This window comes from Myiozetetes cayanensis, unplaced genomic scaffold, assembly GCF_022539395.1.
Source record: "Myiozetetes cayanensis isolate MyiCay16 unplaced genomic scaffold, myiCay2020 scf26, whole genome shotgun sequence".
Taxonomy (NCBI): Eukaryota; Metazoa; Chordata; class Aves; order Passeriformes; family Tyrannidae; genus Myiozetetes; species Myiozetetes cayanensis.
Genome location: NW_026087477.1, coordinates 6,819,778 through 6,881,046, shown reverse-complemented (window position 1 = coordinate 6,881,046; position 61,269 = coordinate 6,819,778). Strand labels below are relative to the sequence as shown.

The following is a 61,269-nucleotide window of genomic DNA, read 5'->3' as shown; positions in this document are numbered from 1 at the left end:
ATTCCCCATCCCCAATTCCCTATAAATCCATAACCCATCCGCTCCAAAGGCATCCAGGAGAGTCCGGGGCGCAACCACAACCCAAACACCCCCCAAAACCAGACCAGAACCCCAGCCCGCCCTTATCAGGCCCTCTGGCACTCCTCGAGGCGTTCCACTGGTGTTTTTTATCCGAACTTTCCCCTCAGCGTGGAGCTCCGCGCACAGCGGGGAGGGCTGCGCTGCCCCCCGGGCTGCCCCCTCAGAGGGTCCCGCTGCCGCCCCTCCACCCCCGGGGCTGCACCGCGCGAAGCCCCCGCGTCCCTCCCCGTCCCTCCCTGTCTCTCCATGCCTTTCCAAGTCATTCCAAGTCATTCCAAGTCTCTCCACCCCTGTTCTTCCCCCACCCCCCCGGTTACCTCAGCCGGGCGGGGCGCGGGACTCGAACCGGCGGCTCCGGGGACAGTGAGACCTGCGAGGCGCCCGCTGCCCCGAGCCCCGCCGGCCCCGCCCACCCGCGGCAGGCACAGCCAATCACAACGCGCCGTTACCCCCCGCCTCCCCTGCTAACCCGTGCTCGCCGTCCCACCCCCACTCTCCTTCAGCCAATAGAAAGCGGTGATTTCTGATTGACACCCACACCTTTCAATGAGAGGCGTCTCTCTTTGGGGGCGTGTCTCGCGGAGAAGGGCGTGGTCTCAACGAGGGGGCGTGGCGTCGGAGGGTATATAAGGAGCCGCTGCGGCCGCGGTGCCATTTTGTGTAGCAGCGCCTGGGGAGCGGCGGGCCGAGGCGGCGGAGGGTTTCGGGGTTCGGACCAGAGCGGCCGGATGGTGAAATCCTCCCTGCAACGGATACTCAACAGCCACTGCTTCGCTAGAGAGAAAGAGGGGAATAAAAGCACCATCATGCCCGCTGTGCTGAGCCTCAGTACCGGACAGAGCAGGTGAGGGGCCGCGGCCTCTTTCAGCCTGCTCACCCGCCGGGCGCTCGCTGCCTCCTTCCTCCTTCCTCCTCCTCCTCCTCGTTGTCCCCTTGCCCGGTGGCCTCCCCGGTGGCCGCGGAGGGTGTGGGGGAGGCCCCGTGGGCAGCGGGGGAGGGGCGGCCTGGCCCCCGCCCTGTGTGTGGGCACAGGCGGGAGGGGAGAGTGGAAAAAACCCACCGCAAAAAAAGAGCTTTTTTGGCTCCCTGGGGCTGTCTCGGTACCCCTGAGGGCACCGGCGACACCAGCAGGGCTGAGTTTGGGGGGGGGGGGGGGGGCAGAGGGGAAAAGCAATAATTAGGCAAAGATACGGAAGGATTGAAGGGGATTTATCCCTTTATGTAACCGTGGACACTCCGGAGAACGAATCGAGGGTAAGAGTGTTAGAGCTGGGGGTTCCGAGCTGCCCCGAAAGATTAAAGAGCCCCCAGAGGTGCTGGGAGGAAAGAAAATACCTGAACTGGGGGGGCTGGGGGTGATCAGGGCTCCGATCTGCCCTTCACACCTCCTGTGTGGGCTGCGAAAGGAGATTTTTCGCCCTTTTTATACTTGACTGCGGTATAAAGGTGGGTTTTTTTATTTCCCAAGAGGCGTTAATGCACGTAAACATCGCTCTGAAATATATTTATGGCTGGGAACCTTCATGTTGCACCACATTTTATGGGGGAGAAAGGTGAAATTGTGACGGGGATTGCTGCTGCACCCTCCTGAAAAGGGTGTTGAAAGGTTTATTTGTAAGGAAGAGCAGGGATGTACAGTCCACAGTCACCGGGATATAAAATAAATAATGCTGGTACCAAGGAAAATTGGCTTTTAAACAGCCTTAAATTGAACACCTACTTAATTAAAAAAAAAAAAAAATTGAAATTTTAGTTTTTAAATAGATCTATATAAAATAAAATATATAAAAATATATTAAATATATAAAGTTTTATCGTTGAAAATATATATGTCAAAATATATAAAGTTAAAATTTCACGTATAAAGATACATTAAATAAGTTAATAACAAAGGTAAAAAATGTTTAAAATAATAAAATACGCATAAAAATATATATAAGGAACAAATTTATGTTTTAAATATATAAAATTAATTGCTTAAAATATAAGTGTAAAGTTTAAATTTACATTTTAAATATATATATAAAAATAAACATGGGTCAGATAAACAGCAGTTAAAAACGTATGTTTTAAATAAACATCTAAAATATAAAACATGCAAATATAAAGTTAAAATCTATATTTTAAAATAAATATATTAAATATATATATTAAATATATAAATATAATAAATAAATATACTAAAGTAGAATTTTACATTTAAAATATACAAAATAAACATATATTAAATAAACGTAAAATTTAAAACACACATTTTTAGTAAAAAACTGTAATTGCTCTATATAGATAATTTTTTGATATATTATATATATATATATATAATTTAGCTTCCAGCACATATTTCCCCTCACTGCTCATTCCCAGCCTTTCTAATACGGATTATCCATCACAAGTTTCAAGCTCCTTAAAATTAAAAAAAAAAAAACCACCCCAAAATCGCTGAAACCGCCGTGCTGAGGGGTGCAAAATGGAGGCTTATTTTGGAGCTGTTTATTCGGATTTGCAAATGGCTGCAGTGGCTCCTGGCACTCGAGACAGGACGATTGTGAAAATCTCCCCAAGGGCCTCGATTGCTGCATCTGCTGAGATGACGCAACTCAAGAGTTGAGCCTGCGGGTGAAGGATGGTGCAGAGGGAGGGGCCAGCTCTGCTCTGCCACGGGAGGAGTTAAACTGGGCTCCGGAGGGTGGGCAGGAACTTCGAGAAAAAAAAAAATAAAAAAAAAAAAAGAGCTTTGCATCCTCGAAACTCGATGTTTTCCCCTCCTGGAGCAGCGAGGAATTCACTGGCAAAGGGGGTTTGGAGGTTTGCAGGTGTTCAGGTGTGGGCTCAGCTCCTCAGGCTCCTGGAGTGTGATCTCACAGATGTCCCCTGCTTGAAATATTTCCTGGAGTTGCCTGAGCTGGGAGTGCTGGTGGGAAGGGTTGAGGTGTAACCAGGGCTGGATATCCCAGGGAAAAAAAAAAAAAACCAGCCTTGTTTTGCTGGGCTGGGGTTTGTGCTGAGCGAGAAGACAGCACATTCCTGCAGAATGGCTCTTCTGACATCACCTCAGGCCTGGCCTGGGACAGAAACACACCTGGCTCACGTCAAACCGAGAGGAGTTTTCCTCTCTGACTTGGTCTTTCCCTGCAGGAAAGGCTTTTCCCTTAAACTGCAGGAGCAGCTTTGTGGGCACGAAGCAGCTCCTGCCCCTGCTCTGGAGGCTCCTTTGTCTTCCCCCTTGCTGGGCATGCAGTGGGAGGAGCCCCTTGGCCTAGGCTTGCTTTATTTCTTTAAATCTCGCCGTCTGATGAGTGTGTCAATGCTTTGTGGGTCCCCGTGTGACTGTCTGATGATCCCTTTTGCAGTTCCAGGGTTCCCTTCAATTGCTGTAGTAACCTGGGTCCGGGGCCTCGGTGGTGCTCCTGATGTCCCTCACCCACCCCTGAAGATCCCAGGTGGGCGAGGGAATAGTCAGAGGGATCACAATCTTTCAGCTAATTTATTTTATTCGGTGAGTATGAGGCACAAAAAGCAGCTTTTTTTTTTTTTTGGAGGTGTTCCTTGCCTGAGGGGGGGAAAAAATAACCCTGCACGTATTTATTTGCAGGATAATCGGCTGAATGTAACAGAAGAACTAACATCTAACAACAGGACAAGAATTCTCAATGTCCAGTCAAGGCTTACAGATGCCAAACACATTAATTGGAGAGCAGTGCTGAACAACAACAACCTCTACATAGAAATTCCCAGTGGTGCTCTGCCTGAGGGGAGCAAGGACAGGTGAGAGAAAATTCAGGATGAACTCCTCTCTTGGCAGTGGGGTGGAATAAACTTTTCATGTTCTGAAAGCTGAAATGATGCTGCTGGATGTTCTCCTGGGAGAGGCTGCAGCTCAGTGGTCCTGGTTTGAGCTGCAGGCAGAGCCACCTGGGATTTGGGATCCCACTGTCTGGGATTTTGGGCTGTTTTGTCCCTGGGGAACTCCAGCCTGGCTCAGACTCTGTCACTGCAGCTCCTCCTTCAGCTGCCCCAGAAGACACATTTTCTGTGTCATTAAGACTTAGATTTCTGCCCTCAAGGTCAGCCTGGGGCTCAGGGATCTCCTGTTGGTGGCAGGCTCCAAGCCATGCCTCTTCCTTAGGAATTCCTGTGTGGAATGGCCCACTATCTCTGCAGGAAGCTCTTCCCTGCCAGAGCCCAGGGAGTGTTGGAACAGCGCTCAGGCCCAGGCTGGGATTGCTGGGGCTGTGCAGGGCCAGGAGTTGAGCTCCATCCTCTGTGTGTCCCTTCAGGACATTCAAAACTTGACACCTCGTGTTTCTCCCTCCCTCAGTTTTGCAGTTCTTCTGGAATTCGCTGAAGAACAGCTTCGAGTGGAGCACGTGTTCATTTGTTTCCACAAGAACAGAGATGACAGAGGTGGGTGTTCCCCTCGCAGCTCCCCTGGAGGTACAACCTGCAGCTCTCAGCTGAGCTTTGCTGTTGAAGGGGGCAGTGCCACGTGGGTGAAACTTTTGTCTCCTTTATGTTTTGTAGCTGCATTGCTCCGAACTTTCAGCTTTTTGGGCTTTGAGATTGTGAGACCAGGGCATCCCCTTGTCCCCAAGAGACCAGACGCTTGCTTCATGGCCTACACGTTGGAGAGAGACTCAGCAGAAGAAGATTAGATTGCAGTGTTTGCCTCTTTAGAGCTTTTCTTGTTGTCCATAAAGATGATTCCTGTAGAAATTTTGTCAACATCTTATTCCAGTCTATATATATATATAACTCTGTACGAAACGTTGTGACCCAGCTGCTTATTTTATTTTTTGTTTCGTTTGGTTTGGTCTTTTGTTGGTGGTGAGATGTTGAAAATTTTGGGGCTCCACGTTTTATTTCCTCTGGAATTTTTTTTTTTTTTTAAATTTTTTTTTTCGTGTGCATGGTTGTGCAAAAACAAAACCACAAATAAATGCTCCCTCCAAATTAGCAGTATATTTCTTGAAGTTTAATATTGTGTTTGTGATACTGAAGTATTTGCTTTTAATTCTAAATAAAAATTTATATTTTACTTTTTATCGCTGGTTTTAAGCTGTTTAAAATAAAAAAAACAAAACAAAAAGACTTTGCACTCTTGAAGAGGTGGCTCTGGAACTGCCCCAACCATTAAAAGTTGCAGGTGTGGAAAGGCTTTGCTCGTTCTTTGCTTGACTTTGGAACTCGTGGATGTGCTCTGCCAGGGCTTGGAATAATCCAGCAATCCTGGAGAAGTGAGTAATCAGCAGCTTGGCCATTCCCACTGGGAATTGGGATCTCTGCTAGGGAGGGTTTTTTAGGATCCTTAGGGTGTGAGTTGGTTGGGAAGTCACAAGTGGAAGGTGAGAGAAGCTCTTGGGGCTGCTTTGAATATCAAATATCCCACTTAAATAGCTGTAATTTCCATGTTCCCAGTAACTGGAGGGTGTTGGCTGGGCAGGGTGGCTTCAGGAGTTTTTTTGGGGGTGATTTAGGAAGGGTTGTGGCACTTGAGGCTGAGCAGGCTCCAGAACTCTTCTTGGGGAGCAGATTGTGGTTGAGAGGGGTGAGGAGAGGGGCTGTTCCTGGGATCCAGAGTCATCTGTTGGTGTTCAGGGTGGTGACCAGAAGGGAAAAATGGCTCATTGTGGTGCTGGAATTAGCAAAATTTGGGCTGGGAATAATCAAATTGTCAATTATCATTGAGCTGAAGTTACATCAGTCTCTAAACAGAGCTTTAAAGAGTGGTATTTTCATTTTTTCCCAATACTTGCAGGCTTGTTTGGCACAGTTTAGGCCAATGAATCCTTCCTGTTATAAAACCTGGGAGCAGGGCATGGGTTATTTGGCCAGGTTATGCTGGGAGTGTGTAAATAGAAGCATGGGGTGTGTGTGAGTGCTCTGGGGGGGATTCAGACTGGCTTTGGGAACAGGGAATGCTGTGACCCCACAGGCCATCCCTTTGGCTGGATCTGGGCTTGGAAGTCCTGGGATTGTGTGGAATGCACCAAAATATTCCACAAAACAGCTTGGAGATGCAGCAGGGGGTGGATCTCGAGGTGGGAGTGATCAGGGATTGTGGTGCGAGGTTGGGGTTCTTGGTGGAATTCAAATTGGGGTCTCCTCCCCAGGTCTCTTCCCAGTTCTCTTCTGGCCCTACAATCGTGCTCTTCCTACAGGGATTTTTGGAAAGGCAGTGACAGGACTCAGCAAAACAGCCTGAAGCTGAGTCAGGGCAGGTTTGGGATGGATCTCAGGGAAAGGTTCTTCCCCCAGAGGGTGGTGGGCACTGCCCAGGCTCCCCAGGGCAGTGGGCACGACCCCAAGGCTGCCAGAGCTCCAGGAGCGTTTGGACAACGCTCTGAGGGACAGGGGGGATTGTTGGGGTGTCCTGGGCAGGGCCAGGAGCTGGACTGATGATCCCTGGGGGTCCTTTCCCTCTCAGAAGATTCCAGGCTAAGGTACCATGACCAGGGGTGGTTGTTCCTCCTCTGGTGGCAAAGGACTGACCTTCCTAACCCGGCTGTCAGGAAAAATTCCCGTTTGCCTTTGCTTGTGCCATGTTTTTCTCTCCACAGAGAGATGTTTGTGCCCCTGCCTTAAAACATCACAGTCCTCTGGAGATGTTTTTGCTGATCTTGGGTGCTCCCAGCTGCCCCTGGCAGGAGGAGAGGGGGTCACCCCAGCTGGAAACCAGAACGGGGGTGCAGGGGGTGCTCAAAGCTGCAGATTTTGTCTCTCCAGGAGGAGATGCCTGTGTTTGGGGAGCTGCTGCCATCTCGTAGCCAAGGCAGATACTACAGGAGAGGAGGCTGGAGGAGAGCAGGGCACCCAAAATCCCATCATGGCACTCAAACCCCAGTTCTGTGCCTGGGTGCTGCCTGTGCCAGGCTTTGGGTGGCCCAGCCTTGGTGAGGAGGCTGTTCTGGAGGGTGGGGGTGTCTGTGGGCACACCGGGGGTGCACAGGCTGTCCCTGCTGCTGTCAGGGGATGGAGCCACAGAATCATGGAATTGCTGAGGCTGGAAAAGCCCTCTGAGTCCCAACCATTCTGCCAAGGCACCACTAACCCACACCCACAGGTTTTTTGAACGCTCCCAGGGGTGGTGATTCCACCACTGCCATGGGCAGCCTGTTCTGATGCCTGACCTCCCTTTTGGTGAAGCAATTTCCCCTAATATCCATTCTAGATGGCTGTGAGCGGATTAACAATTACTGAATAATAATTGAAATGACCTGAGCAGGGCCTTGATGGTCCCTCAGCACCCACAGGGGTTTGGGGAGCGGGGTGCAGGTCCCACATGGTGTGTCACAGCAAGGAGCAGATGCATCAGCCTTTCCTTGGTTGCCCATAAACTCACCTGAGCTATTTACTAGACACCAAAGAGGCTGTTCTGGCTGAACACCCCCGGGCAGGGAAGTTTGGCTTTGTGTTTCCCTCTGGATCCCTCACTGGAGTGTGTAATTCTGTCAGAGAAGCACATAAAGGCCCAGTGTTTAAGAGGCTCAGCTCCAGGTTTTATTGAAGCTGTGGGGCTGCTGCATTTCCCCCTTCAGACTGTCATTTTTATTTGTGGCTGTGCCACAAATCCTTTCTGAGAGGCTCAGGCTGTGGGAGCTGCTGTGTTTCTCCTTTGCTGAGGGTGCATTAAGTTGTCAGGTGTGGCTTGGGGTGTTATTTAAAACAGCCACAGGAGGGGGCTTGAGGGGGGTTTTGTGCAAATTCTGAACCTTACAAACTTCCCTCAGGATAATCAGCCACTAAATTGGTGCTTGGGGCTCCCATCCAGCCCCGTTTCCTGAGGTGCTCCAGTAAACCAGACTCAGCATCAGCCAGAAATCATGTGAGGGTGTAAAAACACACCCTCTGTGTGTGGGAGCTTGGTCCCAGCTCCCATCGTTCCTGAGCTGCGGGGGAAGTGGCTTTGGATTTGCAGTTTTCCCAGTGAAAACTGGGAGCTGATGGATTTCACAGATTCATGGGATGGTTTGGGTTGGAAGGAACCCTAAAGACCATCTAGTTTGCTCATGGGCAGGGACAGATTTGTCCACTGGGCTCTTGAGGAGACCTCTGGGTGGGCTGAACTTGAGCTTGGCTTTAGGGAGCATCATAGAGATCCTGGGTGACTTGGTAGAGGGTGTGTTCAGTGACCTCCTGGAAGTACTGGCAGCACAGCCACTCCTCCAGGCCGGCTCTCCCCCTGCCCCGGCCGAGTTCTCCGCAAACCTGAGGAGCAGCAGAGCCCTCTTCACCTCCACCCAGCTCTGGAGCAGCGGGAGGGTCTTCCTGCTCCTGGCAAAGAGCTCCTGGCGTGGCCCCCAGAGCAGGACCTGCAGGATGCTCCTGGCCTGGGGGATGGAGGCCCTCCTGGAGGGATCCCTGTGGAGGAGCAGCGAGGCCAAGTGCCGCAGTCCCGCCGAGTAGATGGACAGGGAGGGGATTTCGGGGAGCCTGTTGCTTCTGAACCCCAAGGCGTCCTCCAGAGAGATGTCCACGTGCAGGATCTGATAGATCAGCCTGCCCAGCATCAGCTCATCTGCTGCTGGGGAGGTGGGTGCAGCCAGGCCCTCGGCCCAGTCCTGCTCTTGGCTGGTGGAACAAGGTCTTCGCTTCTCTTTGGCCCTGAAGAAGCTGCTGATGAGCAGCCGTGGCAGGGACAGTCCCAGGGGCTCCTTCTTGCCTCGCTGGCTCCCGGGAGGACACGGGCACTGCACCAGCAGCAGCTTCTCGGGGCTGAGGTCCCCCTGCCCCACCTTCTGCCCCTGAAGGTGCTCCAGCCCCAGGCACAGCTGCAGGAGCAGGAGGCAGCCCAGGCGTTCGTAGTGCCCAGGGCTGGTCCTGTGCAGCTCCTGGGACCCCTTCACGAAGTCTGCCAGGGTCTGGTGGGGAACCTCGGCACAAATGAGCACCTGCAGGACGGGGTGGGTGGCAGGACAGGCTGGCTCCTGCCTGGAAGGGGACTGGCTCTGCTCTCCAGGGTTTCCTGGGAGCAGCAGCTCCCGGGGGAGGCGGTCGGTGAAGCGGCAGAGCAGGCGTTGGATGCTGCAGTGTGGCCCCAGGGAGCTCTGCACCCCCAGGCTGGAGCAGCACGGCTTGGGGACCTGCAGGGACAGACAGGACATGGCCAGCTGGGCGAGGACAGAGCCATGGGCCACCCCAGCAGCTCAGGGCCACCCTTTGAACTCCCTGAGCAAGAACTGGGATGGGAGGGGGGGATGGAGTAGCCCCTCAGGAAAGCTGCAGAGCTGCTTGGATGGGTCTCATCCTGCACTCCAGAGCAGCCAGCCCTGCTCCAGCCTCTCCTTTGTGTACGCTGGTCCCTCTGGACAACTTGCCAGGACATGTTCCCCAGCAGTGCCCTTCTCCTTGGGCCCGTGGGAGTGTCACCCACGGGAGTGTCACCCCTGTCACCCCCGCCAGCAGCACCATCTCCTTCAGCAAATGCAGAAGTAGGTGCAGAAAGGGGAAGCTGCTGCATGACGGGGCAGGAGCCATCTCCCTCTGCACCACCCAGAGCATTTTACCAGTTCCCTCCTTACCTTGGCTGCCAACTCCAGCTGGCTGTGCCCGAAGGTGAAGCCCACCCTGAAGTACCAGGCGTCCCCGCTCTCACAGCACGGCTCCGGCTCCAGGATCCTCAGGGCTCCCCAGCGCTTCCCCACCAGCTCTGCCTCCAGCAGCTGCTGCTGCTCCTCCAGCCCCACCAGCTCCTCCTGGATGCGAGCCGAGAGCCGGGCCAGGGTGGCTGCCTGGCAGCCCAAGAGCACCCCACACACCCCGGCCGGGCTGTGCAGGAGCTGCCCCAGCTCCCCGTCCGCTGTCCCGAACGTCAGCTCCCTCAGGCTGGGGGACGGGCCCTTCTGGGGGCTGCTCCAGGCTTCCCCCAGGCTTCGGGACTTGGTCAGGGGCTTCTTGGGTCCACAGGAGGGTCTGTCCCGAGTGGGGGTAGGGCTGGGAGCCCCCTCCCCGTGCCGCAGGTGGGATGGTGGGACGCTGTAGAGGACGCTGCCGGCCCCTGGTGTGGGGTCACCCTGGCAGTGGTGGGATGGTCCCTGCTCCGGGAGGGACTCTGCTCGCTGGAGCTGCTTTTTGGGCAGTGGGGGAGGCAGCGGCTCCTGGCTGGGCTGAGAGAGGGATCTCCCAGCTCCTTCCCCTCGGCTCGCCTTGGGGGGGGCGAGGTGAGCCCGCAGCTCTCCTGGGGAGGGAGGAACAGACATGATGGAGGAGAAGAAAGTGGGAGCAGGATGGGAGGACAGACACGTCGTTCTTTGCCCCACTGGATATTTCCTGCCCCCCTCCCTGGATATTTCCAGCCCCAGCACCGGAGGGGTGACCGATGCCGCGGGGCAGGGCGGGGACAGCAGCGGCTCCATCCCCACCCCATCATCCGAGGTGACACCGCGGCGAGCAGGGGGACAGCGGGGTCGGGATGTCACTCACCCACGTTGCTGTAGATGAGGGCTGGGTCGGGGGCCCGGGCCGGGGTGTCCCCCATGGGGGTGGGCGTTCCGGGGGCACCCAGGTCCAGGCTGGAGCAGCGGGAATGTCCTCTGGCCCTGCAGGGAGCCGGGATCAGTGTCACCCCCACCCCCCCCGAGGGGGTTCTGACTCCTTTCCGTGCCGGCTCACAGGAAGAATAAAGAGAAAAGGGGAAGCAGCGGCCTGGGGAGGTTGGTGGTGGGGTTTTGGGGCAAAACACAGCGAGTTTGGTGGCACAGTGACTCCCCTTTCGGGGGGAGGGGTGGTGCCGGGGGTGGGAGATGCCTCGGGGGCTCCCCGTGTGCTGAGCGACATCCCAGCGGGTGCAGGGTTGGGGTCTGCCCCGGGGGACCTGTTGGGTGACCCCGAGGAGGACAGGACGGTGGGAGAGGTGTGGGACAAGAGCAGGGAAAGCCTTTCTAACCCCTAGGCAGGCCCGGGGGGGCTAGGACGGGGGTCTGTGTGCGGGGAGGGAGAAGGCAGAGCCCAGAGGAGGAGGAGGAGGAGGAGGAGGAGGAGGGCAGTGGGACGGAGCCGCTGCTTTCGCTTCCCCATCCTGGCCGGGCGCTGACTCCGCTGCCCTCAACGGTACCGAAACCACCGTGGCTTCCTCTAAACCTGCTCATTCTGGGACAGCCCCTGCTGAGCAATCCAAGGCTGTGCCCCGCTCGGACCCCTCGAACCCCCCTCCGAACCCTGGATCATTGCCCTGGAGCAGCCGTGCCCGAAGCTCCTTCCCGGGCCCCCTTTGCAGAGCAGTTTGTTACCTCGGAGTTTTCCCTGGCAGCAACGGAGGCCTGGGGGACTCCAGCTCCATATCCTGGATCCGCAGCAGCTCCCGCTGCCCATCCCGGGCTCGCCAGGCTCTGGCCATGGCACCGCCAGGAATCGCCCTTGAGCGACTCTCGGCACCCCCTTTGTGGGAGGATGTTCTTTCAAAACCTGCTCCTTGCACGGCTAAAGGAAGCTGGAGGTTGGGCCTCCCTCCTTGGAGCCCCCAGAGCCCCCTGGCATCCTGGGGGCAGTGGATTTGTGTCCCTCAAGCTGCTCCTGGAGCTTCCTCCCTCCTTCAGATGGCTTTGGAGGTGGCTGCATGGGTGGCAGTTGTGTTGAAAGAGGGATTCCCACCATAAAAACTTTCCAAGTCACATAATTAATTCCCTTCTCTCCAGGTTGTGTTGTCAAGGTGGAATTGTTTTGTGTTCTTCCATGTTTTTGCCGGGATTTCCTGTAGCTGCTGCACTAGAGGAGTGCAGTTCTTAGAAAACACATTTTTTAGTCTCCCAGAACTTTTCAGGTGCTCAGAGAGCACAAATGACCCAGCTCAGCTGCTGGAACAACTCCTCCCATTGCTGCCTGTCCCTCTGGGATAAAGTCACCTTTATAACCATCTAAATCTCAAAATATTTTAATATTTCCTCCCTTCTATTCAGTCTTTGGAATAATGAATCAGTGATGGCCCTCATTAGTGTGGGGTAAATGAGTGACTGAGCCCCTCTCTGGGGAACCAACTGCAGGGATTTCCCTGGGAGCAGCGAGGCTGGGATGAGGATTTGGGGGATGAGGATTCCATGAAGAAAGTGGATTTATCCGCAGTATTTTCACTGTCGGAGCCTGACCACAAAGCCCTGGCACTGGGCACCTCTTCAGGGCTTTGGGGGCCCGGGGTGGGACTCAATGGGTGCTGTGAGCCTGAAGGAGGAGACCACCCTCCTCCAGGGTTTCTTCCCCATGTGTTTATTTTCCAACCCCCATTTCCCAGCCGACCCCAAGCAGACTGGGAGGTTGTGCCTGTTGGCCCTTGGCCAGGGGCCGTTTCTGTGAAGCCCAGGCCGTGTGTTAGAGCTGATAAAAATACATGGGAGGGGCTGAGTCATCCCTGAATCTGGCACCAGCTCAGGGAGGGTGTGCAGGACTCTGGGAGATGCCACCTTGCACTGGTTCCTGCACCATCCACCTCAGGGTGCCCAGGGGCTGCTGCCCACCCTGCCTGGCAGTGAATCTTGGCTTGGTGCTGCTCCCTCAACACCTCACCCAGGGCTGAAATGCTGTAAAAATGAAGAATATCAAGTGGAACATTTAAGATCCAGGAGGATTTGGGGCTTGTTGATGGTGGTCAGCACAGGGTGGGTGTATGTGTGTCATTTGTGTCCATGACAGTGACACAAACTGCTCTGAGCAGCAGCAAATCACAGAGCCACAGGATGGGTTGGGTGGGAAGGGACCTTAAAGATCATCCCATCCCACACCCTGCCATGGGCAGGGACACCTCCCACTAGCCCAGGGTGCTCCAAGCCCCATCCAGCCTGGCCTTGGACACTTCCAGGGATGGGGCATCCACAGCTGCTCTGGGCAACCTGTGCCAGGGCCTGCCCACCCTCACAGGGAACCAGAGATTCTTTGATTCCTGAGGAAATTGGTTTCTGTTCCTAGAGGGAAATAGGACCTTTAAAGGCACCTGCTGGAAAATTGCATTTTCCTAATTGTCTTTATTTTCTGGTGTTTTGGTTTTTTTTTTCCATGACATTATTCCCAACCCTTCACTGCTGTGGGGATGCTCCAGGCCTGGTTCAGGGCAGGTTGGGACGATCCCTGTGGCACTGCTGAGCTGGGTGGGCACCGTGGGCACTGAAACCACCTCTCAGCATCTTCCATCCTGGCAGCTCATCCCCAAAAAGCTGCTGAAGGAGTGAGTCCTAACTCCCAGGGGTGTCCCCAAGGTGCCCCCAAACCCTCAGGCACAGGCAGGAACTGAAACCCCAACCCTTCACCTCCTGGGCACTCCTGTGCCAGGCAGGACTTCTCTATGAGCAGGAAATGAGCAAAAAAAACCTTGATTTCCTCTTTTCCTCTCTTGCCCAGCCTGTGGGGGCTGCAGCATCCTGATAATTTTGCAACCAGGGCCACCCTCCCTCGTGCCCCTGAGGGGGGTGCTGGGAGCCTCCCTCGCCCCAGGGGAGCAGTAGGGGATGGAATTTTGGGGTGAAGAGGCTGGAACTGGCCCAGGGTCCTTTTCTCCAGCAGATGGAGGCATTGCTTTGCTTCCACCACCCTGCAGCCTCCCGGTCCCAGCCCACTCCGGGAAAGCCGGGACTGGGGCTGCCGTGGGAGCAGGGAGAGGGACACGGTGGGATTTGGGGAGGTGCAGCAGCCCCTTTGTGGGGGACACAAGGACAGGGGGGCCCAGCTAGCTGGGCAAGGGACACTGGGGTGGCCTTGGCCTCGTGGGGATGGTGATGGCAGCTCAGCCAAGGGCTGGGATGGCCTTGTGTGGGGTCAGGCTGGTCCCTGGGGCTGGTGGGACGGGAAAGGGGACCAAGGGGGTCACTTCAGGATTAGAAGAGGAACCACCTCACAGAGTCACAGAATATGCTGAGTTGGAAGGGACCTAAAAAGGTCACTGAATTCAACTCCTGGTCCTGCACAGGACCATCTCCAAGAGTCACACTCTGTCACTGAGAGGATCATCCAAACACTCCTGGAGCTCTGGCAGCCTTGGGGCTGTGCCCACTGCCCTGGGGAGCCTGGGCAGTGCCCACCACCCTCTGGGGGAAGAACCTTCTGCTGAGATCCATCCTGACCCTGCCCTGATGCAGCTCCAGCCATTCCCTGGTTCCCCCAGAGCAGAGCTCAGTGCCTGCCCCTCCTCTGCCCCTGCCCAGGAAGCTGGAACTGCAGTGAGGTCTCCCCTCAGTCTCCTCCAGCTGAACACACCAAGTGCCCTCAGTGTCCTCACAGGGCTTCAAATCGAGGCCCTTCCCCATCTCCGTGTCCCTCCTTTGGACACTCTGATGGTTTCATCTCTTTTTTACATTGTGTCCCCCCAAACAGCCCCCAGGACTCGAGGTGAGGCCGCCCCAGGTCAGGGCAGGGCAGGACAATCCCCTCCCTGGCCCGGCCGGTGATGTTGTCCCTGATGCTCCCCAGGACAGGGTGGCCCTTTGGGCTGCCAGGACACTCTGCTGACTCAGGTCCAACTTGCCACCCACCAGGACCCCCAGGGCCCTTTCCCTGCTTTCACTGCTTTCCAGCCTCTCACTCCCAGTCTGTCTCTCCATCCGGGGTTGCCCCATCCCAGAGGCAGAATCCAGCACTTCCCCCTGTTGAACTTCCCATGGTTGGTGATTCCCAGCCCTGGGATCTGCTGAAAAGGGGAAAAAACCCCCAAAAAACCAAACGAGTCACAAAAATCCCTTTTTTTTTCTTTTTTTTTTTTTTTTTGCTCACAAATACATTTCACATGCTCGTTACATAGAAAACTGGGCCAGGTCTGCACCGCCCAAATCTGCCTTTGCTCCCTCTGTGAGGGTCTGTGCCCCACTCCCCCACCCCCACCCACCCCCCAGGTAAAAAAATCCCATCCCAGACATCAAACAGGGGGTGAGGGTGGTGGGACCCCCGGTGGGACCCCCGTGGGACCCCAGTGGGACACGGCATGCACGGCTCGGGGGGCCGGGGGCACCGGGCATGCGGGGGCTGCCAGGGCAGGGAGGGCTGGAGGTGGGGAGAGATGGGCACCATCCCCACCACGCTGGGGCTGCGTCCTGGCAGTGCCACAGAGGTGGGAGCAGCATGGGAAGCCCCTCAGGGAGGAGGGCTGGGGGCTGCCCCTCTCCCCCCTCCCAGGGGCTGGGGGTGTTCTGGGCAGCTCACCAGCAAAGCCCCTCGGGTGCTCCTGTCTCTGGTGCCTCCCCTGGGGATGCCCACGAGGGGATGGGCAGGTGCCTCCTCCAGCTCCCAGCCTGACCATTCCTAGCTGGAGAAGGGACATCCAGGTGGGGGATGTGCCTGTAGGAATGGGGACAGAGGTGGGACCTGCAGCAACAACCCCCCACCCCGAGGTGCACATGGGGGGAGGAGGAGGAGGAGGAGGAGGAGGAAGCGATGGGCTCCCTGCATCGCCCAGGTCACATCCAGGCTCTTCCCTTCCAGCTGGGCCAGCTCCACTCCTTCTCCCACCTGAAAACTCATGCCCAGAGGCAAAGCCAGGGCAAAGCCTGGGTAGGGTGGGATGGGAAGCCAGGAACGCCCCCCAGGGCAGACCCAGGGACATGGACCTGCTGCTTTCAGCACCAGAGGGTGCAGGATCCAGATGGACACGATGGAGGTGCCAACCAGGATGTTCTCCCTGAACTGCTTTGTTCCCAGCCTTTCTCTCCCAGGCTGAAGGGCCTCCCTGCACAGGACAAGCCAGGTCCTGCTCTCCCATGGACTTCAACTTTACAACCCAAAGAAAACAGACCCAAAAGTGCCTTTTGCAGGAATCTCAACCCTTCCACCCTTTCACGCCCACCACGCCCACAGTGGCTTGGGTGGATTCAAACCCATCACCCTGCGGCTTCTCCTCCTGATTTTAATGATCTTGGCCTCATTTTGTCTTTTTTGTCCCTTTTTTTCCTGCTGACACCTCCTGAGAGCCCGGCCCTGGGTGGATTATTATTGCTTGTGCAGGAGCATCCCCAGACTCCCGCGTTGGCAGACGCTGCACCTTAAACCCACTGATGGGAAACTCTCAAGGCACAGCTGTGCCCTGGTGGGTCTGTCCTTGCCAAGGGGCTGGAGGAGACCCCCCATCTTGGCACAACCTGCCCCTGGAGCCCCCAAACCCACATCACCCCGGAAGACTTTTCTCTTGGAAATTCATTTAAAAAAAAAAAAAAAATCATTGGACCAAAAAAACCCCACCAACACCAAGAAAAGAACCATAAACAGCCACCAGGAAAGTTTTCTGAAGAGAGTCTCTTAAAAAAAAGAGGGAGGGTGTGGGGGAAAAAAAACAGGAAGTGTTTGTTTTTTTTGTTTTCCCCAGGCCCAAACGCTGCTGATCTTTTGGCTCGAGAAATGCATAGTTGGTAGCGAAAATTCCGGCTACATCGGGAGCCCCTGGAGCCGGGACGGCCCCTGAGCCGGGGGGCTCACCGAGGGCCCCGCAGGGCTGGCACACTGGGCTCGTCCCTCCCCGACCCCGAGGTCCACCCAGCTGCCACCCTGCTGGCCCGTGGCACCTCTGGTGTGTCTCCAGCCACGTTGTCACCGCCAGCCCCGCGATGTCACCGGCGCTCCCACAACCCCTCCCGGCCCCGTCCCTCCACGGCCGCGCCATGGGCCGGGCAGCAGGCAACGCTTCTCCTCCGGGAGAGCCTCAGATCATCTTCATGTTGAACTTCCTGGCCCCTCCCTGGCCCGTGGTGGTGGTGGGGCCGTCCACCTTGCGGAAGGAATACTCCACGGAGAAGTTGTTCTTGTGCTGCCCCCGGCCGCGGCTCCACACGAAGAGCAGGAGGAAGCAGAAGAGCACCACGCCCAGGAAGGTGATGCAGCCCATGGCCGTGGAGACCAGGATGGTCTTGAGGTCCAAGGTGAACTTCAGGAAGACCTGGGTGTCGTTGTGGAAGGTGTCGTTGAAGTCGCTGAGGTACAGGGTGCGGTTGGCGCGGTGGGCGCCGTCGGCCGGGCGCCCCTTCACCGTCAGCGTGGCGAAGTAGGTGTCGTTGCCGCCGGCGTTGCTGGCGATGCAGATGTAGGTGCCGCTGTCCTGCACCTGCGCGAAGCGGATCTCCAGGGTGCCCCCCGGCAGCACCGTGGCCCTGCCCGTGCTGCGGGTGGTGATCATGCGGTGCTGGGGGGACACCCAGGCGATGGAAGGGTCGGGCTCCCCGTCCGCCCGGCACAGGAAGGACACGGACTGCCCCTCCCGCGCCGTCACGTGCTGCAGCTTCCGATCCCGGATCTTGGGCTTCTGGCAGGTGAAGTACTCGAAGAGCACCGAGTCCGGGAAGTCCCGCAGGGCGTTGCCCTGGATCTCGGGCGGCGAGGAGCACATGGGCTGCTGCCCGTCGAAGTTGAGTGTCTTGCGGCGCTGCAGGATCCAGAGGAGGCGGCAGTCGCAGGCCAGGGGGTTCCTGTCCACCCGCAGCGTCTCCAGCGTGTTGACCGAGTGGAAGGTGCTCTCCTCCAGCGTGGACAGGAAGTTGCTGGACAGGTTGAGCAGCCGGATCTGTCTCAGGCCGGAGAAAGCCTGAGGCTCCACGGACACCAGGAGGGCGCCCACGATGTGGAGCTCCTGGAGCCGGATGAGGTCCTTAAAGGAGCCCTTCAGCACAGTGCTAATGGGGTTGTAGGACAGGTTGAGGTACCGCAGGTACACCAGGTTCCTCAAGGCAGCGGCGGGCACGGCCGTGATGTTGGTGTAGGTGATGGAGAGCGAGGTGAGGTTCAGGCCCTGGAAGCTGGTGGGGGAGACCTCTTCCAGCAGCGGCCAGTTGTCGATCTCCAGCTGCAGGAGGTTGTAGAGCTTCTTGAAGTTCTGGTCCTCCAGCGCGGAGATGCTGAGGTGGCGGAGCCGCAGCACCTCCAGGTTCTGGAGGTAGGAGAGCGACTCGGCCGAGATGGAGGTCAGGTTGCACTTCTCGATGGTCAGCTGCTCCAGGCCCAGCAGCCCCGAGAAGGCGCGCTGGGAGATGTACACCAGGTCGTTGTCGCCCACCTCCAGGCTCTTCAGGTTCCGCAGGTCCTGGAACATGTAGTCCAGCAGGATGACGAGCTTGTTCTCGCTGATGTCCAGGAGGGTGAGGTTGGTCAGCTTGGTGAAGACCCCGGGGGGGATGAGCTTGAGCTGGTTCCCCCGCAGCCGCAGGGTCTGCAGGTTGAACAGGTTGCTGAAGGCCCCGGGCTCCACATTGGAGATGATGTTCTCGCTGAAATCCAGCTCCTCCAGCAGCGGGTACGGGGAGAGGTCCCCGGGGTTGAGGCAGCGGATGCGGTTCTTGTTGAGCTCCAGGATCCTGGTCTCGGTGGGGATGCCCTCGGGGATGGAGGTGAGGCGCTTGCGGTGGCACACCACGGACCTGAGGTGTGGGGCGCACTCGCAGCGGGCGGGGCAGGCTCCCACCCACGGGGGGCTCAGCAGGACCACGTGCAGGGCCAGGACCGGGAGCCAACATGTCATTGTGTGGAGCATCTCTAGGGGCTCACTACCATCCGCCCATGAGCCTGCAAGGGGAGAGACGTGGGCTCAGCGCAGACTAACAAAGCCCCACCCATCCCGGATCCCCCTCGTGGTCCTCAAACCACGGCCCGTGGGCTGATACGGTCCCAGTTCCCCCAGGAAACCCTCCAGATCCTTTTCTCAGCACCCAACTGACTGATCACGCCCTGTGCAAACCCAGGGTAAACGAGCCTGACTGTGCACACACCCCGTCAGGAGCACAGGGAAACTGAGGCAGGGGAGGGGTTTGGGAGAGCTGCAGACCCACAGCTCAGCCTCTGCACCACCCCCCGCCCCCAGCTCCGTTCCCCTGATGGGGCACACACGGGCACAGGGGACTGTGGGCACCCCGGGACAACACAGACCCCTCCCGGGCAAGGCAGGAGCAAAGAGATGCCGGCAGAGGCCCCGCAAACTCGTGACACGGGTGGGATGCCCCATCCCCTCGGCTCCCTGCGGCGCTGGGCCCTCCTCTCTCTCATCCAGCGGCACAAATCCCAGCACGTCCCTCCCTCCTTCACCCGCTAAGCCAAGCACCGGCCACCTTAAGACTTTTCGGAAGCCACAAATGCCAGCCCCGGGCTCGGCGCGGTCCCGCGGGACGGGGCACGGCTGGTGTCGCACGTAGGGCTCGGGCCTTGTCCCCATACCCATTTTCCCCCTCGGAGCGGGATTAAGGCGGCCGCGGGCACAATCTTTGCCGGCGGGGGGGATTAACGCCGCGGTGCCCCCCCTTCCCAGGGATTAGCACTTGGCCGCCGCTTTCCCTTTTCTTTGCTTCCCCTCCCCTGCCCCAAATCTGCCGGGCTGCCTGGGAAGGCATCTCCCAGCCCCTCTGCAAACACCTAAGCTGCCTCTTTTTAATGAGACACGGTCATTAACCTAATTAAGCGGCAGAGCTGCTCGGTCGGGGCGCAGTGGGGTGGTTTTGGGGTCTGGCAAGGGAACACTGAGGTACTTCCAGCCACCCCTGCAGAAGTGCAGTGAGTGGGGCACTGATTCCACCCCCAGCATGGGGGGATTGTCCCATCACTCCCACAGCACTGGGACAGCCAGACTGGATCCAGCCCTTCAGGGAAGCCCAAGCTGTGGCTCTGGGGAGCACTGGACCAAGCCCAAGCCTCCCTCACACGCTCCCTTCTGCCCCTCTGGGCACATCAGGGCCCCCAAATGTGTCCATCACTCAGCAGGACGTGGGGAGAGGGGGTGGGAGGATGGGACATCTGTGGCTGCTCAAGGCCACCGTGATGGGGCTGCATGTTCAGATCCATCTCGGTGCCACTGCACGTCCTCATTGCCCAAAAACTCCTAAAAAGGCCCATCTTAACGTGGCTGGAGCTTGGATTACGGGGTGACAGAGGGAGAAAGGCTCAGAAAAGCTCTTCCCCAGGGCTGTCACCACCAGGATGAGTGATGGGAACCCCTGAGGAGTGACACTGGTGGAGCAGGGGTAGCAGGACCTGGCCCATCCCAGCACCCAGCATCTCCTGCTCTGCACATCCACTGTGCTGACTAAGGACACCAGAAGCCGGTGTCACCCTCCCTCCTGTCCCCAAGGGGCTGGTGGCACTTGGGAACAGCCTTTGAGGGGGCTGAAGAGGATTGTTGATCCTCTCTGTGCTCGCAGAGGGAGGATGCAACAATCTCCAAGGATAATTTCCTGCCCTGATCCCATTACCCAAGCAGAGCAATTTCTGGCAATAAACCCATTACCTGGTGCAATTTTGGAACCAGGGAGATTATCTTTATGGACAGGGGTGCTGAGGGACAAGTGGTGGCCCTGGCAGTGCTGGGGTAACTGTTGGACTCGATGATCTCTGAGGGATCTCCCAACATCAACGATTCTATCCTATGATTCTATGACTCTTTTTTTGTGTGGGGGGGACACACACGTCTTAATTTTGCCACAACTTCCCTTTTTCTTCCAACGAACTCAAACCAGCAGGGAAGTGTCACCGTTTCACCCAACCACGGGGAGGGGATTTAACAGCACCAGCTTCCCTTGCTGGGGACAGTGGGGTGGGACTGGAGACCCCACTGCTGGCCCTGCCCCTCCTTGCCCCCTGCCCAGCACTGCTCAGATTCACTCCCTACAGCAGCCAACTCCCCCCAAATCCAACTGGGGGTCCCCAAATGCCACCCCAAAATGTGCAGGGGATGTGGCTGGAGCTGCTTGGCAACCTCTGCCTTCCAGTGCCAGGAGCCACTCTGTGATGGTTGGTGGCCCCAGCAACCTGAGCTGGCTCTGGAGTTCTGGGGGGAGGTGGGAGCAGCTCCTCTTGGTCCTCCTGGCTCTCAAGGCTCAGCTCCTGCTCTGTCACGGATGGCAAGGACGTGACCAAGCACCAGGGAAAAAAAACCCCTTCCCAATTTATCGTGGCACTTCTTTGTTCTATTGAAAGAAATAAACAGGCCCAGCTGCCTCTGCCAGGCTGAGGGTCTCCCACGCTGTGCCCACCATCACCCCCCTGCCAGGGCTGGGGGTTTCTTTGCCCCCCCCTGCCCGAGGCAGCCGAGCCCAGCCCAGCTGTGCCCTGTGTTCATTATGAATGAGCCCTGGGTAACCCTACTCCACTTTTGGTCACCACTGCAGCCACCTGAGCCTCCAAGCAAAGGTGTGGACCTGCTGCAGTTGTTCTCCCTGGCAGATGGGCAGCAGGGCTCACCTTCCTGCTCTGCTGCCACCCTGGCAACCCCTGTCCCACGTGCCCGCTGCAGAGGCAGGGATCTTATCCTGGCTGCTGGAGTTATCTGCCCTCTGGTTTGGTGGTTTTTTCCCTGTTCCTGCTGGGTGGGATGCACAGTCACTGGCTGGTTATCCATAAACACAGTGGGAAGCTCTAACATGCTGCCAGCAGCTGTGGAAGTGGGCGATGGCTCTCCGAGTTTTACCTGGCAAGGAGGATGACTCCAGCCTGAGAGGGCACAAACTCCCTCTGCTCCCTCTGCTTCCCAGTCCCAGGGTGTGACCCAGATGAGGTCTGGATCATCAGGAATAGGAGTAGGAACAGGAGTAGGAATAGGAGTAGGATTAGGATTAGGAACCACCTGCATTTGTTGTTGCTGTTGCTGCCCTGGCACCCGTGGGTGCTCTGGGGGAGCCGGGCACAGCCCCAACATCCTCAGCAAACCCTGTGGAGGGGATTGATAGGTACTGGGCGAGCCCCCTCCTGGCAAATCCGAGCTCAGGAGCAAGGATCAAGGTTGGCTGTGTCTCTGCAGGTCTCTGCCAACCCCAGGACACCCTGCAGGAGCTGCCCCAGCTGCAGAGACCCCGAGTCCCCTGCAGGGGCACATGGGCCCCTGGGCCAAGCCATGTTGTTTATTAATAGCTCATTCCTGCCATAGTCCCGGGGGAGCCAGGCCAATTAAGCCTCCAGTGCAAGGCCTAGATAGAGGCTCTTCTCCTCATTTAATTTGTTTTTAAAAATAACACAGGCCTGCTGCACGCAGGGCTGGGGCACAGAGCCAGCAGAGCCCGGGGCCAAGGGGCTGCCTGCGATGGGAGGATGGAGAGCACAGAGATTTTGGCCACTTGGGAGCCCCTGGAAGAGCCCCTTCCTCTCCCTCCTTCCCCACCACCATGTGTGGACACCGAGCCCAGCAGCATGGAGGGACTGGTTCTTGGATGATCAGAGAATCATGGCATGGTTTGTGGTTGGTAAGTGCCTCTCTGTGGGAACTGATTCCCACCCCATCCCTTGGAAGTGTCCAAGGCCAGGTTGGACGGGGCTTGGAGCACCCTGGGCTAGTGGAAGGTGTCCCTGCCCGTGGCAGGAGGTGGAATGAGATGGTCTTTAAGGTCCCTTCCAACCTCACTCTGATTATTCTGGGATTCCACGACTCCTGCAGGTGGGATTTTGCTCCTCTCCCCACCTCTTCCCAGAGCACAGGAGGCAGCACAGTCCCTCCCACCTCCTTCAGGTGGCTCCTGCTTCACTGGCACGTGCTCAGCACCACCACCTGAGATTGCTGATCAAGAGCAATTGCTCCTCCACTGCCATTTCTCCCTTTTTCTGAACAAAGGCCAGGCACGGGGACCCCGGGGAGGATGGAGATCCCCAAGTAGGCAGGGAGAAAATGGGACAGCAGTTCCCCAGGATGGCACTCAAAAGGCTGATGGGGAGGGGGGGATAACACCAGCCCTAACACACAGCTGCCAGTGCCAACGACTCGTGCCGGTGCCAGCACGTCCCAAATTTGGCACGAGACAGGAAAGGACTCCTACAAACACCCGCAGCAGCCAAGTGCTGCTGGAAACACCCCGGGCAGCGCCGGCAGCCAGCCCTGTCCCTGCTGCCACCCTCGCTCCCTGGCTGCTGTCCCCGAGCCAGGGCAGCCAGTGCCAAAACCCCGGCCTGGCTGTGCCAGCGCCCTCCCAGACGCTGCCACCCCCGGGGAGGGGGTTTGGGCTGGATTTGGGGGCGGGATGGAGTGTCCAGAAGTCCCCCTGGAAGCAGCGCGGGCGCTTCCCCGGCTCGCTGACGGCTCATCGACAGCCACGGTCCCTCCCTGTGCCGGGACTGCGGGAGGAGCTCTGGAGTCGCCCTTAGCACGAGCTCCCAATCCCAGGGTGTGACCAGGACGAGGTCTGGATTATCAGGAATAGGAATAGGAATAGAAGTAGGAATAGGAATAGGAGTAGGAAAAGGAGTAGAAATAAGAGGAGGAATAGTAATAGGAGTAGGAATAGGAATAGAAATAGGAATAGGAGGAGGAATAGGAGTAGAAATAGGAATAGGAGGAGGAATAGGAGTAGAAATAAGAGGAGGAATAGGAATAGGAGTAGGAATAGGAATAGGAGCAGAAATAGGAATAGGAGGAGGAATAGAAGTAGGAATAGGAGGAGGAGTAGGAATAGGAATAGGAATAGGAGTAGGAATAGGAGTAGGAATAGGATTAGGAATAGGGCTGCACTGAGTGGGCTCGATGGCTCGTCTGGGACTCCAACCTCCTGGAGCTGCTGGCAGGGGCTTGGGGCAGGGATGGGCCCCCTGATGCCAAGCACTGCCAGAGGGGGTGCCAGAGGCTCTGCACTCTTGGCCTGGGGCTCAGGGCAGCCAGAGCTGCCCAGGACAGAGCTCCTTGAGGCTGGATGAGGAGTTCCCAGGGCTGTGCCAAAGCCTTGTCCAGACATCTGCTGGCTCTGGGCTTTGCAGAGGTCCCCATCCAAGCCTAAGGGTCCCCATCCAAGCCAAAAGGTGCCCATCCAAACCAACCTGGAGCCCAAGCTATGCCTGTACTCAGGTTTCCTCCCAGCCCATGAGCAGGGATGGGGAAGCTGAGCCCCTGGGAACTGTCCCCAGGCCTGGGCCAAAGCCTGTCCAGGCATCTGCTCCTCCCTCCCTGCCAGGAAACCTCGAGCCCTCCATTACACCTTGAAACAGCCAGCAAAAACAATCCCTCCCCCGAGGTTTGGGGGCTGAAAAGGCAGAAAAACAGAGTCCTCAGGGAGTCTCCTTCGTGCTCAGCTCTTGGTGATGATGCCACTGATGATGACCTGTGGCACCACGAGCTGATGGGGATCCCTGGGGGCACTTTTGGGTCTGTTTTAGACCTGACAGAGCAGTCTTATGCCCAAATGTGAAGTCAGGGATGCAAACCATGGTTTTCCAGCTCATGGCAGAGACACTGAAATGAGGACCAAAGGTGACCTGTGCCACCCCTAAACCCAAACCTGTGGCTCCTGCAGCTTTATTTCATTTCATTTTATTTCTTTTTACCCCAAGTCTGCAAAACCAGTGGGTTTGTGGCCACCCTGAGCTTGGAAAAACCCCAGAAAAGACATGGGCAGGATGGAGTGGATGGAGGTGACGTGGAGGAGCTGCAGGTGCACCCCTGGCTCCTGAGGTGACAGCAGCAGGTTCCTCCCTCCGTGTCGGGCAGCACAAACATCCCAGCTTATTCTGGGGCGTGGAGGAGATTAAATCAGAGCCAAGACATAAACAAAAAGGCAGGGAACTCTGAGGGTCAAAGCAGGCCAGGGATGTGCCCACGCCAGGCTCTGGTGATCAGGCAATTAGCAAACCAAGCATGAGAATAATGCAGCTGAAACGGGGAGAGGAGGAGAGAGCTGGGGGGTAAGAAGGAAGAAAATCAATCACCAGACCTAATGGAGAATTATCCAGTGGAGAGTTATTCCTAAATCCCATCAGAGGCTGGCTGGGAAACAAATTCTCCGGGCTCTGCCGCTCTCGGCGTGGTTTTTTTCTGGGTCAGTCCCTGTGCCAAGCAGAGCTGGGCTGGGCAGGCAGGAGGGCAGAGCTGAGGGAACAGAGGGACAGGCTGAGGGGCTGGGTGGGCACTGGGGCAACCTCAGGGCTTGGGGGAGCACCCAGCAGGGTCCCTGTGGTCCCTCATCCAGCAGGGTCCCTGTGGTGGATCCCCCCCACCCTGCAGGACCTGCAAGTGGCCTGAGAGCCCTCAGGGCATCAGGTGGCCAAGTGACAGTCCCCAGCAGCCATTCAGAGCCCAGCAGTGGGGCTGGGACCACAGTCATGCCCGTGGCCCTCTCGAGGCTGCTCAAACAGCAGCGGATTTTCCTGACAACGCGCAAAAACGGGGAGAGAGAGCGTGAAAGGAGCCACGTGTGTGCAGGAGACAGGCTCTGCTGGGTCACTGCAGAGCGTCCCCAGGCACGACTTGAGGGCCTGAGAACATGAAAAGCTTCTCCAGAAGGGAGTTATTTTGGTGAGTGGCAGCTGCTGCATCTCCTGCGGCTCCTCCCAGGTCTTGGGGCTGGAGTGGCGGCTGTGCCGGCTCCCAGCTCGGCAGGATTCACCTTCCCAGCCTGAGAACTCCATGGCTGGTGCCTCCACGGAGCCATCTTCCCTGCCCTGAGCCCACAGGACGCTCCACTCTCCACTTCCCTCCCACGTGGAATCTCCCAGCCCTCGCAAAGCGCCGCGAAAAACCCGGGAACGAGGATCCCCTGCTGAGCTGAGACACCACCGAGACGGCTCCGAAGAAGCCACTGCTTATTTTTAGAGACAACCTTATGATTCCCGAGCACGTGGCCCAGGCAATACTGTGCAGGCAGGCACAGATTGGCCACAATCTGCTTTTCTTCTTGATAGACATCATGTCTGAATCTACATCTCCACAAGAAGCTCCCAGGAGAGAGGACATTTAGACGCGACCACAACGTACAGCATTTCTGAAAGGTCACTGCATGTACCAGGCACGAGGTGCAGAAGCCACTCATCAGCACCAGGGGCTTTGGGGAGCTGTTTAATATTCCAGGAGCATCTTTATTTCTCTACCAAGGTGAAGAACTCCTCTGAAAGGAGGGAAGGGGGAGCGGGACAAGTGGGTGCTGGACTTATTTCCACCCAAAGCAGTTGGACTGAAGCACCAGTCAGACCTGGGAAAGGGTGGCTGAGACTCAACCTGACCTGGATCTCAACAGCTTCAGCACCTGCTGGACCACACAAAGGCTGAGCTCAACTCCCCCTCTTCCACTGCAGCCCCAAACACTTGGCTGCCACTGAGCTGTTCCACATCAGTGGAACTTGTCCCCAGGCGGACACCAGGGATTATTTTTGTGAGGATTCCCAGCCAAGTCTCCTCTGCACGGTGAGAACTTCTAATTGGCAGAAGCCTGTTAATAATCACGGGCAGGATGAGGAGGGTCTGGAAGGCAAATATGGGCTGACAGCCCCTGACCACCACCAGGCACCAGTTCCTGGCCACAGCCCCCAGGGTGTCCTTGTCCCTGAGCACCCACCCAGCAATGAGCTGATGTCCCAGCTCCAGGAGGTCCCCACTGTAAACCCACCTTTCTCCTCTCCCACTAAAGGGGCTCTGGGCTTTGTAAGGGTCCCCACCCAAGCCTAGAGGTCCCCACTCAAGCCTAAAGGTCCCCATCCAAGCCAAAAGATGCCCCTCCAAACTCATCTGGAGCCCAAGGTTTGCCCAAATCCAGGTTTTTTCCCAGCCCATGAGTAGGGAGGGGGAACCTGAGCCCCTGGGAACTTGTCCTCCTGCCATCTCAGTTTTAGGGCCCACACCACAGCACTGTTGAGAGATTTACAGAACATGAGCCCACCACAGCCCTGGCAGCACAGATGGGACAGTGGGGCACAGACACATCCCAGCTGCAAGCAGAGCATCTTGGAAAACAGGGCCACGCTCCTGCCAAGGGCTCCTGCCCCCACAGAAACACAAATAAAGACCATTAAATGAGAGAGGGGAATTTGCTCCTTCCCCTGCAGCTGCCTCTCCCTCCTGCTTCCTGTTTAAGCAACTCCTCACTCACCAAAACACAGCCTGGGAGCAGCACCCAGGGAGCAAAACCTGGGTGGAGGAGAGCACTGAATCCAGCGTGGATGGAGGGATGTGGAAAGGGATGGAGGGAACACATTGGAGACACATTGGTTGTGCTGGGGACACCCCACAGCGTCCCTAAAATGCTTGGGGGGTGGCACATCCCCCAGGGGGGCTCTTGAGCAGGGGGGAGGAGGTGCCACCTCGTCTCACGGAGGGGCCCCCTGTGTCTTTGCTGCTCCCAGCCAGGCAGCTCCAGAAGCAATGAAGTGCCGGAGCAGGATGATTAATAGCGGGCACAGCAAAGCATACGCTGTAATTAGCCACCTTTCAGGAGCCTGATGGATGACGCTGCTCGGGGGCGTGCGGAGCTCCCGGAATGGCACACGTGCAGCCACCCCCAGCCCAGCCTCGGCCCAGCCCTGCCCAGCAGAGCCCTGCCACGCTGCTGGATGATGATTACAGGGCACTGTGAGTGCCAGCTGCCTCCCATGGGCTTTGCCCCAGCGAGCGACCTCGGGTCGTTGGTTCCGCTCAGCCTCGCTCGGCGGCGCCGGCCTGAGCCCCTGGCGGGGCTGGCACGTAAATCATGCCCTGATCGCTGCCACTTGCTGCCAGGGCTGGACCTCTGGTGGCAAAAATCCGCTCCTAATCCCTTACCTGGAGAGCAGTGGCACCCACCGAGTGCCGGGTGCTGCCTCGAGAGTCTCTGAGGCTCGCGGATAGAACAACAGCCCTGTCCAGGTTTGAGCCCTCAGGAAGGACCCTGCTCCCCAGGGATCAGCCCCGTGGGGTGCCACCACCTGTGGCAGGAGGTGCAGGGGTGCCTGGTGTGCCAGGGAGCCCAGCTGTCCTCCGGAGAGGGAGCCTGGAGTCCCCGGGTGGCTGCTGCCTCCATGCCTCGAGAGGGTGATCCGTCATCCCAGAGGCTCTAATTCGACTGGACTCGTGGGCAGATGGACAGACTGACAGGCCAGACTGACAGGCAGCTGCCTGCTCCGGGGACAGCAGGGAGAGGCAGCTGTGGGTGGAAAACAACCCAGTCCTGGCAGGACTGCTGAGCTTTCCACGGGAAAACCAGCTCGGAGCTCTGGGGGAGCGAGGGGAGCAGAGGAGGAGCCCCAAACTCTCCTTGGAGTGGGAATTCCAGGCAAGAGGAGCGTGGAGTGACAGCCCTCCCTCCACCTCCCAGCTCTGCTCGGCATCAGGGCTGGGCTGGCTGCCTTTTTTAAAGCCCTGTCTCCAGCTGCTGCATTGGAAATTTTATTGCCATCCCAATTATGATCATGGAAGCAGCGAAAGCAAAATGCCATTTACAGGGTGAGATAACGCCTGACATCCCAATCCATCCCTGTCCTGCCTCTGCAAAACCCCCTGCAATAACCCCCGAGATGGGAGGGGGATGGGGGAGTCATCCCAGCCTTTCCCTGAGCCCTGCAGAGCACAGATCCCTCCTGGCCTCACTGCTCAGATTTTGGGGGGGCCAGTGGAGCCCCGGGGGGGTCCAGCTGTGCCTCCCCCACAACTCCCCCAGGCTGCAGACAGCAGCCAGTGGTGACATTTGGAGCGAGACACGCTGGCGTCAGTCCCCAGCTCCACAGCTCTGGGGGATCAGCTGGGGCTGCGGGCCCAGGAGAGCAGCTCCTTTCCCATGTGCAGCTCCAGGAGGCTCCCAAAAAGTCAGAATTCTCGGTGGTGGGAGGGGAGGGGCATGGCAAGGCCGTATGGTTGAACTCCCTGTCCAGCACCTCAACAGCAGGGCCAGGGCAAAGCCTCCAGAGCTCCAGGGTGGAGCTGGTGGACTCCCAAATCCCATGAAACCCCCCAAATCCCAAACCTCTGCTCCTCAAACTGATGCTGCACATGCACCCTGGCATGGCCAAGGCTGGGATCCCAGCTCGTGGCCAAGGCTGGGATTCTCCCTGTATCCAGGTCTGTATCCAGGTCTGGGGTTCCTCCCTGTGGCCAAGGATGGGGACCCCACTGCTGCCTGCCACCAACCTCGGGGCAAGTACCAGAGCTCAACACCCCTGAGCTTCACATCACAGCCCCACTGGAGTTATTTCTTGTTCCTTCTGGGGTCGTGGAAACAGGCTGGAGTTTTCCTGTGTGGGACAAACCTCTGGCTCGGCGGTGCCGAGTGCTCCCCTTGCAAAGGACAGTGGGGATGAAGAGGGAGCGATGCCACCAGGCAGGGATTGGCCAGGAGCTAGAAATGAGCTGGATTTCAAGTGTCCCAGCCCCGTGGGGTGATGCTGATGCCCCCAACCGCCCCCCCCAGGCCCCGGACAGCGCTCACCGTTCTGCAGGTTCGGGGCCGCGCCGACATCGGGGTCTGCTGAGACATCGGAGACCGGGGGGGGTTAAATGGCAAAGGGTCCCACACAGCCAGCCCTGGCTCCTCTGCACAGAACAGCACAAGGAGATGACTGTGAATCACCTTCCCACAGCGCCCAGCACAGAAACCCCAAATAAATCCCCTCGAAGCCCAAGGATGTGGCACACGGACACCTCCCAGAGAGGGCAAGGATCCTTAGAGCTGCTCCAGCCTGATGGGTGACTGACCATTGCAGCTTGCCTGGCTTTTTATGCATATAAAAATAAATAAATATAAAACTATGTATCACTTTGTACCCTGAAGGATCCTCCTGGAAGCAGGAGAGAGTCCGAGCCCAGCACTGCCACGGACAGCTCCGGGTGGAGCCGAGGGAAGACACAGCAAATGCTCTTTGGGAATCACGTGTGGGGATTTCAGGAGGAGATGGCACCCACCAGCCCCTCAGGAGCCCTCTCATTTTGGGGAGGGATTCAACCCAAATTTGGAAGCAGAAGTACCACTGGCCAGATCCCCCCCTGCCTCCTGTGTCCACCCCCTGGGCACGCTGTGGGGTGAAGAGATATTCCCAACACTTCTGCAGCAGATGCTGAACCCCAACCTACAGGCAAGTGGTTTGCTGCACTTTTACTAAAGCATTTTTGAGCTTAACTTGCCTGTAACAAAGAAAGAGGGAATTTAAGGAGCTGCTTCTGGAGGGAAATCCAGCTCCTCCTGGTTAAACAACCCACAGATACCTCAGGCTCAGCCACACCCACACAGAGATGCTGCTGCTCCTGCTCAGCAGCTGCTCTGTCCCCTCAAGACCCCACTCCAGGTCCCCACTGGTCTTTGCCCCTGCTCTGTCTCTGCCCCAGGGGCAGCAGCAGCAGCCAGGGAAGATAATTCCTGCTGAGAGAGGCTTGGGAGCCTGAGCCAAAGGAGCTTTCCACGGCAGGGATTTGCTGGGAATGGTGGAGGAATGAGGAGCTGGCTCTGCAGGGCAGCCAGACCTGGAGGCACAGGGCTCACACTTCCCTTAGGAACATCCCTGGAGCCAAGAGCTGGTCCCAGAAGGATGGGTGCTCCCCATCCCCACGTGCTCCTGAGAGCTCCAGCACCATCCATGTGCTGCTTTGGGCTGGGTGAAACCTCACCTTTGGGGTTCCCAGAGACCTGACAGTGCAACAGCACTCTGGAAAAGCTCCAGTTCCTCCAGGAAAGGAGGAATCCCAAGGCCAAAGTCAGAGGGATCCCTCCAAAACCCACCAGCTCAGTCTCAGCTGAGCAGACACCACGGGGAGGGCTCCACTTTCCCAGCCACCCCCACAGTCCTGGGGTCTGTGGCACAGGACTTCCTGGCAGCTCATTCCCTGCTCCAGAAAACCTTCCCCTTGTCCACACTGCCTGAGTGATCCAGACTCCTCCCTGGGAGGGCAAACACCCATTTCCAGCTCCCAGAAGGTGCCAGTGTCACTGTGACACACCAGAGCCCTGTGTGGCAGTCAGTGGCAGGGATGCAAACACACGCTCCAAGTGGGAAGCACAGAACTCCAGCAGGGATTCACCCACCAAAGGAGCAGCACCAACCACACCACCTCCCATTAACAACCAAAATCTCCTGCCAAGGACTGGAGCCTGGAGGTTGGAACCACGGGATGCACCAGCCTCTCCAGGCTGGAGGCCACGGCAGGAGGCAGGACTGGGACAGCAGGGACAGGGAGTTCTCCAGGGCTGGCAGAAGGATGGGAAAAGCCCAAGATCACAGGCAGGATCAGCTCTCCTCAGCACAGGGGGCTGATGCACACAGGAAGGAGTAACTCACACCCAACACCTAAAACAGCAAGAGCGACCCAAACCAAGCCCTGCTGTGGGGAAAGGACACAGGAACACTCTGGCCTGCCCTCAGCACCTGTGGGGGCAGGTTTGTGGCACCACTAACACCCTGTGTGTACTAAAATCCTGTGTGTACTAAAATCCTGTGTGTACTGACAGCCTGTGTGTACTGACAGCCTTCCCCAAGGATTTTGCCTAGAGGGGATCCAGAGGGATCCCAGCTCCACAGAGATCTGCTGGGGGATATGTGGCACTGGCAGCTGCTGTGGGGCTGCTCCAGTGGCTGAGCAGTGTGATCACTGGGAAGGAAATGGGTTTGTTTCCCACTGCAGTGCCACGTGTGGGACCTCACCCACTCTGCTGCTCCAAGAGGGACGGACGGAGGAGGCACCCAGGGGTTAAACACAGTCCCAAGAGAGCAGCTCCTGATGGCCAGGCTGCAGCTCTGGGGATGGATAAAGCAAAATTTAAACCAAATTCCATGTGTTTACTGCAAACCTGCTGAGAGCAAACTGCTGGAAAGGCCAAACGTGCCCAGCTCCCAGCGCTGCCCGTCCTCCCCTGCTCTCCCTGCAGGCAGCCAGGCACGGACAGGCTTTGCTTCCAGACCTGTCTGAGCACTGGGAATGCTGCAATTTCAGCTCGCTTCAGAGCCCACCTGGGCTTGGCTTGCTATGTGAGCCTGTCATTCCCAGCCCCGGGAACAATCAGGGGCTCAGCTGATGGTCTTGGCATTTGTTTTTGGCAGCTCCCGTGTCACTTAGCAACCTCTGTTTCAGGTTACCTCCGGGGTTTTTGTCTGCAAATACACTTTAATCCCTGTGAAAGGGGACCCACCAGCACGTGGGTGAAGTGGCTCAAACCTCCTCCAGTCCCAGCTGTGAGTCACCAGCGTGTCCTGGGACCAGGGACAGGAGCCAGGGAACAGCTGGAGCTGTGCCAGGGGGGTTGGGATGGATCTCAGGGAAAGGTTCTTCCCCCAGAGGGTGGTGGGCACAGCCCCAAGGCTGCCAGAGCTCCAGGAGCGTTTGGACAACGCTCTGAGGGACAGGGAGGATTGTTGGGGTGTCCTGGGCAAGGCCAGGAGTTGGACTGGATGATCCCTGTGGGTCCCTCCGAACTCAGGACATGCCAGGAGTCCCTCAACACCCCTGCTGGTGCCCAGGATCCAGCCAGCATTGCAGTGCCCTGGCATCCAGGAGCAGGGAGCAGTAAAACCAGAGACTTTTGCTCATTAACGTAATTAATGTCAGACTTCCCAGCCAGCCAAGCTTCCATTTGACCTTTAGTTACTGGAATATGAGCAATAAAAGTGACACGTTATCACCGAGGAGGTGTCAGGGGCTGCTCATCTGAAATCCTCCCCCAGTGACAGGCCCCCAGAAGAGCAAAACGTGGAAAACCAACAGGGAAGGAGGAAAAATTCAGCTCCACCTGCTCACAGAAGCACAGGAGGGATGGGGCATCTCCCACCTTCAGGATGGGGCACAGCCAGAGAGGACCCCAGGGAGAGAAATGGAGAGAGAAATAAGGCAGAGGGGTTAAAAGATGAAACAAAGAGGAAAGGACCCGTTTCTGAAGAGCCTTGGGAAGGTGGGAAGTCACTGGGATGGAGGCAGCTGCACCAGGTTCCAGTGGCACACGATGGAGCCAGCAGGGACAGGATCCCAGACCAGCATGGAGCGATCCCTGAGAGGGCTGGCTCTGCCTGGGATGATCCCAAACCCGCAGGGCAGCAACAGCCTGACCCTCAGGGAACCCAGAGGGAACCTCAGGGCATGAAAAAAACCCAACCCTGGCAGCCTTGGTGGGAGGTGTGCGCTGATGGATGAGCCTGGCCCGCCAGATCACAACCCCATTTGTCACTGCAACAGCAAACAACCCGGGCCTGGCTTTCCAGGGGTTGCCAGATGTTGGTGCAGGGCTGGGCAACAACAGGGCAAGAGGCAGAGGTGCCAAATCCCAGCGGGACTTGTCGGGAATTGTTTTTGCCACCAGGCCGGTGCTGGATGTGAAAAACCCACCCTGAAGGCAAGAAGGGAAAATTCTCTTTGAACTGGTGATGGAAAAGGTGCACCCCCCAGTAACTGCTGGGCTGACACACCAGGCAGGGCTGGCAGGGGCATAAGGACTAAGGGAGGATTATTCCCTCCCCCTCCTCCATTAGTCACACTGAGTTAATATTCCTGCTTATTGAAAAAGGTCACAATTTCGATCTCGTTCATGTCACTCCACCTTCCCTTTGCAGTCGCAGGGTCCTGCTCGTTTTCCATCCCTAATTAGTGTTTAATTACGTGATCCATCCTGCTCCATCCCAGCACCAGCCAGAGGTCCTGGCCACGCAGCCTTCCCTTGGTTTTCCAGGGAGGAGATGCCCCATGGAAAGCTGACCTGAGAACAGCCTTTTTCCCCTGGCAGCACGAAGGGAACCAGATGGACCTTCCTTCCAATTTAAATGGGAAAACACAAAAATAGCTCTATTCTGTCAATATTGAAGGGTTGGTGTCCAGCTGTCCCAAGCACTGGGAAGGTCACACTGGGTGACCCCTGGAAAAAAAGAGGCCAGAAGCACCAGCCACCCTCGTGGTTTGCTCCTCTGGCTGCACTGGGTTGGAATGAGCAGCCAGGGCACAGCTCTGGGCACTGAGCTCAACACCTCCCACTATCCCTGAGTGAAATCAAACCCTCTCAGTGATGGGAGATGTTACACCAGGCAGATGTGGCTGATGGAGTTTGGATGCTCAGCCAGAGCCACGTGAGCTCCCCTGCTTTGCTCTGCAAAGCTCTGCTGCCACTGACCCCTGTCCTCACCACGAGGATCTTCTGAAGATGGGAAGGGCCTTCCCAAGCCTGCCTGAATCCTGTTCCATCCATCCAAGCTCCATCCCCAGGGGCAGCACAGCCTGGCTGCTCTGTGTCCCAGCCCAGGCTCCTGGTGCCCCAGGGCCAGATGAGCTGGTCCCACCACGTGCAGCCCATCAAGGCCCCCTCAGTTATTTCAGTCTGCAAAGGAACCCTCTCACCCACCTGGACCGAAACAGCAGCCAAAACTGAGTGGGAAAAGCGAGTGAGGTTTTGGGGAGGCTTTTCTGGAGATGCCACTCCCTGCCCTTCTTTCCTCCTGTGCCTGCTGTGGGAAACAGCCACAAGGTCCCCACGCTCCCAGCTCTGAAGCCAGTGGGTTCCTCAGCCCCAGGCAGGAATAGGACCATCCCCACCCCCCCAGGCTCATCCCAGGTCCCCCATGACCCTCCCTGAGCCTTCTGGGAACGTCGAGGTCCCTGCAACCTGGTAGGGGCTCAAATGCACCCAGAGCAGCAAAAAGGGGGAGAGGGACAATATTTGGTTTCAATTTTTCCTCTATTCCCTTCCCATTAAATATTTTCTCTCCTCCTTTCCAAGAACCTCCCTTATTTCTCCCCATCTCCCTCTAGCAACAGTATCTTGGAGAAACAATGAATTTTTAATAGGAGGGGGCGGTGGGAAGAGGCAGACCCTGAGGCAAAGACAGAAAGCATTGATCTGTTAAATAACCCACATCATCACCAAAGCACATTTTAGGGAGAGGGAACCACGTGAGGGACCACACAGCCCCACAGGGCAGGGTCGTGGACCCCCCTCTCTCCTAACCTGGCCTCAGGATGATGCCCCACAAGTTCCAGGCAAAATGCTGCTCAGAGGAGCTTTCCCAGCCACTCCACACACACACACACTTGGATCTGGGTGTGCAAGAGGCCGTTGCACAGGGAGGGGAACCCTCCAGCTCTCCAGCTGGGGGTTGTCCTTCTGCAGCACCTCCCTTGGGAGGGTGGGCAGGCCCTGGCACAGGTTGGGCAGAGCAGCTGTGGCTGCCCCATCCCTGGGAGTGTCCAAGGCCAGGTTGGATCAAAGGAACAACCAGGACTAGTGGGAAGTGTCCCTGCCCGTGGCAGGGGGTGGGGTGGGATGGGATGAGCTTTAAGGTCCTTTCCAACCATTGTGGGATTCTGGGATCCCAAAGCTGACCTGGCCTCACCTGCTGGTCCTTGTACCCCACTCAAATCCTCCCCAGGCTGTGCAGGGCCAGGGAGCTGAGGATGCCCAGCTCCCCTGCAGCAGTGCCTGGCCCTGTGCCCCCATCCCAGGCTGAGCCTAAATATAGTCCCTGGCTCTCTTTCCTTGTAGTGCTCTGAGTGAAAGTCCTTTCCCATGAACTCACTGTTGCCTAATAAAGCACAAACCCTCAGAGACCTTGATGCTGGGCTGTGTCACTTTAATTGTCAGTGACACTTGTTCCTCTCCACCCCAGTCTGTGGCTGCTGCTATTTTGGTTGGCACATCAGGAGCTGAACGAGGTCCGAGCCGGTGAGAGCTGGGACAGCTCTAAAACACCAACCCCACATGATGGATAGGGCTGCAAACTGCAGCCAGGCTCGTGGTGGTGGCATGAAAAAGGCAGGGGGGAAGAAGGCAGGGAAGCCAGGGAAGAGCTGGGCTGAGCCAGAAGGTGTGGGAAGGAGAGGGGCACGTGCTGGGGTGGCTTTGCTGCTCGGTGAGATGGGTGGATGGATGCTGCCCCTGCTCCCAGCCTGGCACCCGGGGTGCCTGTGTGGATGCCAAGGCACTGTGACAGCCTGGGGATCACAGCCCAGACCCTTCATGGCTGGCTCTGCTTTCTAACTCATCTCCAGGGAAGCTGCTCCTCGCACTCTGCCCGAATTACCCACCCAATTCGCAGCTATTCGACCACGCTGGGCTGAATTTGCTCCTGTCCTGTTTTCTATGAAGAAGAGGGAAGGGCAGCCCCTGCTTGGGGCCAGGGAGGGCTCTCCACTCTAACAAGTGCCATTTCCCAGCCCTGGTCCCACGTCCTGCTCACCCTGCAGATGTGGAGCACCCCTGGGCTCCAGCTACAACCCCAAAGCACCAGGAGCGAAAGGAAAGGGATCCAGAGGAGAAACCAGCACAGGCCGCTGCCAGTGGCTGAGCAAGGCTGTGCTCCAGCACATCCCTGGTCCCACATCCCCTGACACAAACCTCGTGGAAGGATCTGCTTCAAGGTAAATCCTGCAATACCTTCCCAAACAGCCTCCCAGAAAAGTCCATGGATGATGCCTGAAGCCCCATCCCTCTCCCTCCCACGGCCGGAGCCAGCGCAGCTCTCGCAGCATTTCCAAGCACTCTCATGGGTTTTATTCCTCCATCTCCTCTCAAATCTCTGCTCTCAACATTCCTGCCCTCCTCTGTTCATTTTGGTGCTTTCCCAGGAGTCCCAGAGTGGCCCTTTGGAACCTTCTGCCCCTCTCTGCTGCAGCCTCTGCCCACAGAGCAGAGAGATGATCCGTGAGGCTCCTTCCACCCTGCTGAGACGATTCCAGCCTGGCTTTACAGCCACAGACACTCCCAGGCAGCAGGAGCTGGGCTGTCTGAGACAGTGTCTCAACCTACAAAGCCAGGCCTCCAGACTAAGCCAGGTAGGGACAGGGAAATTGAGGCACGGGATGAACGTTGAGGGGTTTCGCAGCCTCGCGGTGAGTCCGTGTGTCTGGGGACAAGCTCAGCCACGGCCTCACTTGCCTCCCGCTTCCCTTCACTCCCAGAATGTGGGATTTGGGACTTGGGGAGATGTTGCTGGTGACAGGCATCCCACCTGGGCTGCCCACGGCGCAGCGGAGCCGGCGGCGCGGGAATTGCCGCTGCCCACGCGAAACGCTCCCGGCCACGTGCTCCGCATTCCCAGCGGGATTTCCAGGGCTACGGCAGCAGCTCGCTCCCATCCCGGGGATGGGAACACGGCAGCCACGCTGCTTGGAGCTCGTGGAGCAGCCCAACTCCTCCTGCCTTATGGCAGCTCCGCTTCCCCCGAGCTGCCGAGCGAAGGGGGACCACCTGCTCCCGGCGGGAATCGGGAGCGAGTCTTTTTTACAGACCTGAAACGTTTTTTAAAAGAAGTTAAAGACTTTAAATTCATTTAAACACGGATTTAAAGACTCCAAAGGCCGAGCACATTGGCAGGCAGCGCCTCGGCCGGCTGTGCCAGCGGGCTTTGGGTGTGGTGTTTAATTGGGGGCTGTGCTGCTGCTGGAGGGAAGTGCAGTGATTAGGTTTGGGCCTTGGAGGGCAGGATGAGTTATCTGGTGCTGCAGGATTAGCACAGCTAATAAAAGCAGACATTCCTGAGCTCTAAACACTATAAAATAGGAAAAAAAGCCCCTGGCCCTGCTATCTTCAGCGAGGGATCATCCCCTGGGAAAGGCTGAGCCTGGCAGCAGTGGGAGATGGGGCAGGATCTGCCCTGGCTCTGCCACCACAGCGAGTCCCTGGCACAGCCACGTCCCATCCTAGGCACCAGCACCAAAGGGGGGTGAAACATGAAACAGCCACCCTGTTCCTCTGGTCTTCCTGCTCCCTTCTCTCAACAGGGCAGGATAAAAGCAAAATCAACTGATTTTTAAGCCAAGTCTTTCCTGGAGCTGCTTTTCCTCCTGCTTCCCTGCACTGGAGGGAACAGGTTTGCTCCCTGCTCTTGGGATGCTTCTCTGGTTGCTTTATAGGCTGGACATTGCCATGTTTGAGAGCATCTTCCCCCAAGCTCAGCTCCCAAACCGAGGGCTTTGGGAAAGGCCCTAGACATCCAAGTGGGATTTTTGCAACCTCTGAAATCCATGAGAAATCTTGGGGGGGAACCAGAAATCCCCTCTTCAAGCTGCTCTGGCCACAACTCACCCAGCACTGCCAGTCCTCCAGCAGCAAGAGGCAGCAGCTCCGCTCCCTCCCCTCCACCCTCGGCCACAGAACTGCCAATGATAAATACATCAGCTCAAATTAAAGCAGATCAATCCCAAACTGGCTGCTCCCCAACTCATCTGGAATTATTTTCCCGTTTAAAGGACGTGCCCCTCATCTCCTGCCACGTCCCTGGCGTGCCAGGACCTTCTCCCGTCGTCTCCATCCTGCAGCACAAGGGGTGAGGAAACACCAGCAAAGGGCAGAGGTTTGGGATGCAAAGCCCCAAGGTCCCCCCACCTTTACCAAAGGGATGTCACAGGGATCACCACCTGCATTTTTAAGGTCACCAACAGAATCTGTCCCCGTGAGTGGCTTTAAAGACACGCACGGTGGTGTCACATCGGGCTGCTGTTCTGGGAGCCGCTGGGCAACTCTGCTCTTGGAGGGCTTTTTGGTTTGAATTCCTGGTGTTTTTTGATCGAGAGGTTTGTAGGAACTTTCCCTCTCTGCACGAGGCTTTTCCCATGGTGTCACCCCACGGGACTGGACCGGGGTTTTGGGGTGCTGTGCTCCAGGCAGGACGGTCTCTGTCCTGTGGGGTGAGAGCAGCAGTTGAGATCAGCCACGAAACTAAGCAGCAACTGGGAGCTCTGAGAGGCCCAGGCTGGTCTTCCTCAGCCACTTCCCAGGGTCCACACGCTCCAGCTCCAATGCTCTTCTCTCTGAGGGGTTTGTGCTCCGGATGCTGCCAGGCTGCAGATCCCAGCACTGATCCGCTCTCCAGCTATTTTACATCCCCTCTGCCTGCTCCTCTCGTCGTTCTCCCCTCCTGGTTGCTCTCTTTTCTCCTTCCCAAAACCCTTCATCTCAGGGTAAGGCTGGGCACGAACCTGAGGAGCAGCTGCTCCCCTGCAGTCTGGGTGAACGCCACGGGAATTAGAGCACCTTTTGTCAGGTTTTCGCTCAAAGCCGCTTTGCGAGGGGATTAAGGAACTGGCACAAAAGTACTCTGGATGTGGAGTGGGAAGAGGCGAGGCTGCTATTCCAGCACGGCAATAGGAGCCAGGGATGCTGCGCTTGCTGCCTGCTCCATTTCCCCGAGAAACACAGCCCGGTAACACCCGCGGTGAAACCAGCCCTGGGATTTCTGACAGGAGAATCCGCCTAGCCCTAAAATCCGGGATGCTGAGGGAAGGGGCAGGCAGGGCCCTGGGGTGGCGAGGAGGACCTGCAGCACCCGGGGTGGGGGAAACAGGAGCCAGAGGAGATGGGGAAAACCCTTCCCGACGCCTGGCGATGCTCAGACCCGCTCGGCTTCGGCAGGGAAAGGGGCTGCGAGCGGCGGCCCCAGCTCTGCCGGGCGGGGGTGGGAGGGCCGGCTGCGGGTCCCGCACCCCCGGGAGCGCGGGGCAGGTGCGGGCTGGACCCCCCACCCCGCTCCGCAGCGAGACCCCCGACCCCCCCGGGGCACAGCCGGGGGCTGCGGAGGGGCCTGGCGGGTGGGCATCCCCCGCGGGGGCCGCTCCGGGGGCAGGCGGAGGAGGGCGAGAAGAAGGTTGGGTGGGTGACCCCCTGTTAGCCACGTGTGCAGCCCCGGCCACGACCCCCCCCTCCCTTCCCCTCCCACCCCGGGACCCCCGCACTCACCGCTCGGGTGCCGCTCCGGGGCTGCCCATGGCAGAGCCGCAGAGCCCGGGCACAGCCGCAGCCCCGGGGGCGGCGGCGGCGGCTCCGGACGGACCCCGGCCCGGCCCCGGCACGTCCCCGGGGGCGGCGCGGCGGCGGCAGCGCCTCTCGAACCACCGCGTCGGGCCGTGCGCTGGAGCCGCCGCCCCCGCGCCCCCGCCCGGGGAGGGGACGGGGCCGGGGGAGATGCGGGAACGGGCGCGGAGCCCGCGCAGAAACGCGGGGAAGGGCTCCGGGCTCCGCTTCGCTGCGCTCAAAGGGGAAGGGTCCCCCCCCCCTCCTCCTCCTCCTCCTCCCGGCTCCGTGTCAGCGATCGGGTACCCCACCTGCCACCCTGCGTGGGGCGCCCGGCACCGTGCCAGCATCCCTGGGTGCCCCCCGGGCCCCTCTCTCTGGGCTCCCCCAGCCTCACTCCAGCACCCACGCCGCCCTGCCGGGGCTCCCACGCTGGACCAGCACCCACAGGTACCCTCTGCCACCCTGCCTGGGCTCCCCCACCCCGTGCCAGCATCCCCAGGTGCCCCCACACCGCCCTGCCTGGACTCCCCCAGCCCCATTCCAGCCCCCCCGAACACCCACTCTGCCCCAGCCCCCACCCTGGCAGCCCATTTACATCCCCCCTGCCCTCTGCCCCCCTGGTGCCACCTCACTCTGAGCTCCCTGGCTGCTCTCCCTGTGGAGGTGGTTATGGACCAACACAGCCATTTCCCCCCACCCCCTCCAACTGGGAAACTGGGGCATCTGGGGCACAGACAGCCCCAGGAACAACCACAGCCCCCAGCCCAGCCATGGCTCCTGCATTTGTGCCCCCACAGTGGGCTCCAGTGCCAGGGAGATGCCAAGCCCAGGGGACAATAAACCTGGAGCCCCCCACCAGCACCCACAGCACTCACCATGGCCCATTCCTCCCTGGAGCTCTCTTCCTGATCTGGTGAATTTAGGCTTTGAGGATGAGAGGAGCCAATCCCCTCCTCAGGGCTGATTTCTTTCCAGGGTGGAGTTGTTGCTCCTCTCCACTTGTCCCTGCTTGGTCCTCAGTCTTGCTGGTCCCTGGGCTGCTGGAGTGGAGTGTCCTTGATGTGCTGTGTGACAGAACCACCTGAGCCATTGGGTGACATTTGCTGCATCTGACAGCGGTTTTCAAGCGGGTTTTGGCAGCATCTCCTCCAGTTCATGGAAAACTGAGGGAAGGCTCAGGGGGAAGGAGCAGGGCACAGCCCCAAACCCCACGCTGATGGGCTCTCCTATGAGATGTTCTCCTCTGGATCAGCTCCATTCACGCAGGGTGTCGTCAGGAGAAATGTGAAGCTCTTCCAGCTTATGGGTTCCACTCCCAACTCCCATCCTGTGCTGCAGCCCAGCTCTTCTGCTCCTGGAGGTTCCTGGTGCCTCCTGCTGCTCGTTTGCTCCGGGATGTGGATTTATAATTTCATTGCAGGCAAAAGCACCTCGGGCTTTCCCCTTTGAGGTTCATCCCCGTCCTCAGCCCTGGATCTGCAGTTAAAACCAGGAGATTTACAGGGCTGTGAAGGAATCTCGTCGCTGTTTTAAACAATATCAACTTATCTGCTTAACAAAAGAATGAAAAATCCAAGCATGAAAAATGCGGTGGGTTTATTTGGAGACGTGGTTTTTAAGAGGCTGGTTGGGGGTGGGGGAAGGGTGTGCTGGAGAAATCCACCTCTCATTTCAATTCCCCAGGATGAAAGAGGTGATTCTGGCTAATTTGAACACAGTCATTAAGCTGCTGTATCAAAAGCACAGAGTCAATTAAGCAGGTCCCCCCCCCACCTCGCTCCACGGGCCTGCCTTGTTATTAATCAGGGGAGGGGGGGAATTGCCTGGATCCCCTCGCTGGGAGCCAAGTGCTGATGTGATTTGGCCTGATGGAAGATGCTTCCCTGCCTGGTGGCCAGGCTTAGGGTGGATTTGGGGGGAGCAGAGCACTGAAAATGCACAGGAGGAGCTGAGGCAGCCCAGGCTGGACGGGGCCACCTTGTCCTCGTCCCCTCCCCAAATATCTCACCAGAAAACCAAGTTATTTCTGTCTCACTGTGCCCTCCCTTTGCAGCATTACTTTACTTTGTGGGGAAACCAAGGCACAGATGAGTGATTTGATCAGGGTAAGGGAAAAGGCAGGTTGTGATTAAAGCCTGTGGTGGGGGTTTTGGCTCAGCCCTGCTCCAGGTGCTGCCCCAATGCTGCCTCCTCCCATCAGCTCCGATGGCCCTTTAGCATCACTGTGGGCTTTAACAAGAGAGCAGGACAAAGATGGGGAGGAAAGGCCTCAGGGCTGAGGCTCCAACCCCACAGTGCACACTGGAGAAGCCCAAAGGGCCGTGGCCCTTGGTCACACTCTCCAGTTAATTCAGATTGGCTTCAACAGGAGCATTAATCCAAAGGGACCTCACACCAGGAGACAGGGGCCAGGTTGGGCAGGGGGTCCCTGCTCTCTGTGCACTCTGGGCTGTGGCATTTGGGGTGCTGAGACAGGATCTGGTGCCCTCCTTAGGTGCCCTGGGCTCTACCCTCAGCTGTCCACCCTGTCCCAAGAGCCTGACCCTATGTAAAATTGTTCCTTCCCTCCAAAATGAGGATGAGGATCCACAAAACCCACATTGCTCCAAACTCTGCCTCTTGCTGAGGGACTGGGATGGAGGGGGGGAACACCTGGGAACAGAGGGGACATAAATGCCATGGAACCATCCAGGTTGGAAGAGACCTCCAAGATTGATCCTTCAAGTCCAACCATCCCCTGAGCCTGGGGGGACACCTGCAGAGGTGGCAGGACCCCGAGGCTCTTTGGGGCCAGTGTTTCAGGAGGGGTCCTTGCCTTTGGAGGTGCTGTTCCATGTGAGCCAGTGCTGGGAGTGTCTTGACAAGTTTTACTGCTTTCTGGGGCATTTTCACACAGACTCAGCAAAATGATTGGGGAAGAAAAAAAAAAGGAAAAAAAAAAAAAAAAAGTGTGAGAGAAATAAAAAAGTCGCAGCTGCTCTGGCACAGGCTCAAAATCCCAAAGAGATTTCGGCTGAAACGTGCCAAGGGGAAAAAATTAATTCCAATAAAACAGAGAGGTGAACTCCTTTTTGCCCCCAGTTTGTCCTCTGTGGTGGAACGTGGGATTTTTCCCTGCTGATCCCGGGATCCAGGGCCTCTCCTGGCTGTGGGGGTCCTGGGCCAGCCCCCCCTGCCACTGGCCACGCTGGTCCCCTGCCAGCCCAAATGCAGCATTCCAGCTCTGCCAGCTCCTGTGACAGCCAGTGATTTTTTTTCCCCACTAAGGATGCAGCAGTGGGAGCCATGTGATGACTCCAGACTCTTGGTGGCCATTAATTTTCCCTAATGGAAACCTCGATTAACTCCTAGAAGGAACCAGCTCTGGAATCCACGTGGAGGAGACCTGTCAGAAATCGGCCCCCTGGGCAGCCCACCAGGAGCCCCTCTGGAGCTGGAATGATGCTGGAAGGGCTCAGGGATGTTGGGGAGTCAGCCCTTGCTTGGTGGGACGCCCTTGGCACGGTTGGAGGGCAGCCCAGACCCCCCAGCCCCCAAATGTCCCTGAGCAGATCCGGCCAAGCCACGGGGACAGGGGACAGCACCGTCCCCAGGGCTCATGGCTGGGGTGGGGCTGAGCTGGGGGGGCGTTCTGACCCCCAGAGCTGGGCTGGCCAGAGGCTTTGCAGAGCCCCAGGCACGAGGGGAGGGTGACACCACCTGGCTGGAGGCAGCACAGTGCCCCGGGGACACCTCCCGGGGCTGTCCCCGCCTGTCCCCAGCCTGGGTGACCCTCTCCGAGGTGGCACCAGGGAGGTCCCAGGGGCTCACTTTGCTCGGGGCCCCCATCACACCCCACAGTGCAGCCTCCCCCAACCTGTGCCACTCTGGCAGGACTCCAGTGTGCAGATCGAGGGCACAGCCCCTACTTTGGGGTGTCTGGGGGGCACAGCCCCCACTGTGGGGTGTCTGGGGGGCACAGGGCAGAGCTGCTGCCACACCGGGTGCCGTGTCCGTGACCTGCTCCACTCGGAGCTGGAATTCTTCCCCCTACAAAGCCCGTTTCCTCCTTCCCACTCTGCCCTGCCCCCGATGTCTCTGTTGTCCTCACTTTTGATGTGATGGCAGAGCAGGAACCCCTGAGGGGACACATCTCACCTTGTATTTCCTGACAGAGCCCCGGCCGGACCAACCCGCTCTGCAAACGCAGCCTGAGCCCGTGACTAAGCCCAGTTACTTTTAATAAATATTTGGTAATAACAATGGAAGTTTCTCTGGCCAAGTACCTGCTGTTTTGAGCTGTCGCCAGCAGAAGCACCATCAGGTGAAGGGTTTTGATCCAAGCAGGAAGGAGAGGGACCTTTCCCCTCTCCAACTGCCTGGGCTTCGAGTGACAGCACAGACCTCACCTGCCCTTGCTCCTGCTGCCTTCAGCAACCCCTGACTGAGCTCTTTTTCCATGCCTGGCTCAAGGTGTCCCTTCTGGCAGTGAAGTCATCCCAAAAGTGACAAACCCCCACAGGAAGGAGGACTTTCCCCCCATTCCCTTTTTTAAGGTCCACGGCTCAGTTTTGCAGAGCCACCCAACACCAGCACCCTTTGGTTTGCTCAGGGGCTTTGCAGGCTCCAGCAGCCCTCAAACCCTTGCCAGGGCTGCTCATCCCCAGGGCTGCTCATCCCCAGGGCTCAGCTCTCAACCCCACAGCCCCTGATGATTTATTCCCCGTGGCCAGTGATTTATTCCCCACAGCTGATCATTTATTCCCCTCAGCAGGAGGGGCCAGCACTGCCCAGCTCGTTTTCTCCTCCTGGCAGCCGAGTGGTTTCTGTTTGCCCTCCCTAATCCAGGAAGGTGCTCCAGGTACCGGGAGATGTGAACAGAGGAACCTCTGCCAGCTGATGTGCCCCAGTTCCTCCTTCCCACTGGGAGCCTTGGCTCCACTCCGGGCTTTCCTGCTGCTGCCCAGCCCGGATGGCAGAGCCACCTGTGTCCCCAAAGGGCCTGGGAGCAGCCTGGGGACAGGGTGCAGTGACAATGGGGGGTTGGGGGTGTCCCTGGGGAGGGAAACCTCATTCTGTGATCCCTGCTTGTCCCAGAAGCAGTGGGGAGAAGGCAATTTCGGGCTCTAAATCCAGCTTCCCACATCCCAGGCTGCCTGAGCTCAGGGGGTTTGGGAGTGTGGGGTGTGCACTTAGTGATGATCACCTCAGATTTTACCCCTAAAGCTGTCCACTTCTGATCACCTCATTTTTACCTAAACCTGATTGTTCTCTGCCCTTTTAGACCACCTCAGGTTTACTCTCAAAACCTTCCCTACCTGTGCATCGCTGATGACCTCATTTTTACCTCAAAATATGTATTTACTGCCCTATAGACCGCCTCAAGTTTACTCCCAGTATTTTCCCTTCCTGATTGCCTCAGTTTTAGCTACAAATCTTCATTCTGTTCACTGCAGATGCCCTCAGGCAGGCAGTGAGCTGGGCAGGGCTGCTGCAAATGCCTCCCCCAACCTACCTGGCTCTGCCCAAACCCCCAAACTGCACATTTTTTATGGTTTCAGGGGTTGGGCACACATGGAATTCAGCGCTGCAGCCGCTCTGCACCAACAGGGCACTGAGTGTCCCTTCCCAAAGCATCGCCCATGGCTCTGTAGTGCCAACCCTGGAGGGGGCAGATGCCATCCTGGCTCAGGGATTTTCTTGCCATTTCTTGCCCCCTGGCTCATGACCCCTCTGGCTGAGCCACCTGGGACTGGCCAGGAGGAGCAGGACAGGCTGCAGGGAATCTGGGAGCACCAGTGTGACCACTGCCAGCAGAACTGGTGGGCTGGGGCGTGCTGGGCACCCTCAGGGGCAGCGTGGCCATGCTGGTGAGGACAGGCAGGAGACAGGGTGATGAGAACCGCTGGCACAACGTTTTCCTGCCAGCTGCTGCCTGTCTCACCTCCTCTCAGGTGTCTCAGTGTGACATCTCCTCCCAGCAGAGGCAGCAGGGGCTGCTGGACCCGTCCAAGGTCACACAGGAGCTGTGCCCGGTGGGATCCCAGAGCTCCCACCACCGCAGAGCCGGGGGCGGCCGCTCCGCTGCCTCCTCGGGAGGAAATTGCCCCTGCTGAAATTCAGCCCACATTCCCTTCGCATTCCCTCCCTCCCTCCCATCCCTCGGCTGCATCGTGCGAAACGCGCTCCCCGCCCCCGTCCCCCTCGCCCTCCCTCCGCGCTCCCCCCGCCCGCCTTTATCTGACAGAGGCATCGAATCCCTCCCGGCAGCTCGTTTTCTAACAGCGTTAGAGCCGCTTCGCAGGCGATTTGGATTCCAGGCGCTGCAAACACGCCATTCGTACCCGCTTTCACCGTTTTTACCATTTACCATCGCCCGCTTTTTACCGCTTGTACCCGCTAGATGCAAACTGGCCCCTGTGCCCCTGTGTCTGCCTCCACACCTCATGCAGGCAGAGCAGGTTCTGCTCCTCTTCATCCAGCAGCTCAAGCCTTGGCTGTGTCTGATCACAGCCCTGGGAGCTGCTGGTGCCTGGGCAGAGATGGGGCCACTGCAGACGAGTCGTGTCCCCGTGTCCCCTGTCAGAACCGAACCACAGACTCACAGAGTGTGCTGGGCTGGAAGGGACCCACAAAGGATCATCCAGTCCAGCTCTTAGCCCTGCACAGGACCATCCCCAAGAGTCACACCCTGTCCCTCAGAGCGTTGTCCAAACGCTCCTGGAGCTCTGGCAGCCTTGGGGCCGTGCCCACTGCCCTGGGGAGCCTGGGCAGTGCCCACCACCCTCTGGGGGAAGAACCTTTCCCTGAGATCCATCCCAAGCCTCCCACATTCCATCTGGGACTCAGTGACCTCCTCCCTTCCAGCAGGAGCTGCCCAGCCCCTCTCCTGTGTCCCGGTGTAACCGGGAGGTGACGGTGGTGACACCACCCTTCCCTGTCCCTTTGCTCGCTGCAGCCTCTCAGGGTTTTCTCCCGGTTTTCTCCAGGTTCTCTCCCCTCTGCTGTGCCCTGTCTCTGCTCCCTGGGGCTGCCCAGAGGGATGAGCCCTTCCCAGCCTCTTTCCTGGTTCGGGTCATGCTGAGGCGAGGTGCCAATCCCCAAATTTCTCCACTTTCCCTGTCCTCACATGTACCACATCACAACATGAACTCAAAGAGTGAGGGAAGAAACTCCCCCAGTCCCCAGCTCTTCCTGCTCTGCCAAGTCCAGCACAGGGAGTCCAGATTTTTTTTTGGGCTGCCCACTCTCCCTCCACATCCTCAGGGTGGGATGGGAGGTGTTGTGTTAAAGACAAGATAAATTATGCAGGTTTGCAGTGATGGCAGAGCTGATTCATAAGCCAGGTGGGTCTACAAGGTCTAATTTGGGAGGGTTGATGGCTGATGAATCCTTCAGTAACCTTGGGAAAGTAACTTCTCCTCGAGGAGCACATCCTTACCTACCAGCCTAATGGCATGTCCCTGCCATCCCAGGGCTCAGGCCCTGCAGGGCAGAGGGAAACAGGTTTTAAAAAGGAGATGTTTTCATAGGAAACACCTTAAAACTTGTCAGGAGGGTTATCAGGGATGATCTTAGAGCTCTTTTCCGACCTTAATGATTCTGTGGTCTCTACCCACGTGTTGGTCTCCAGGGCCTTGGCCGACAGCAGTTTGAAGATAATTTTTCCCCTAAGAAATCCAGCTGTTTCCAGCTGCTCAGAGCCTCTGCTGACCCTCACATGAAGCTCCACAGTGCTGGACATGGGAACAACCCTCATCCCTTCTGCCTGACGTGAGGATCAGACTGCTCTGTCTGCCTCGATGCTGAGCGGGGTTGAACGTGGCTCCAGGGCACGAAGGAACTTCTCCAGCTTCCTCCTGTGGGAACTGGCACCGTGACTCAGGCTGCCTGGAGCCAGGCAGGCAGGCAGGCAATTTACAGCCCCTCTGGCAGCCTCGGGAGGCTGGAGGAGGCTGGAGGAGACTGGAGGAGACACGCGTTCTCCTCGGGGCTGTGGATAACTCAGCCCTGGGCTCTGTGCAGCTCCAGCTGCTCTCACGCACCCACCGCGGCTCCCGGGGCCGTGGGGCGGGGACGGGCACGGAACGGGGGCGTTTTGGGGAGCGCTGGGAGGTGACAACGGGAGCTGCGCTGGCGCCCGGCCAGCGTTATTGGTGTCTCGCTTTTCACAGGCAACAAACCCGCCCACGTCCTCCGAGGGAAGGAAAAAGCTGTTTGGAAACAAGAGCTGTACCTGGCGCAGGGATCCAGAGACACCTCCCTGCCCGAGGGCACCTCCCCACGCAGCTCCCTGTGCCGGTGGCGCTGGCAGGACAGAGGCAGCCGTGCCCGAGGGTCCACAGCTCCGCTGGGACCGTCCCCCAGTCCCCACCTCCCGGTCCCCCTTGCCTCTCGTCACACCAGCTCCTCCCAGCACTGCATATGCGACAGGGGCCGGAGATCGCTGCTCCCTGCCCGCCACCGTGAATTATTCATCCAGCAGCAGGCACGCTGGACCGGTAAATCCATAATCAGCACGCTGGAACACTGGGAATGGGTTTTCCAGGCCCTGCTGGGGGGACCTGGGCCAGGCATGGTCCAGCCTGCCCGGTGTCCCTTCCCCTGCTCCTCCACTGAGTGACGTGGAATTCCAGGTTGCTCTAGCCATTGGGGCCGGTTTTTCTGCTCTGCTGCAGGAAAAACCCTGGAGCAAACCTTGGGATCCTCCTGCCGCAGGCTGATGCTCCTGGGAATGACCAGGGCAGGAGTTCTACAGGGGAGGGGATGCTCCCGGGGTGTTCCCAAGGATGGGGTGCTCTGAGAGGGTGTTCCCAGGGATGGGGTGTTCCTGTAGGTGTTCCCAGGGATGGGGTGCTCTGAGAGGGTGTTCCCAGGGATGGGGTGCTCCCAGGGAGCGTAAGTGCTCCCAGCCCAGCTCAGGGTGTGGGGCAGGTGCCACTTCCAGGGTTGCCAGGGCCGGTTCAGCAGGGGACAGACTGACTCGGCTCCCTCGGGGCCACTCCGTCCTCTCCCTGCAGCACCAAACCCCCGGGGCAGCCCCTGCCAACCCCTAACCTCACCTGTGCCTTCCACCCGAGCATCCCAGAGGAAAGCAGGGGGAACTGAGCATTCCAGAGGAAGGGAGGAGGGAGGAGAGCCGGAGGCAGCAGCCCCGCACGGCTCCCCCCACCTCACCGACAGCTCCGGCCACCCGGCTGACCCCAGCGTGTCTCTCGTCCTCCTGTCGCTCCGCGTTTGTGTCCCTGCTGCCGCAGGGCTGTTCCCTGCCCAGCCACCCTCCTCGGTGGGGAACAAGCAGGGCTGCAGGCAAAGGGAAGCTGCTGCCGACTTTTGCATTTTCCCGAGCCGTCGGCTCCGTCCGGTGCCTTCCCAGCAGATTAAACTTGGATCCCAGGCAGAGCAGCGCCGTGACCAGCTCACCAGGCTGCTGGGAGGCAGGAAAGGAGGCTGGGGGTGTTTCTCCAAGTCTGGGAAGCAGGAGGGAATTTTTTTATGCTGAGTGTGATGAGACCCTGGCACAGGTTGCCCAGAGCAGCTGTGGCTGCCCCATCCCTGGAAGTGTCCAAGGCCAGGTTGGATGGGGCTTGGAGCACCCTGGGACAGGGGATGGTGTCCCTGCCCATGGCAGGGGGGCTGGAATAGATGACCTTTAAAGGTCCTTTCAAACCTAAAGCATTCCATGCTTAGTGGGGACCTGATCCTTCTCTCAGACAGACCCTGGTGCAAAGATGCTGGAGCTGTTTATTGGGGTCACACCCCCACACCTGGGCATTGAAGGGATGTGCTCTTGGGGGGAGCAGCATCTCAGACCACACCAGCCTGGGAGACACATCCATGCTGGGTGACAGTGAGCTAAGATGTCCCTGCTCCACCTCATGGGGCCACCTTCAGGCTCCATCTCCATGTGTTCAACATCCCCTCTCTCCAACATCACCCCGTCCCTTCCCATAACACATCTCACCAAGACTTCATCCAGTGAAGCCTCTGCACCTCCTGGAAGCCTGCAAACACATCCCAGTGAGAAGAAGAGAGTGGGATGAAGCAGGAGCTGAGGTGCATTACAGCCAAGGGAAGTGTCATCTCCCTGCTCTCCACATCTCACAGAAACTTTACTAAAGCTTGGTTAAACTCCAGGGGTAACAACGCTCAGTCACAGCACCGCTGCCATTAATCCTTGGTAATTGTTTCTATAATTAAAAGCCCCACTGTGTCCTGTGTCTCCAATCTGATTTATCAGATGGGGAGCACTCTTGCATGAACAATGCCCGGCTGGTGGGAGGACATCTGCTCTGGGCTGCCTCCAGCACGTGCTGATCCCTCACCATCCCCACCACCTCAGGCTCTCCAACCCCAGGATGAAATTCCCATCCTCGAGACATCCCTTTGCTGCTGGATTTTGGGAGAAGGTTCTTCCCCCAGAGGGTGGTGGGCACTGCCCAGGCTCCCCAGGGCAGTGGGCACGGCCCCAAGGCTGCCAGAGCTCCAGGAGCATTTGGACAACGCTCTGAGGGACAGGGGGGGATTGTTGGGGTGTCCTGGGCAGAAAAGCTCTCTAAGATCATCTAAGTCCAACCATTAGCCCAGCACTGCCGGGCCCACCACCAAACCACGTCCCCAAGTGCCACATCTGCGGTCATTTGTCATCGCTCTGAGGTGCCAGCAGAATTCCCACCTCCCTCAGGCTCTGCAGGAAGAGCAGCCTGGAGCCCCTGGAAGCACTGATGGCAGGGAGGGGGGACACTGAGCCAGCCAGGATGAGATGAGCAGAGCAGAGAGGCCCCAAAGCAGGGACCTGCAGCCTCACCTGCCTCTTCACATCTCAGGCACCTGCCCAGGGCTCCCCTCCCTGCAGGGGTTGGGTCTGGGGACATTAGGAGGATGAGTTTGGGGACATCAGGGGAGCATCCACAGCTATGGATGAGGTCCGCTGGGGAGAAGGGGGTGGCAGAACAAGGAGGGGATGGGTGACAATCTGTGCTCCAGCCCTGAACTGATGCCACAGGTGCCCCTTCTCGTGCAGAGAGAGCCAGGGTGCTCTGGGTAAGGAACTCAGCACGATCCCAGAATGGTTTGGGTTGGGAGGGACCTTAAAGATCATCTTGTTCTAGCCATGGGACACCTTCCATTAGCTCAGGGTGCTCCAAGCCCCATCCAACCTGGCCTTGGGCACTTCCAGGGATCCAGGGGCAGCCACAGCTGCTCTGGGCAACCTGTGCCAGGGCCTCCCCGCCCTCACAGACTTTCTTCCCAGTATCTACTCTAAATCTCCTCTCTTCCAGTTTAAAACCATCCCCACTGTCACTGCTCTTGTGAAGTCTCTCTCTGGAGAGAGAGAGACTTGGCCCCTTGGGGCTCCTCAGCTGGAGCCACCAGGAGGTCCCACATTACCCCAGCAAGGCCCTCGTCCCTCCCTCCCTCTGTGGGGCTGGAACTGGAGTCACCCGTGGCCCCTCAGCCGTGCCTGTTGCATCCCCTTTCTCTGAGCTACCATCTCACAGCATCTCAAACGAACCAATTCAGATGAACAAACAGAGGGAGCTTTGGAGGGTGCAGGGATGAAGCTAATCAGACCTGAAAATGACTCTCCTTTCTGCTGTGAGTCACACCTAATGTATGTGCATATTAACGCTCCCAGCACGCTCCTCTTCCCAGCTTTTATTTCCAAGAGCTTTCACTGGGGTTAGGTTGGAAAAGGCACGCTCCACAGCTGCTGGGGGAGAGGCACAGCTCAGCCCCCAGCTCAGCTCAACAGGACCTGCTGGATAACGCTTTTCCATCCCTCTGCTCACGCTCTGACATGCCATGAGTCACCAGGTCTCAGCTGGAGCTCAGCCCAGTCGTGGCATCTGGTGTAGCACCAGCTTCTCCACCCCACCCGACTGTGACCAACAGCTTGGCTCCAGTCGAGTCTCCAACGAGGGCAGCAGCACAAATAACGGGCTCAAAGCCTTTGGAAGACTCCAGCATTCTCAGTACACCAGCCAAAAATATCTAGGCTGGGAACTGGGCAGCTCTGAGGTGATGGCTCCACTTGCAGGGGTGTCAGTGAGGGCCAGGAGGGCTCTGGCACTGGTGGGTCCATCTGCTCCCAGTTACACACCCGGGTGGAGCCCCTCCTTGCAGTGGGGGGGCTAAAACACTGCTCAGATGGTCCAGGGCATCTTTGGGCTCTCAGATCCAAATTATCCACAGGGAGCAGAGTCAGCCCCGGTGAAAAGCACTCAGTGGCAACTGCAAAACCCCAAAGGGCAACTCGAGGCACGGGGCTGGGCCCTTCCTGCAGAGCCCAGCACCAGCCCTGACTCTGAACCACCACGTGCTGTGTCCTCAGAGAGGCACAAATTAACTCCCCTCTCCCCAGGACTGGGCCCCTCCTCCTGACTCGACCCTGCCTTGTGGAAGGAGGGCTGGGGACAGCTGTTTGTCCCGGGGCTGTGCAGATGTCACACCAGCTGTGACACCTGCGGGGCTCAGGGTGGGTGTGGGGCTCTGACACTGGGGCAGATCTGCTGGAACCTCTCCCCAGGGACACATCAGCATCTTCCCTCACTCCTGTGGCTGTCACAGCAGCAAGATAAAGCTGGGATTATCTTCGTGAGCTGCCAGCAGTCACAGGCAGGAGCCTCCCGTGGGTGACAGCACCGAGGAGGCACCTGGAGGGTTCGGAACCTGAGAGCTCCCAGAGCTTCCCAGGAATGGCAGGACCACCTGCCTGCTCCTCCTGCTGGTGGCTCTGGCTGCTTTCACCGGGACCACACCAAGCACAGCACCACAGCCCAGCACCCCCGAGGCTCGTTTTTCATGCAGTGGGTGCCCTTTAGTTGTTGCTGGGCTGGAAGGGGCAGGGGTGGGCTTGGGTGGTGCCCAGTGCCTGCCCCTCGGTGCTGGAGTGGTGGGAATAACCCACCTTGGGAAGGGGAGCAGGAGACTGAACGGGAAAAGAGAAGCCCCCAGGACAAGTGTTGTGGTTTCACGTTTTTCCCCAAGACAGAGGGGGAAAAAAAAATTTATAACAAAAATTATGACCCGTAAAGAAATTAACGTTCTGAATCCCCGGCACTCGCACCCCCAGGATAGGAAAGAAATGCCTGCTGCGATGGAGACCATTACAGTTAATATTTAACCTCATTATTTCCAGCGTGCCGGGGCTGCAGCCCAGCACGGACCCCCCTCCCGCAGCTCCCCCTCGGCCTGCAAGGAGCCCAGCTGTCACCCCTGAAGGACAAACAGGAGCAGTTTTAACTCCACTCCTTGCAGGAAAGAGCAAAATGCTCCTTGCAGCCCCGGAGCGAGGCTGGAATGGCATTCCTGAGCCTCTCCATTACCAGCCCTGCAGAGCCGACAGCGACAGGAGCTGCTCCGAGGGGGCGATCGCTGAGCACAGCCCGGCAAATCCATTTCTCCAGCCTAATTAGGCTCAGACCAGGGCACAGAGCCAGCAGCCCGAGGAGAGGAGGATGTTAACGAGCAGCAGCCCCCGGGGACACCCCCCCACCCCTTCCCCTGCCTGTCCCAGCCCTGGGGCTGCTCTGCCCCCTCCCCAGCCCCCCCTGTGCTCCCAATGACAGGCCCAAGGTAACCCGCCCCTGGCTCCTAATTGGATTTGCTCACGCTAATTATGATCATTTTTGCCTCAATTAAGCCATTTGTTTCCAGTGCAGCTCCCTCATCACAGGTCTAGCACAGGCTGCTTGGGCCACGTGTCCTGCCTGGACCCCGAGTGTCAGGGTCACCTCTGCTCGCCCCTCAGGCTCCCCCCAGGACCATTCTTGTCTCATCATCCTCTAATCACTGCATTACCCCTTCATTTTCCTCCCTGTCCTCAATCTTCCTCCTTCCCATTCTCCTCTCACACAGCACCTGCCTCGCTCTTTGGTGGCCCTTACCGAGGACGTGGCACCGTCCCCGGTGTCACCCGCAAAGCCACTGAGGCCAAACGAACCCCAGGGGTCATGAAGGGGCAAACCTCACCTCTGGGACCCACAACCCACGTGGTTCCCACCATCCCAACCCCTCTGGTCTGCAGGAGGGGCAGGGGAACACGGCCTGAAGATTTCCAGGGAGGAGGGAGGGAATCTGCTCCTCAGCCTGGCACCGAGGGAAAGGGAAACCACACAAACCACACTTGGGTGGTGCACAGGGCTGTGCCCAAGGGCAGCACAGGCTCAGGGGGGCACATCCCACGTCCCCTCCGGGGCCTTTGCCCAGGATAGAGGGTGCCAAGGAGGACTCAGTGTGTCTCCATCCAACTGGAGTTCAATCACCTGCTTCTCACATCATCCAGCCCCCAACTGAGCTGAGCTGCAGCCACCCCGTGTCCTGGGACATGTTCCTGTGCTTCAGCTCCTCACACCAGGGGGAAGAACAGGCAAAAAAGCCACAGAGCAGGACAGGGAAAAACAGGAACACTGCCCTGAAGAGATGCTCAAAGGTGTCCTCACCAGGACAGACTCTCCACCTTCCCCTGCCCAGACACAGAGAGGGGCCAAGTCCCCCAAAAGCACCACAGCCTTTGAGCCACACAGATCCCACCCCAGCAAACAGCCTTTCAGCCCCAGACCTGCCCTCCTGGCATGCACAGGCCTCATCCTGCTGCAAACTGCAGCCCCTGGACACGTGGGATTTTGGGCAGCTCACCGGGCCCTGCAGAGCCCAGACACCCACGAGGCCACCACCCACACAGGCACCTGCCAGGGGATCAGCCACCTCTCCAGGCTGAGCCTTCACACCCTGCCAGCTGCAAACCCACCCTCCTCTTCGCTGCCACCACAACCATGCACCACCTGCTTACCTGGGCTGCATCCACGGCGCCGACCTCGGGATTGAGCAGCAATTCAGCTACTCCTGACTCCACCAAGCCATTTACTCCTTCCATGCTCACCTGGGGAGGCCTCTTCCTCCTAAAGCAGGGCTTGAGATCTGGGAAGCTTTGGGCAAAACCTGCCCCGTGGCAGGCAGGTGTGCACAGAGTTAATTTGCAGGTGAGCTCAGAGAGGCAGATATAATGCTGGTTTCTTGCTCACTGTGTTTAAGCAGAGTCACTCTGCAGCCTGACACCCAAGACAAGGAACAAAGCCTGCTCTTCACCCTCCACACCCAGTGCTCCCAAAGCTCAGGAGCAAGAGGGAAAAGCCAGCACAGATTTCAAGGATGCCACTAAAAAGGGTGTTTTATTAATTTCTGCTTTGAAAGCAGTGGCTGCAGAGAACGGGGGAGTTATTGAACACAACCAGGGAGCGACTGAGTTAATGCAGGGCCCAATTTAATATCCAGGAGTTGCAGCATCAGCTCCTTTATCAGTCTTAAAGATAAAAATATCTTGCTATCATTGAGCAGTAATGAAACCAGAGCTGTTGTGGCTGCAGATGATACCAGGTAAGAGACACACCTGCCTTTAAAGAGACACTGCCATGGCAAGGAGGGGGAGCAGCTTTATGGCTGCTTGAGCTTCATGACTCAGGACTGTTAATGGTGCACAGATAACTGGTCAAAGCTGGGAGAAAAATAGCCCTGCTTAGTCCCAGACAAACCCCACTGAGGTGTGAGGAGCCAGTGCCAGCTCTGGAGGGGTAAAACCAACCTTGGAGCATCAGGGAGGAGTCCAAGGGCTGCAGCTCCAGGAGATGTGTCCTGACCCAGCTGTTCTTTTAAAGCACCAGAATTCCTTCCTTTAAGTGCTTCACTGGTGGCCAGAGAAGCCCTTTGAGCCATCACTGCAATCCAGCAGGAAAAGCTGCCCAGAGCACGACCTGCCCCAGAGCTGCTTCAGATGAGAGAAACAAATCTTAATGAAGGAGACATCAGCATCCCTGATCCCAGCAGGGCCTGGGAGCCAGGACACCTCCATCCCCCCCCTTACCTGACTCACTACCTGCCCTCAGGCTCCCTGGGGTTTTCTTTCCTCCAGCCTGCTCAGATGGCCCAGCCCACCCAGGTCCAACCCACCCCAGGGTCTCTCCAGCCCTCTGGAGTTGCATCCAGGCACTTTCTGATCCTAACTTGCCTTTCCAGACCCCAAATCCCTGTTTCTTCAACCCTTGTGCTGAAGCAGGGTCTCTCCTGCAGGATCCATGTGGAGGGAAGAAGCTCCAAGGAGAGCTCCCAGGTTTAAAGCAGACAAGGCAGACCTGCTGCCACCACTGTATTTCGGGAATGTTCTGCATGTGGAGGGAGGTTCCTTAAGGCACCAGCCAGTCCAGGGCTATCAGGGACCAGTACAGCCAACCACACCCCAATTCACGTGGAAAAATAGGGTAATTTTATTATAAACTTCAAAAAAACACAACATAGCATTTGACTGGACATCTTTACTCAGGGTCATCAGCTGCCCCTAGGGAGTCAGGAACTTTGCAGCCCCAGAAGGTCCAGGTCCATGGGTCAGGCTTCCTGGTTTTCCTAGAAAACACCAGAGATTTTTCCCCTAAAACGGGCTGGCATCACTGACACTGGGACTGCTGAGTTCAAATCAACCCACCCTGCACCTCCCCTCACTCTCCACTTCCCTGTAAGCCAGGCAGAATGCTGGTTTCCTGGGAATTAGGGGGGTTTCCACCAGGAACAGGTGGAACTAGAGTAGTGAGTGACCCCCAAGGAAGCTGTTAGTGGTGAAAACTCTCCCACAAATCCCATTTTGAAGTGCAGGATATCCAGGACAGAGAGTCAGAAAGGGCTCGTGGCAACCTGCAGGGTCAGAGGTGCCACCACAAGATGCTCAAGTGGCACTTCTGCCACCCAGGGGTGACAATTCCCCCCCACACACACTGTGCACACCCACCATCATCTCAACACCGCGTGGGGACTGAGGGGACTCACCTGGGCACACGAGGACTCCTTCAGCAGCACAGTGATCACATCCTGCTCCTCCAGCTCCAGCTCTGCCTCGGTGTCATTGTGGGATTTGTACTCCTCGCTGTCTGACTCCTCATCCGAGGGCTGGAGGGGGAAAAGAGGCCGAGAGGCAAGGGAAGGTGTGAGGGAGGACACACCAATCCTGCTCCCAGGGGCACTGGGAGCCACAGCTTTGTAGAGACATCAACCAGGGGGGAATTTCAGCGTTGGGGCACAAGGAAGGCACCCACACCTTTCAGGCACCGATGGAGTGATGTCCTCAGTGGGAAGGGACCCATCAGGATCAGAGTCCAACTCCTCACTCACTGGACACACCACAAGAGCGGGTACAGTGAAGGAAACCTCTTCCCAGCTCCCTGCACAGGCTCCTCTGCAGGAGCTCTCAGAGCCCAAACCATCACCTCCCAGCTGCTCAGCCCCTGGGGACCAATCCTGCCTGGCAGCCACAACATCCTACCTCGTACGTGAGGTCTTTGGAGTCGTCTTCTGGCAAGTCCCTCTCCAGCACCACAAACCAGGACTCCTGTTCCTCCAGGGCCACATCATCCCTCTTCCTCTTGCTGGCTTTTTTGAATGGGTTGATCAGAGCCTCCAGGATCTCTGCAGGGATTCACAGGAGGCACCGTCACCACCCCCAGGACAAACACACGTCGGGGTTTGGGGTTTCCTGGCCCTCTGCAGGAACCCCAAACCCTGCCATCATGACGTGTTTCTCGGCTGCAAAGCCTTCAGGTGTTCCAGGAGCTCTCACCCCTGGGCTGGCTGCCCTGGCCCCAGTCTGCTGGCAGGTAGCCCAGGATGTTCTGGATGCTGGTGGGCACCACGGAGAGGAGAAGGCGCTCGAGTCTCCCCCGGCGCTTCCTGGCCAGGCGTCCAGGCCTGGGGGGAGACTGGGTGGGGCAGAGCTGGCTGATCATGGTGTCCACAGGGGTCACAAATCCAATCCAGATCCACGCTTTCTGAAGCATCTTCAGCTGCAAGGAGAGGTGCATTAGGTATCTGGAAGTTCTCACACGGGCTGAAGTCCTCGGTGAAAGCCTTAAACCCTGCTCTGCTCCCAGCGTGGAGCTGAGATGGGACCAACTTCAGCCAGGTGAAACAGGACCTCTTGGGTTGGACTTTGGTTCCTAAAACCTCCCACCTCTCCTGGCCCAGGCAGGGAGAGAAATGGGAATGTTGCAAGAGGGAACAAGGCAAAGCCAAACCAGGCAGAGGGAAACTCCAGGATGGGGAGGAAAGCAGAAGACAAGCTCACACTGAGCACAGGGAAAATCATGGAATGGTTTGGGTTGGAAGGGACCTTAAAGACCATCTGATTTCAACTCTGCTACCACAGGCAGGGACACCTTCCACTAGCCCAGGGTGCTCCAAGCCCTGTCCAGCCTGGCCTTGGGCACTTCCAGGGATGGGGCAGCCACAGCTTCTCTGGACAACCTGTGCCAGGGCCTGCCCACCCTCCCAGGGAACAATTTCTTCCTAACATCTAATGATGTGGAAAGACTGAAAGAAGAGAATATCTTGGCAGAAGAACCCAAGAAACTGCCAAGTCTGGAGGTTTTCCCACTCCAGCCCCTCCAGCAGCAGGAACATCACTTACCAGGTACTTGACAAAGCTCAGCTGAGGGATCTGGCCCAGGAACCTGCTGAAGAAGGAGTAGGGATCACTCCTGGTGAGTGGCCTCACCTAAAGAGAGAGAGAGAGACAGGTCAGATCCTCCACACCAGCTCAGAGAGAGCCCCCAGCAGAAACAGCCCCTGGAGAACCTTTACCTGCTCTGGGCTCCAGCCCAGCTTTACCTGCTGCTGCTCCATGAAGCCCAGACTGGACACAAACCTGGCTTAGGCCAGGCTGAGGCCCCCAAGCTACTTATAGACCCTGGCCCATCTGCTGCTCATTACACTGACGAGCTGCTAATTGGGGGGGCAGCCCAGTGCCCTCCCGTGGGGGTCTCCTGCTGTCAGCACTGGGCCTGGGCAGCCTTAAGGGCTCTCATTTAGGGATTCATTTCCCCTCAGTTTGGGGTCCCTGTCTGCTCCTGGGAGTCAGAGTTTGCCAAGACTGATTTGGGACGTGTCCCTGTGCTGATGCAAAGAGCTGAAGGTGATGAGATGCCAGAAACCTGCCCTGCTGAGCCCCTCAGGGATGGGAGAAGCTGGAGCCCAGGTTGGGGGGGAGGCCCCTCTGCACCCTTCCTGGTCTGTGCCCACACAGAGATGGAGCTGCTTTTCCTCTCTGCATCATTTTCAGAGCAGGATCCAACCTAAAGCAGCCCTTGTCCCCCTGCTAGTGGAGGAGCTTGACAGAGAATCACAGACTCGACTCCCAGCCCACTCTGCAGCTCTGCCCCTGCTGCAGACAGAGAGAAGACAAGGCTGAGGCTCCTCTGGGGGAGCAGCTTCGCCCTCCCCCCCCAAGGAGGATGCACAGCCCCTGTTCTCCTGGCCACACGTCTGGGGGCTGCCTGGGACTGTCCCCCCACACGCATTCCCACCCCCCGTGGAACGGGAGCTACGAGAAACAATCCAGCACAGCCCTGGCACCAGCAGCGGTGGGCGGGGGGACTCGGGGGGAAGGGAGGGGGGTGTTGGGCAATGGTTGAAAGTGCTGCTTTCTCTGGGTAATTGCGTGGGAGATTTTTTTATTTATTTTTTTTTTCCGACGGGAGCTCTGCTAGACAGAGCTGGAGTGTTTTGTCTCCCGCTCCGGAGCTGTCCCTTCCGCTCGGCTCCACCTGATGCCCACGGGCGGTGACTCATCCTGCGCCGGGCACCGCTCGCTGTGCCCCCTCCTTCCCTCCCTCCCTCGCACCGTCACCCACCTCTCCCTCTCTCCTGCCTCACGGGTGACACTCAGCCCTGCGCCAGAGCAGGAGGGCAGGCGATGATGCTGGGGACAAGCGTGTCCTCACCTGTCTCCCCCCCCCCCATCTGTCTCCCGGGCGGGTGACAAAGGGCTGCAGGGCCCTGGCAGCACCGTTGTCACCACGTCACCGCCCGCGGAGCAATCAGGGCTGGCAGCGGGGCATAAATAGCCAGCGCTGCCCCCGGAGGGGCCCCGCGGTGCCACCATGTCCCTCTGGGAGGGGACCCCGCAGGCAAAGAGCTCCGGCGGCATCTTCTTCCACGTGGTGACCCCCGAGCGCATCCCGCAGTTTGCCATCCCCTCCCTGGCCGCCCACGGGAGGCGCAGGGGCTCGGGGAAGGGGATGGGGCGGCGGGAGGGGACGGCGTGGAGGAGCAGCTCGGAGCCAGCGGGGCGGGATGAGCTGCCCGGCTTTAATTCCTCCTGCCCGACCCTCCCTGCCCAGCCGAGCCCAGACCCCACTGCGTGGGCAGCTCTGTCCCTGCCCCACCTCCCCAAGGTCACCACCCCCTACGGCTTTGTCACCCTGGGGCAGAGCCCGCAGGTCACCGGCGAGGAGGCGTTTTTTCACTCGGGCTCGGGCCACCCTCGAGGTCCCGCTGCTGAGGAGGAGCCGGGATGCTGCGGACACCCCGGGATGGCTGTGGCTGGGGGAGATTCCCAGAGGGACGGAGGCCTGAGGGACCACAAGCAGCCGAGTCCTCGTCTCACCGGTCCCAAGGGTGGCAGAGCCAGCCCAGCCTACGGGACCCCGGCGGGGCTCCCCCTGCCCAGGAGATGTGCCAGCCCCGTCAGAGACACCCAAAGAACAGACGTTCTGGAGAGCAAAGAGGCAGAGAAGACAGAGAAGAGGCTCCTGGGGTTGGGTTACCGGAGGAGCAGCTCCAGCGTGGAGCTCCCCACTGTGACAGGCAGGAAAAACTTGTTGCAGAGGATCCTCAGGAGGCACCTTGTCCAGCCTCGGCAGCTCAAACCTGGGGATTTCACTCTCCACTGACCTTGCAAAGAGAAACAGAGGTCCCCTAAAGACCTGGGGAGGAGAGACTTTCATCAGTGCCTCAGCCCACAGGGCAGCCAGGCTTGGACCTGAGAGCCGGGGTGTCACCTGACCTGGAGGGGAAGCCTTGATGTGACATTGCCCTTGGCTGGGGAGGGACATCTGAGGGGCAGGAGGGGCAGCAGTGCCGGGGAGCAGAGGGGCTGAGGGTTTGTGACTGTTCAGAGGCTGAATAAAAGTGAGAACGTTTCATCCAACCTGTGCTCCTCTCCTTTTTCTTGCCTGTGCCACCACCTGGGTACCAACAGGGATGTTTTGGTGCACCTCCTGTTGTACCCCCAGTCTCAGCAGCTCCTCCTGCTCTTAATCTGCAGGTGAGAGCAGGTTCTCGGTGGGCTGGAACTGCTGAAAAGGCAAAGCAGGAGACAGTCTGAGCCCCACCAGCTGCAGCAGGCTGGGGGAGAGCAGCGATCACGTCCACTTTCTGGCTGGTTTCCAGCTCTGTGACTATGTTTGCACATGTCAGGATCCCTCTCCCAGCCTGTCCATGGCAGGAGGGACCAGGCAGGAGACACAGCAGCTGTCCTGACACAGTTCCTCCTCCCCATTCCTCAGGGTGCAGTTGCCAACCGCTCCCAACCAGCTGCGATAAAGCAGCGCATTATTGACTGTTCCCTCATAAATTGCTTTTTTGCTTTTATGGAGAAGCAGAACTTGCAGCGCCAGAATGGAAGTGCTCACGGTCAGCAGTGTTTTGGGGCTAATGAAGCAGAGCCTCCTGGGTCAGCAGAGCTGGGCTGCTGCCACCTTCACTGCCAGGGCTCTTCATTCTCCCTGAGAGGTGGAACTGGAGGGCTGGTCCCAGTCCTGGAGTGCAGCCAGCTGGGGGGGAGCTGGGAGTCAGCTGAGGTCCTGCACGGAGCCTGCAATCAGGATTTGCATCTGGGCCATTAACCAGGGAGTTTATTAACTTGGTTTGATTCCACCCCTGCCGGGCTGCGTGACCAGAGCCACGTCCTGCTCTAACACAGCGACTTGGTTTCCCCATCTTTTACAGAACACGCTGGGCTGGAAGGGACCCACAGGGATCACTGAGTGGGTGATCACTGAGTCCAGCCCTCAGCCCTGCACAGGCCCATCCCCAGGAGTCACACCCTGTGTCCCAGAGGATCATCCAAACGTTCCTGGAGCTCTGTCAGCCTTGGGGCCGTGCCCACTGCCCTGGG

At 58.0% G+C, this 61,269-nt stretch overlaps 3 protein-coding genes across 6 annotated transcripts; 1 reads left to right on the top strand and 2 right to left on the bottom strand.

Moving 5' to 3' along the window:
• The first annotated feature begins 740 nt into the window (after positions 1 to 740).
• Positions 741 to 5,123, top strand: OAZ1 (ornithine decarboxylase antizyme 1). Its single transcript, XM_050321480.1, is given in 6 exon segments — positions 741 to 925; positions 3,432 to 3,489; positions 3,491 to 3,577; positions 3,674 to 3,846; positions 4,400 to 4,485; positions 4,603 to 5,123. Coding segments are annotated over 6 exon segments (651 nt in total). The 5' UTR covers positions 741 to 809; the 3' UTR covers positions 4,734 to 5,123.
• Positions 5,124 to 7,593: 2,470 nt separating this feature from the next.
• Positions 7,594 to 11,413, bottom strand: PEAK3 (PEAK family member 3). The gene is given in 6 exon segments (XM_050321528.1): positions 7,594 to 8,249; positions 8,252 to 9,161; positions 9,600 to 9,713; positions 9,765 to 10,255; positions 10,501 to 10,616; positions 11,307 to 11,413. Coding segments are annotated over 6 exon segments (1,830 nt in total). The 3' UTR covers positions 7,594 to 8,157.
• Positions 11,414 to 16,218: 4,805 nt separating this feature from the next.
• LINGO3 (leucine rich repeat and Ig domain containing 3) lies at positions 16,219 to 40,362 on the bottom strand. 4 transcript variants are annotated; one of them, XM_050321412.1, is made up of 3 exons: positions 40,229 to 40,362; positions 29,091 to 29,194; positions 16,219 to 18,531 (listed from the first exon to the last, which is right to left on the bottom strand). In XM_050321412.1, exon 3 carries the CDS (start codon positions 18,497 to 18,499, stop codon positions 16,682 to 16,684), a length of 1,818 nt encoding a protein of 605 aa, XP_050177369.1. In that variant the 5' UTR covers positions 18,500 to 18,531; positions 29,091 to 29,194; positions 40,229 to 40,362; the 3' UTR covers positions 16,219 to 16,681. The 4 variants fall into 4 exon arrangements, with proteins under 4 accessions (XP_050177369.1, XP_050177370.1, XP_050177371.1 ...); XM_050321413.1 differs by lacking the exon at positions 40,229 to 40,362 and adding an exon at positions 39,297 to 39,420; XM_050321414.1 differs by lacking the exon at positions 40,229 to 40,362 and adding an exon at positions 37,979 to 37,996.
• Between the last annotated feature and the right edge of the window lie 20,907 nt (positions 40,363 to 61,269).